The 72,089-nt window shown below is 37.4% G+C and overlaps 1 protein-coding gene and 1 long non-coding RNA gene across 5 annotated transcripts; both read right to left on the minus strand.

Moving 5' to 3' along the window:
* Positions 1-14,832: 14,832 nt before the first annotated feature.
* LOC118490459 (proline-rich receptor-like protein kinase PERK10) lies at positions 14,833-16,080 on the minus strand. Its single transcript, XM_035988113.1, has one exon. It carries the CDS (start codon positions 16,078-16,080, stop codon positions 14,833-14,835), a length of 1,248 nt encoding a protein of 415 aa, XP_035844006.1.
* An 8,358-nt stretch (positions 16,081-24,438) lies between these two features.
* On the minus strand, positions 24,439-38,846 carry LOC110929470. Of its 4 annotated transcripts, none has more exons than XR_002587127.2 (4): positions 38,762-38,846; positions 36,915-36,994; positions 24,791-24,852; positions 24,439-24,678 (listed from the first exon to the last, which is right to left on the minus strand). It is a non-coding gene; the product is annotated as an uncharacterized LOC110929470 (long non-coding RNA). The 4 variants fall into 4 exon arrangements; XR_002587128.2 differs by having other exon boundaries at positions 36,915-36,997; XR_004889211.1 differs by lacking the exon at positions 38,762-38,846 and adding an exon at positions 37,599-37,655.
* Positions 38,847-72,089: the final 33,243 nt, after the last annotated feature.

Raw genomic sequence — 72,089 nt, forward strand, 5'->3', positions numbered from 1 at the left:
TGCCTACGTGACAACCACTGGTGAAAATGAAGAACAGTACTTTTGATGAAAGCAACTGATGAAAGCAGTGGAAAGGGGGGCAGTGGATGATTTTCACTATCAGTGGATAGCATATCAGTGGATAAGACACTGCTTTTGAACAACAGAGGTTATCAAGAAATGAGAGAACAAAGGTTGCCTTTCAGCAGTGGGCAGGCTTTTTGAAGTAGAGCAGACTTTTGAACAATCAGTGGTTATGGCAGACTTTTAAGGATTTTAATGAAATTTTCATTTTTACCTATTTTTAAGGGTGGATTTTTGATTTTCTGAAAACATTTTGTTGCTTTTATTCATAGAAAAACAAGATGTTGCTTGTTATTCCATGTTTAGCATCCTAATCCTAGAGACCAAGCTTTCAAAAGTGGCTGTATCAAGTGCTTTTGTGAGCACATCTGCCAGCTGGTCTTTAGTTGGGACATGATGCAGAGAAATCAAACCTTTTTTCATAGCAATCCCTCACAAAGTGATGTCTGATGTCGATGTGTTTGGATGAATGAGATACTGGATTCTGGTCAAACACTGTTTGTTCATCAGTGGATGAGCTTTAACAGCTGTTTTGTACATCTGCTGCTCTGATGATGGAAATGATTTTAGTATCACGTCCAACATCTGTTGATGGTGAATGTGATTTACCTGCAGAATCAAATTCTTGACAAACACATTTTAAATGCAAGTTTATCAAAATTAATCATAACAGTAGAGTTTTCAGGGATTTTTTAATGCAAAGAATTCACTTGTTTCAGCATTCAAGGTTTTACCACATGTTTTATTACTAGTTTTGAAGCTTTTGTAGATTCCTGACAGTGGTTTAGTACCCCAGATGATGGAAACCTTTTTACTATGGCTACTCATTTTGTGTCATAATATTTGAATTAGAACATGAGCATCCAAATATTTTAATGTCTGTTAGCAAACAATCTTTGGTCAGTGTTAAAACAAACTTGAGTCTGATATGACCTTGACTCTTGCACCATTTCCTTTTGTTCTATTTTCAAGGATAGTATCAAAAAAAAAAAAAAATAAGGGTTCTACATCCTGACAGGAGTTTGAACTTTTGCTATAAAAAACAAGCAAAAGTACAAAATATATCATTCTTAAGGAAAAATAAAGAATAATAAATCCTGTTTTATTAGAAGAAAACTTTACAGAAAAAGAGTAAAAGTTTTCTGATAATAAAATCAATTAGATCTGGTGTGTCTCAAGAGTTAAAATAACTTCGAATAAGGTCAAGATCATTTCATTCTCAAGCTTAGGATAATGGTCAGTGGTTTGAACCAAAGTTCTGTAACCACTGTTTGGTACCATTTCCTTGTAGTTGATTGTTACTATGAGGAGCCTGTTCACAAAGGTTTTGAAAGTTCTTTGTGAACCTTATTACCATGTGAGTAATTTCTAAGAAATTTGGCCTATTCCTCTTTTTATGCTAACAAAAACACTAATGTTATCATCCGAACATAGATTTTTGTTGTCATGAGGTAAACACCTTAGCAGCAGTCATGATTAAAACATCACAATCTTCATAACAACAATTGAAATCGATTTTGTAAAATAAAGAGATTATACCATAGTTATCACACATATTTTCATATCTGAGCACTATAGGTGTTTTATGCATGATATCACTTGTTATGTGAGGTTTGTGTGTCATATGACATCTTGGTTGTTTTACAGAGTATCTGATCCATCATTTTGAACATGATTTCTCGTTGCTCTGTTTTTCAACTAAATACAATCAACCTTAGTATCAATAAATTTTGAGCTGAACTGTTATGTCAAATTGATTGTTAGATCGAATTTGACTGTCCGAGCTCTGATACCAATTGTTGGGATCTTGGGCCATCATGATTGTGTTTGTTTGCATAAAACTATTAATCAGAACACATGAAATGATATAAATGCAGCAGAAATGAGTAGCAAACTTTGTAAACACAACCAAGGGGAAAATAGTTTTTCATAAACAAATTATTCTCATTATTCGAAAGATTCAAATCAAAAGATTACATACATGTTTACATACTAAACTCCCCCTCAGCCTGAGACTCCCTGGTTGATCGTACAAGATGAAAGGAGATGAGCAAAAGCTCTAAGCTCAAATAGAACAGTACAGATACTGCTCTATTTATAGTGCAGATCAAACCACTGAGAATCAAAGCTGACGTCACCATGAAAGTGACATCTAACCTCCTAACAAACTCTAACCTCTGATCTATACAGACACTGCTTCTGTTAACTACTGCTAATACATTCTATTACAAAACAGACTTTAGAACAGCTGCTACAACCTTCTACTGCTTTGAACCCAGCAGCACTTGTCCGGATCAGCAGTGCTTGACTCAAGGCAGTAGATTGAATCAGCAGGACTTTAGTCTTCCATCAAATCTTTAGTTGAGCAGCAGTTATGGGTCAGCAGTTTAGCAAGATCAGCAGATAGGAGGTCATCAGTAGTTGTAATCACTTTCAAGGGGAGAGATTTGTATACCAACATCTGCTTATTCAGGATCCACTGCTCTGATCCAGTTTTGTCTTTAATTATCTGTTCCTCTAATAGGGTTCAATCCCAACACATCATTTCTTGATCCAAACTACAATGGTCAAACAAAAACGGCGTTTTATGCCAAAATTGTCAAAGATGCCAGCAATGGTGAATCCTCGAGAAATGATGACAGTTCTGAACATGACGGTAGCTCAGTTGAAGATGGTACAAGTTCAAGCGAGGATGGATCAGAATATGAATCAACAAGGGAGGTTGTTGATTCTGAGGCAAATGAGTCACTATCTGAGAGCGAATCCAGTCAGGTATGTGTTGATAAACCAAGTTCTGATAGGTGTGGTAAATGTGTTAGTTTAGGAAATAAATTGTCGGACTTGCAAAGCAAATATGATGATTTGCAAAGCAAGTATGACGTGACATTTATCCACAATCAAGGTTTGATCGTGGATCTTTCGAAATGCAAAGAGGCCAACATGTTTTATGAAAACCATGAAAAAGAGTTTAAAACGGTGATTGAAAATTTAAGAAAAGATAAAACCGAGCTAACAAAAATGGCTTCAAGAAAACAAACTAACATAAACTGTTATATCAATCGTCTCGAGGTCATGCAAAAAGAGTTAGCTTGTGTTAAATCTGAAAGTGAGGCGATCTATCTTAAGCTAAATAGTTATTTAAACTTTAGTTATGTGCTGGATCACATCATCAATGTTCAGAAAGAGAAAAAGGATGTCACGTGCATTGGATATAAAAAATGTCCACCACCTGTTAGACACAATTATGATGCAATGCCTGATGAGGAGAATAGAACTTATTTTGAGCAGTCTGTTCCTTTAGACATTGAAGAATTTGCAACCGGACTTGGATACAAAACGGAAGTATCATCAGATTCAGATGTTTCAACAGTTACAAGTATGTCAACTGTTGAACAAAATCAGGATCCTCCAGTCATTGTTGAGGATGCTGATTCTTCAGATGATGAATACGATGATACTGACTCAGTACAGTCTGATGCGGTAATCAAAGAAGAGGACATACCTCTTGAGAATCATATTCTATGTGATCCTCCAGCAAAACCTGCTAAGACTATTCTGGTCGAGTCCACGTCTGCAAAAGAGTCTGAGAGTGTGAATTTGCTGTACACTCTTGTTGGTGATGATAAAATCTATGCTGACAAGGATTTCCCAATCAAGAATGTCAATCAATCCTTGATTGATAAAGTTTTTGAAGTTTCTACCTGCAAGTTTTTGGGAAAGTCGAGCCCAGGAGTTGTAATAACTCAGTGTGCTCCTATCCCAAAATCCGAAGTTAGAAAGAAATATGGGAATCAAAAATTGCAACCATAACACAATCAACGAAAGCAAGGTCACGTTCACCATGAAAAGGGAAAATGCAAACAAAGCCAAAACAAGAAGAAGGTTCAGAAGGTGAACTTCGTGAAATCCCGAGGGACGGATAAAATTGAATCTTTTGAAAACAAATCCAACACAGATTTTGTTATGCAAAATAAAATTTTGAAAAGAAATAGTCAAAACAACTACACACAACACACAAACTGTTGTGATGTAGGACCAAGTACCTCAAGATCACGAAGTTCATCATCAAGCGTTTACAATTATGATACTCCGAGGTTTGTTGAGCGGAGATCATGTTTTGAATGTGGTGAGTATGGTGACATTGTCAGGAACTGTCCATATCTCACAAAAGGAAAGGCAAAAGTTGATGCCCCCCATGGTAACAATTACCATAAAAGATCTCTTTCACCAAGACAGGACCCTCGTCTTGTTAAACAACGAGAAAAGAAACAGAAAAAGAAACAAAGAAAAGAAGTTGAAAAGGCTTTAAAACCAGAGGTTGTCCAAACGCAGTCTGTTAAATCAGATGTTAAAAATGAAAAACAAAAACAGATTTGGAAACCAAAATCGGAAACTGCTTCAGGGGGAGCTACATTAATTCCGAATCATCGGGAAATGGATGTCATAATTCTCGATGATGACGGACGACCCAAGTCTGTGAAGGCTTGGGTCCCCCTCTCCAACTAATCTCTGAATGAGTGTGCATGATGTTGATAATGGAGCGTCCATGCACAAGATAGGCGACATAAGGCTCCGAAACATTGTTATATCCACGGAAAATATTGTTACCTTTGATGGAGAGAGGAGAAAAGAAGACAAAAATGTCAGATGATGGTGAAAGAATGTGGTTGAATGAAGTTGAAAAATTCGACAAGATGAAAAATGTGCCAAAATTTGGTTGTTATGGTTTTTGATCGGGTCAAGAGGATAGATTAAATTGAAATGTACGCACCTGCAGTACGTCTGAAGCTTTTTGAAGATTCATGGATTTTTCTTCCACAAGAAGTTCAAAGTCCACAAGATGAACGTGTAAGGTACTTTTCTCTACTGTGTGATTGAAGAAAATGTGTTTGTTGAACAAACCATACCGAGTGTGCGGATACCATGGAGTGGATTAAACAACCGCACACTACTTCTAAGGAGAAAGACGAAAGACCTTTGCTGGTGCAAAAGCATATGGAAGACATCATGTAAGGACCGTCCAATGATGATGTGTACAAGCTTTCCCACATGCTCCATTTCCCACTTACCAGCCGGACCCGAAGGTTTATCATCTTGTTGCTGCAAAGAGAATTCTCGATTCATTAAAGTAGCTGCAAAATCGACCTTGAAATCCACACCGGGTAGATGTACAGTTTGGGAGAGCACTCAGATTCCTAGCTATGCACGAAGCAGTTGCAGGATTACAGTTTTAAATTTCTAATTTCTCCTATCTTTGTCGATATTTAAGTTGCTTTATGAATTACTAACATCTCGTATAAGCACTCCTTGACCAAACACATTAATCTCGAATATCACCTCACCCGTGATCGTTTCAATATGAAACTCGTTAATGTTGTTTTGGTCCACATCGATTACCGACACGCCAACTGATTTCTCCAAAATTCGATAAATCAATTCTGATTAAAATTAATTTTGGTAAACGGCATCGAGGTCAAGCATGAGTTAATCCAACATCATAAAATCATTTTTGTAAATATTTGTTTGTGTTTTCTTAATTTCGCGTACTTTTTGCATTTTAGGGGGAGTAAAAACGAAAAATACAAAAACATTGAAAAATTTTTAAAATCCAAAAACATCGAAAGATGTCAAAAACACAAAAACAATAGAAAAACAAAAATGAGTTTCTGGCGAGCAAAAGAGAAAATGATAGTACATCAGTGGTTTGTCCAAACCTCTTTAAACCTTAAATGAAAAACGATAAGCAGCTCTATATAAGATTTATCAGTAGGCTCACAATCATTTTAATGTGAGCAAGGTGATATAAACCTAAATCGACTAAAGACTGTGTGGGAACCACTCATTGGCATATGGTCTTGGTACAAAAATTTCGTTTGATAGATTGTCGAGGTTCTGAGATACGTGGTCTTTATGAGGTTCATCATCTGGGTATCATGGTTCTTTCTTTTACCGAATATAACGTAGACGAAGTCTAGATTTTTCACGATACCATACATACGTGTACATAATGCATACGACCTCAATAAGTGATCAACATGTCACACCCTGACTTTTGCGGAAGCGTGGTTATTTGGTGTGACTTCTTAGTACCATAGCATTCAATCATAACAACGCTATATGATAAAACATAAGATGTTCATCCATTAATAAAGTTTAGAAAACACCTTAACATACTTGTCTTGAAAACATCGACGCCAAATTAAGTTACAAACCATAACATGTTTGAATGAGTTCATAAAGACTCCACAAAAGACTTTAATTAAAACCTGAGTTTAGAAACACGTATCCTGTCTAGGCATAGGATACACCCCCTAAACTCAACAACCATGGATGACATCTTTTATTTAGTACGCAGCTTAACAAACATGCAACACCTGCCAAGTCCGTTTAGTTCCAAGAAATACATGTAATTTGAAAAACATCAACAAAAGTTGAGCGAGTTCACGTTTATGTGTGTATGAATAAACCTTTGAAATATGTCTGTATATATGTATGTCCCTGCTATGTAGCAATAAGGAAAAACAGATAACCAATGGGTTGCAAAGCCAATGGCATGTGTGAAATGGTGCAGGAAGACTCAAACCTAGCAGATTTGTTACCGGGCCTCCAGCTGGAAGACATTGTCACCCTATGGGCCACCCTGGTCCCCATGGGTGTGGGCTCGCTACACCCAAATAGATCTATCACTCATGTCCCTCAGTTCTACGACGAGGATTAATGGCCTTAAGTGTTATACCCACCTTTCACATGAACAAGCAGTAAACCCTCCTTAAGCTATCCATACCATATATAAAACGTTTGTAATAATTGTAACATGTATTTCACCCCCGAAGTATAAAACTGAAAACAGTTAAAAGAATAGGGGAACATGAACTCACTGAATTACGTCTTCAGAACTAGCAACACAAACCTCCGCAGCAAACATGACTACCTACAGTGTACTAACGTCTATTAGACGAACTGGCCGTGCCTTGGCTTAGAGTTTAATGTTTTTTTGAGTTGCGTTTCTTATGTTATTCCAAGTTATAATTATTTGTTAAAATAATTATTTTAACTTTAAATTATATTTAATTTTTTGGAATAATTGTTAAATCAATACTTTTGTATTAATACTTCTCAAGTATTTAATTTTGTATTTTCCTTCCCAAGGATGGGAGTATTTTATACATGTACTTTCGTATCCCCGTGTTCGTATTTTCAAATTAATATATTTCCAAGTCTCGCTTTAGAAATATATATATAACCTTATTTTGTCCAAAATAATGTATTCCAAGAAAATATATATTTTTCCCAAAAATCATATATCTTCTAAATATACTAGGAAAATATATTTTTATCTCCCAAAAATAATATATTTTCTCTTTGTTGAAAATATGATATAACTTAGTAATATTTACAAAAATCATATTTTCACTTCCTTCGTTTCCAACATAATATTTACCAAAAATATATTTATAAGAGTATTTCCCGGAATATTTTGTAAGTTACGTTTTTGCATTCGGTTTCACAATATCAAGTGTGTAACTTGTGTATTTCATTCCTTGTGATTTTTGGTATTATTTTGGAGTTGTAAATTCTTGGTATTTGTAAGTTATATTATTTTACCCTAAAATAATATAACTATTCCACAAAGTAAACAAATATTCACACAAGTGTCTTAATATAAAATATATATTCTAATGATATATTTATCCATTTTTATTTACAAAAACTAACCTCCAATACTTGTATTTTTGTTACAAAAATTTACGGCAAAGTTTATATTGGAAAATATAGTTTAATACATACTTGCAAATGCTTGTTTAGAAAATATTTTCTAAGTGTTTGTATTTTTAGAAAATTTTGCCATAGTTTCCTTTGAAAATGGAGGTGTCCATGCTATTAAGCATATCATTTTCTTTTCAAAAATCATCACTCATTAATCAACAATCAATCCCTAAACATCTTGCACTGACCAAGTGCAAAAACTATTCAACTTACATAATAACATGAACTTGATCTTTTCACAAAGATTTGTAGTAACTTGGTAAAGTGTTTAATAGCCTTAGTTACCCTCCAAAATATATTTACTACTTGGTAAACTTCATTCTTGAAGGTTTTGGATGTTTACAACTTGTAATCATATTTTACAAAAATGTTTATTTATTAAACCTTCTTGTTATACTAGTATCTCTACACTTGTTTTTCCACTAAATATTGTGTAGGTTTAAGTAAAAACTATGATCTTCCAGAAATCATATTTTGAACTTGGTTTTCTTGAAAAATCATTCATAAATGTTGGATCTATAAGTTTACTAGCTCACTTTGTTTATTACTTTTCAAGAAATCATTTTGTTTTCATGTTCATGTCTATGTATGAGGATGATCTTCTTGTGTTAACACATAATCATCCTCTAACTTGCTAGATCATGTGCTTAATCATAATCTAGCAAGCTCCATGTAGTGATCAACATCAATATCTCTAGTAATCAACAAGCAATCATCATATATATACTAAACAACACTATTTCAACAAGATTTCATCATATGAAAGCTTTATGTTCATGATTCATGTGTATGTCTTTTAATGTTCTAGTGATTCTCAACATAATATGTCTTTTAACCAAGCAAAAATAGAAGTAAACAAGGATCAAGAGGGTCTTACTACTAGCTTTAAGCTAGGGAAGATCACTAGTTGTTGGTGAAGACAAAAGTGATGGATAAAAGCTAACGAAAGAGGTCCTTGATGATCCGCAAACACCAAGCTTCCTATATCACCTTCTTACACCTTCAGTTAACCTTCAAATGGACGGAACACGTTTGATGATGGTGGTGGTGTGTGGGAGGAGGTCGGCCGAGAGTGAGGGAGAGGGTGAGAGAGTTTGTGATGTGAAAATGATGAAGTGTTGGATACTTATAACCAATCTTGATCTATTGTCCAAAGGTTTCTATGTCCTAATAGTACATGACATATCTTACACAAGATTATGAATGATTTGAGGGGATTTAGGAAGATTAGAAAATCTTGAGTGTGGGGGCCACTTGGGTCGTAAATCATATGGGGGAGGGGGTTTAGTGTAACTTGATGGTAAGTGTAGGTAATTAGTGGAGGTTAAGTGTAAAAGTCTAGTGTTTTAAGTGTATCTTGCATTGTGTAGTATGTTCGGGTGTTCGGGAACCATAACTAGCTCAGAAAAAGTAAAACAATGCTTCTAGCAATATTTTGGTGTTCCGAATATCGGTTAGATACCGGTTCTTTAAAGTGTCAAGTTATTCCGTTTAGTGTTCATTAAGTACCCTTTTGTGACACTTTTAATTCCCGACACTTAGGAAAGCATACAGGACCATTTTGCCATATTTTTGCATGTTACTAGCATGTTAAAATGCTGATTTTTGCTGATTAATGCAGAATTCTGCACTTTGAGTGGGTTTTAGGCACTTTCCGGCACTTAAACTATCACCTAGTGACGTAGTTTTATGGTCCTTACTTCCCTACACTCCTTACTAGTGTAGTGCGTTGTCTCTGGCCCTTACGTGGTCTCAAAACATTGTCTGTCTATGTACTGACATTGTCAGCATGTTTCTGAGTTATCCGCTAACTGTGCTAACTGTGCTTTGTGCATCATGTATATCACTAAAGTTTGTATGTGATAAATGGTTGTGACAGTGTGAAATGTGATGCACATGTATGTATGATACATAAATCATAAAGCAGTTTATATCATCAGTTGTATTTAAGCACAGTCATTAAGCATTTATCAACATTAATTAATTGTACAGATACCTTTAATTATGAGGGTTGTCACATTCTCCCCCTGTTAAGAAAATTTCGTCCCGAAATTTTAGTTCCGCTACTAGATGCAGGGGTCTTGGGGAATAAATGTGGGTATTTGGCTTCCATACGATCTTCACGCTCCCACGTGAATTCTGGGCCATGACGTGCATTCCAACGTACCTTGACGAGTTTGACACTACTCCTGCGCGTCTTGTTAATCTTCCAACTAGTGACCTTAACAGGTTCTTCGGTAAAGTGGAGTGTGTCGTCAATAAGAACTTCGTCGGCAGGAATGACAACTGTTTCTTGAGTTGGACTCCTTTTCAGATTTGATACTTGAAATGTATCATGAACGCCATTCAGTTCTGCGGGTAGATCCAAGTTGTAAGCTACAAGACCAATCCTTTCCAGGATTTTGAATGGTCTAATGTATCTCGGGTTCAATTTCCCACGCTTCCCAAAGCGTGCTACACCCTTCCAGGGTGAAACCTTTAACAAAACCATATCTCCCACCTCAAATTCCAGAGGTTTCCTTCTTCGGTCCGCATAACTCTTTTGTCGATCACGAGCCGCTTTGATGTGTTCTCGGATCTGTATAATCTTATCAGTCGTCTCTTGAACCAATTCAGGACCAACAAGCTGTCTATCACCCGCGTCTGCCCAGCATAACGGGGATCGTCACTTGCGTCCATAGAGAGCTTCAAACGGTGCAGCTTGTATGCTTGCATGGTAACTGTTGTTGTATGAAAATTCAACCAATGGTAGGTGAGTGTCCCAACTTCCACCTAAATCCATTACGCAAGGTCGCAACATGTCTTCCAACGTTTGAATCGTTCGTTCGCTCTGTCCGTCTGTCTGCGGATGAAAGGCAGTAATCAGATTCAATTGAGAACCAAAGGCTTCTTGAAAGGATTGCCAAATCCTTGATTGCCAAAAAGTGTGCAGATTTGGTCAGACGGTCTATGATTACCCAGATCGTATCATGACCTCTGGGTGTCTTTGGCAATTTCGTTATAAAATCCATGGAAATCTGCTCCCACTTCCATTTGGGTATTTCAGGTTGTTGCAAGAGACCTGAAGGCTTCTTGTATTCAGCCTTCGCCTTGGCACAAGTTAAACATCTGACAACATATATCGCAACATCGCCTTTCATTCTCGGCCACCAATAAAAATCCTTTAGATCTTGGTACATTTTATCCGATCCTGGATGGATCGAGTACCGTGATTTGTGAGCTTCATCGAAAATTACTTCTGTAAGACCACCAAATAGAGGAATCCAAATTCTTCCCATAAAGCACAACGTTCCTTCCTCATATGGTACTAACTGTTTCTCCATCCCATGGAGATATTCATTCACAAGATTCCTTTCCTTGAGAGTTTCTCTCTACGCGGCACGAATGCACAATGAGAGGTCCGTTTGAATGATCATTTCCAAAGCTCGAACCCTTATGTGCTTAATTCTTTTCTTCTGACTCAAGGCATCGACGACCACATTCGCCTTTCCTGGGTGGTACTTGATCTCGCAATCATAGTCGTTCAACAACTCCACCCAACGTCTCTGTCTCATGTTAAGCTCTTTTTGACAAAAAATGTACTGCAGGCTCTTGTGATCAGTAAAGATTGTGCATCGCGTGCCATATAAGTAATGTCGCCAGATCTTCAAAGCAAACACCACCGTGCCTAATTCCAAATCATGCGTGGTGTAATTTTTCTCGTGGACCTTCAATTGGCGAGAAGCATATGCTATAACCTTCTGACGCTGCATTAATACACATCCCAAACCTTGACGCGAGGCGTCGCAATATACCACGAAGTCGTCAGTGCCTTCGGGTAGGGACAAAATCGGTGCATCACAAAGCTTGTTTTTCAACAACTGAAATGCTTCTTCTTGCTTGTCTCCCCATTCATACTTCTTGTCTTTTTATGTGAGGGAGGTCAGTGGTTGAGCGATTTTTGAGAAATCCTCAATAAATCTGCGGTAGTAACCAGCCAATCCCAGAAACTGACGGATCTCGGTTGGCGTCTTAGGAGTCTCCCAGTTCTTGATCGCCTTGATCTTTGTGGGATCTACATGAATTCCATTTCCGTTAACTACATGACCAAGAAACTGGACTTCGCGTAACCAGAACTTGCACTTCGAGAACTTAGCGTACAACTTCTCTTTCTTAAGCAGCTCTAGAATAGCCCTTAGATGTTTCTTATGTTCTTCCTTCGTCTTCGAGTAAATTAAAATATCATCAATAAACACGATCACAAACTTATCGAGGTAAGGCTTGCAGACTCTGTTCATCAAGTCCATGAACACGGCTGGCGCGTTTGTCAGACCAAACGGCATAACCAGGAACTCGTAATGTCCATAGCGAGTCCTAAAGGCCATCTTTGGAATACTCTCCTCTTGAATTCTCAACTGATGATATCCTGATCCTAGATCGATCTTGGAGTAAAAACTCGAACCTTTCAGTTGATCGAACAGGTCATCAATCCTTGGCAAAGGATATCGATTCTTAATGGTTAACATATTCAGCTCGCGGTAGTCGATACACATGCGTAAACTACCGTCTTTCTTCTTAACGAACAAAACTGGAGCTCCCCAAGGCGAGAAGCTTGGTCTGATAAATCCCTTATCCAATAGCTCCTGAAGTTGTGTTGACAGCTCTTGCATTTCTGAAGGCGCAAGTCGATAAGGTGCCTTAGCTACAGGTGCGGCGCCTGGAACTAAGTGAATGTGAAACTCGACTTGTCTTTGCGGCGGCAATCCTGGCAAGTCTTCTAGAAAGACTTCAGGATACTCCTTCACGACTGGAATATCTTCTAGTTTCGGCTCAGTGGCTTCTTTATCCACAATGTGTGCCAGGAAGGCAACACATCCTTTCTTCAAATACTTTCGAGCTTTCAAGCAACTAATGATCCTTAAGCGTGTATCGCGCTTCTCTCCATGTACCACAATCGTTTCTCCATTCGCCACTGGAATGCGTATGATCTTCTCATGACATACAATCTCGGCTCTGTTCCTTGACAATCAATCCATCCCTACTACCACGTCGAAGCTTCCTAATTCGACTGGCAGTAGATCCAGTGTAAACTCGTGTTCTCCCAGTTCTATCACGCAACCTCTGATGACTTCACTCGTTTCTACTAGCTTTCCATTAGCTAGTTCTATTGAGTACGGAATGTCTAACTTACTAGCAGTTAACCCAAGCATTTTCTTAAACTCTAGCGATACAAAACTATAATTGGCACCAGTGTCAAATAGTACAGATGCAAAGCGTTGATTGATAGGGAACGTACCAGTGACAACATTCGGATGTTGGCGCGCTTCCCTTGCTCCGATATTGAAAACTCTTCCTTGTGCTTGATTGAGCTTTGGGCATTCTCTCTTGAAGTGCTCCATGTCTCCACAATTAAAACAACCTGGTCCTCGACCATTACCGTTCCCATTACCACCTCGATTGTTGTTTGCTCCCCGGTTACCAGCTTGATTCCCAACATTTCCACGGTTACCATTTCCGCCATTATTTCCTTGCAGATGGTTTCCATTCCCACTTCCATAACCTCTCTGATTACCGCGACCAACACCAGTACCAGCCCAGCATGTTTCCTTTGAATGGCCAGTCTACCCACAAGACTCACATTTCCTTAACCTGCACTGGCCGGAATGATGGTACTGGCATACATCACATTTGGGCAGAGCGCCCATGTACCCTTTTCCTTTGACTTCAGCACCAGTTTTAGCTTCAGCTCGTGGGTTCACTTCTTTCTTCTTGCTGGCGCTATTGGTACCCTTCTTAAAGTTGGAGAACTTCCTTTTGTTCTCTCCCGAGGACTCAATGTGAGTTTCCTTTTTTCTTCGGGTCAAAAATTGAAAACTTGTTTAACCTGATAGCTTCTTCAGTTAGTGACACGCTCAGATCGATAGCCTTAATAATTGTTGCAGGCTTTGACGATGTTACCATACTCATAATTTGAGGTGCCAACCCCCAAATGAAACGCTCAACGCGTTTGAATTCCGGACTGACCATGTATGGTACCACGTGAGATAGATCGTGAAATCTCTGCATATATTCGGCGATCTTCGGGCCGTCCATCTTGAGGTTCCAGAATTCAGTTTCCAGCTTTTGAATTTTGGCCCTGGAGCAATACTTTTTACGCATGAGTTCCTTTAACTCATTCCAAGTCAAAGCGTATGCTGCTGCCTCTCCTAGAGTTTGGACTTGGAGATTCCACCATGAAAGTGCTCCATCTATGAACAATCCGGAGATGTAGGTCATTTGTTTTCTGGTGCGCATTTGCTCATTCTTATCGCTGAATCGGTCTTCTCCGTCCATTGAACATAAGCCACAGCACCCCCGGTACCGTCAAAATTCAGCGGTTTACAGTCTAAAAATTGCTTAAAGGTACAGCCTGTACAAGTAACGCCATTCATAGGAAGCATTAGCAAACGCGCGTGGAATATCCAAAGGTAACGTAATGTGTCCCAAGCAACTTAAACATTACCATGTGGTGGGTTATTCCTCGAGGTATCCCCGCTAGTTTCGACGCGTGAGGCCTCGTAATCTGCTATTGCTCGGGAGATCCTTTCTTGTAATTCGGCCTCAGTAGTGGGCAAACGATTTTCCCTTCTTGGAGGCATCTTCTATAAGAAGATTGCGTTGATCAGGTCATAATAAGTATGGTACGTATGTAATATGCGCATGTAATAACATTCATCAACACAAGTAACACATAACATCCCATGTCATAACACAAACAAGTAATCCAACAATGCGTGTAATGAGAATGTTGCGATTGAGCTATCATATATCAAGACCACAAGTATAGTTTTACATGTTTCACAATAGTATCATACATCAAAAGAGACTAGGGGTCATATCACGCTTGTCTGAATCGTCTACCAACTACAATAATCAAAAGTCAATAAGTCAAAAGTCACACTGTGTTCTTCAAAAAGCTGTGAAATCTGGCTCAATAGCTGCACTCTCATCAAAAGTATGCTATCTGCATAAAACCAAAAACCTCTAAGCTGATGGGGGAGGAGGAGGAGGTGGAGGAATGAAAAGCAAATGGCGCATACACGCTAACTCCTCCTCGAGAGCATGAACAAGATGTAACAAACAACTAATCTGCTGCTCCATAGTAAGAAATCGGATGTCGAAATCCGGGTAAGGAAATAGTGGAGCAGATGGAGCAGCAAACTGTGATGGACCAGCACCAGGTGGAGGACGCGGGATCCTCTCTAGCTCAGTGACTCTACGACTCAACATATCCTGCTGGAGCTGCAAGGATAAAAGCAGATCATCCCTCGAGTATCCAATGTGGAAGGGATGGTGTGGATCAGATATAGGCATCACGTTGGGCAGAAACCACATAAGTGGCTCGCCCGTGGGTGCAGAAGAAGGAGCAGTGTGTGTAAACTGTGGCATGAAATGATCGGTTGCTGACATAAAAGGTACGTGACTGGCCTGCTGACTTGATGGTCCTTCCCCAGGACGGGGAGGAGGGATATCCTGAAGGAATATGACCGGTAGATCTGTGCGGTGAATATTAGACTCATGCGGGTGAAATGGGGCGATATGAATGGGTGCATGTACAGGTGCAGGAGGGGGAGTAACTGGTCTGACAAAAGGAGGGTAGTCGTCGTCATCCTCAATCCACCCATTGCGGGTGTGTGCATATCTGGCGTCTACATGGGTAGCAAAAGGAGTATGGTCAATAAGTACAGGGATCGGGTCATGCAGAGGTGGTGCAACAACTGTTACATCGACAGGTACCGGATCGTGCTCAGGTAAAGGATCATGTGCCGGTATAGGCTCAGGTGCAATCTTAGGCTCTGGGTCAGCTGGAGCAAGCTCATGATCAGCGGGTACATCTAGGAGCTGATCATCAAGAAAAACAGGTGCCTCAAAAGGCTGCTCATCAGGGACGAACTCACTCTCATGGTCTGGATCAAAATCATGTGGAAAGACAGGGTCAAATTCATCGTCGAACTCGAAATCCTGCGGCGGAACAGGTGCTGCAAACATAGCGGTGTCCGAATCAGTGTCAGTGGGATAACACTGTAATCCCAGTGCATGAAGAGTAGAAGATGACACAGACTCAAATGAATCGGGACCAGACGGGTCAGCTAAAATCTCCACAACAGGAACCTCGACAGGTGGAATAGCAATGGCATCAACAATTGGAAACTCATCAAGAGGAATAGCAACATCATCCTGGGCACCCTCAGGGGGACCCTCGATAAAGAGATCGACGTCATCGTCAAACATGAGGCAGCCTCAATAGGAAATGCAGCAAGAGGAAAAGGAGCAGGGATCTAAACAAGAGGTAGATCCCCATCAGGAAAACCATCAGCTATAGGTATGTCATCTCCAAAATCTGGTAAAGCGAAGGGCCGAAAATCATCATCGTTGCTACTCGTGGTGTCAAATGTAAAAACCTCGTCCTCTGGGATGATCGAAGATGACATGGTGTCTGTGACAAAATAATCACACATATGCACATATATCAACAATCATCAAGTAAGCATGTAAGTAATGACAGTGTAAGCATGTAATCATCCTAGTCTTCCCAGACTATCCCACCCAGCCTCTCAGACTGAACTCCCTAGTCTCTCAGACTAAAACCTTCCCAGTTTCTCAAATTGACTACCCAGTCTCTAAGACTCATTTTTCCCAGTCTCTAAGACTCAATTTCCCCAGTCTCTAAGACTCAATTTCCCCAGTCTCTAAGACTGAACCTCCCCAGTCTCTAAGACTGAAGCTCCTAAGTCTCTAAGACTGAACCTCCCCAGCCTCTAAGACTGAACCTCCCAGTCTCTAAGACTGAATCCCCCAGTCTCTAAGACTGAATCATAAAAATAAATTTTGGAATGTATTTTTGTGCCTTTTGTTAGTAAAAATGTTTGTTCCCTGGATCTAGACGTTTAGTGTATGCAATGTAAAAATGTTTTCGTGAGAGCCCTAATGATCGTAGTCTAGACTCGAGAAAGCGTGGTTATTTGGTGTGACTTCTTAATACCATAGCATTCAATCATAACAACGCTATATGATAAAACATGAGATGTTCATCCATTAATAAAGTTTAGAAAACACCATAACATACTTGTCTTGAAAACATCGACGCTAAATTAAGTTACAAACCATAACATGTTTGAATGAGTTCATAAAGACTCCACAAAAGACTTTAATTAAAACCTGAGTTTAGAAACATGTATCCCGTCCAGGCATAGGATACACCCCCTAAACTCAACAACCATGGATGACATCTTTTATTTAGTAGGCAGCTTGACAAACATGCAACACCTGCCAGATCCGTTTAGTTCCCTGAAATACATGTAATTTGAAAAACATCAACAAAAGTTGAGCGAGTTCATGTGTATGTGTGTATGAATAAACCTTTGAAATATGTCTGTCTGTATGTATGTCCCTGGTATGTAGCAATAAAGAAAAACAGATCACCAATGGCTTGCAAAGCTAATGGTATGTGTGAAATGGTACAGGAAGACTCAAACCTAGCAAATTTGTTACCGGGCCTCCGGCTGGAAGACATAGTCACCCTATGGGCCATCCTGATCCCCATGGGTGTGGGCTCGCTACACCCAAATATATCTATCACTCATGTCCCTCGGTTCTACGACGAGGATTAATGGCCTTAAGTGTTATACCCACCTTTCACATGATCAAGCAGTAAACCCTCCTTAAGCTATCCATACCATGTATAAAACGTTTGTATTAATTGTAACATGTATTTCACCCCCGAAGTATAAAACTGAAAACAGTTAAAAGAAAAGGGGGACATGAACTCACTGTATTGCGTCTTCAGAACTAGCAACTCATACCTCCGCAGCAAACATGACTACCTACAGTGTACTAACGTCTATTAGACGAACGGGCCGTGCCTTGGCTTAGAGTTAACGTTTTTGAGTTGCGTTTCTTATGTTATTCCAAGTTATAATTATTTGTTAAAATGATTATTTTAACTTAAAATTATATTTAATTTTTTGGAATAATTGTCAAATCAATACTTTTGTATTAATACTTCTCAAGTATTTAATTTCGTATTTTCCTTCCCAAGGATGGGGGTATTTTATATATGTACTTTGGTATCCTCGTATTCGTATTCTCAAATTAATATATCTCCAAGTCTCGCTTTGGAAAAAATATATATATAACCATATTTTGTCCAAAATAATGTATTACAAGAAAATATATATTTTTCCCAAAAATCATATATCTTCTAAATATACTAGGAAAATATATTTTTATCTCCCAAAAATAATATATTTTCTCTTTGCTGAAAATATGATATAACTTAGTAATATTTACAAAAATCATATTTTCACTTCCTTCATTTCCAAAATAATATTTCCCGGAATATTTCGTAAGTTACGTTTTTGCGTTCGGTTTCACAATATCAAGTGTGTAACTTGTGTATTTCATTCCTTGTGATTTTTGGTATTATTTTGGAGTTGTAAATTCTTGGTATTTGTAAGTTATATTATATTACCCTAAAATAATATAACTATTCCACAAAGTAAACAAATATTCACACAAGTGTCTTAATATAAAATATATATTCTAAATATATATTTATCCATTTTTATTTACAAAAAGTAATCTCCAATACTTGTATTTTTGTTACAAAAATTTACGGCAAAGCTTATATTGGAAAATATAGTTTAAAACATACTTGCAAATGCTTGTTTAGAAAATATTTTCTAAGTGTTTGTAGTTTTAGAAAATTTTGCCATAGTTTCCTTTGAAAATGGAGGTGTCCATGCTATTAAGCATATCATTTTCTTTTCAAAAATCATCACTCAATAATCAAAAATCAATCCCTAAACATCTTGCACTTACCAAGTGCAAAAACTATTCAACTTACATAATAACATGAACTTGATCTTTTCACAAAGATTTGTAGTAACTTGGTAAATGTTTAATAGCCTTAGTTTCCCTCCAAAATATATTTACTACTTGGTAAACTTCATTCTTGAAGGTTTTAGATGTTTACAACTTATAAACATATTTTACAAAAATGTTTATTTATTAAACCTTCTTGTTATACTAGTATCTCTACACTTGTTTTTCCACTAAATATAGTGTAGGTTTAAGTAAAAACTATGATCTTCCAAAAATCATATTTTGAACTTGGTTTTCTTGGAAAATCATTCATAAATGTTGGATCTATAAGTTTACTAGCTCACTTTGTTTATTACTTTTCAATAAATCATTTTGTTTTCATGTTCATGTCTATGTATGAGGATGATCTTCTTGTGTTAACACATAATCATCCTCTAACTTGCTAGATCATGTGTTTAATCACAATCTAGCAAGCTCCATGTAGTGATCAACATCAATATCTCTAGTAATCAACAAGCAATCATCATATATATACTAAACAACACTATTTCAACAAGATTTCATCATATGAAAGCTTTATGTTCATGATTCATGTGTATGTCTTTTAATGTTCTAGTGATTCTCAACATAATATGTCTTTTAACCAAGCAAAAATAGAAGTAAACAAGGATCAAGAGGGTCTTACTACTAGCTTTAAGCTAGGGAAGATCACTAGTTGTTGGTGAAGACAAAAGTGCTGGATAAAAGCTAACGAAAGAGGTCCTTGATGATCCGCAAACACCAAGCTTCCTATATCACCTTCTTACACCTTCAGTTAACCTTCAAATGGACGGAACAAGTTTGATGATGGTGGTGGTGTGTGGGAGGAGGTCGGCCGAGAGTGAGGGAGAGGGTGAGAGAGTTTGTGATGTGAAAATGATGAAGTGTTGGATACTTATAACCAATCTTGATCTATTGTCCAAAGGTTTCTATGTCCTAATAGTACATGACATATCTTACACAAGATTATGGAAGATTTGAGGGGATTTAGGAAGATTAGAAAATCATGAGTGTGGGGGCCACTTGGGCCGTAAATCATATGGGGGAGGGGGGTTTAGTGTAACTTGATGGTAAGTGTAGGTAATTAGTGGAGGTTAAGTGTAAAAGTCTAGTGTTTTAAGTGTATCTTGCATTATGTAGTATGTTCGGGTGTTCGGGAACCATAACTAGCTCAAAAAAAGTAAAACAATGCTTCTAGCAATATTTTGGTGTTCCGGATAATGTCCGGTTGTTCGGTTAGATACCGGTTCGTTAAAGTGTCAAGTTATTTCGTTTAGTGTTCATTAAGTACCCTTTTGTGACAATTTTAATTCCCGACACTTAGGAAAGCATACAGGACCATTTTTCCATATTTTTGCATGTTACTAGCATGTTAAAATGCTGATTTTTGCTGATTAACGCAGAATTCTGCACTTTGAGTGTGTTTTAGGCACTTTCCGACACTTAAACTATCACCTAGTGACGCAGTTTTATGGTCCTTACTTCCCTACACTCCATACTAGTGTAGTGACTTGTCTCTGGCCCTTAGGTCTCAAAACATTGTCTGTCTATGTACTGTCTATGTACTGACATTGTCAGCATGTTTCCGAGTTATCCGGTAACTGTGCTAACTGTGCTTAGTGCATCATGTATGTCACTAAAGTTTGTATGTGATAAATGGTTGTGACAGTATGAAATGTGATGCACATGTATGTATGATACAGAAATCATAAAGCAGTTTATATCATTAGTTGTATTTAAGCACAGTCATTAAGCATTTATCAATATTAATTAATTGTATGGAGACCTGTAATTATGAGGGTTATCACACAACAATCACATGTCCACAAAAATAAGTGATAATATATCACATTTATCTGAGAGTCAAGTTCGTCTCTTTGCTATACGTTTGTACTTGTACTGACCTGTTCACGGGCTTGCTCCTGTGCCCTCATGCATATGAAAATCAAGTTCCTCGTCAATAAGTGATTTTATCACATAGGGCTTGTTTTCAATCCAAAATAAGTGAGTATCTCACATTTTTCATATACGTCAAAACAGATGATAAATGGTATACTCACCAGTAAGATGAACTCTCGTGCATACCTTGATACGGGAATGTGTCGTGTGTGGATGAACACCGGTCAGTAAGTATAAATCATACACTAATCGTATCCCCTCGCCATGACTACATCTGATAAGTTGAGCTTAAGTGGACAACTATACCGATAATCGTTATTGATGCTTATCTAATTGTTAGCTAACTGAACAACAAGAGCGTTTTGGCGTGACCGTACACTGATATGATTCTCTTACCCTCGAAACTCGCAAAAAGAATGTCTGTAAATATTTATTTAATGCTTTCAGTTTCTGCATCTTTGTATATATTTATTTACTGCTTTCCGTCTTTAAATTTGAAATATTCAAAAATACCAAAAAGATTTTAGGTGTGTTTTAATATAAACTTTATAAAAGCCAAAAAGATTTTATTGCTAATTTCTTTTGATTACCCGATGTTGGAACTCGAGTCTTCGTCCTGAAACCGATCGAAAACCAAAACGACTGAATCTTCATAAACGGTCGAAATTTGCAAGTTTTGAAAGTTAAAGTCTAAAATTGAAGAATTTGTTAAACTTTCAAACTGTCGGACGGTAGTTGATTGAAAACTGGTCACATGGGTGTCGTTTGTTTATGTTAACTATATTCCATGCAGTTGTTCTCATTACGTGTTAGCTTTGTTGTATGTGCAGATGCGAACATGATAGAAGACTAGCTTCGGAATGCAGACACGATGTGGAGGCACTCAAAAGATAAAGACGATCGAGTTGCCGCTGACCTATCATCAACACCTCAAGGATCTAAGTGCTGAAAATGGAGTTTATTTTAAGGGGGAGTTTGTTAACACACTTCCTAAATGAAATGGGGAGTTTGTTGATACACTTTCTAATTACGACGCGTGAAGACTTTGAAGATCCTCCGACATGATAGACATGGAAGATGAGCCCTCACGAGCAGCATCCAAGGGGAGTTTGCTGAGACATAATTGTGGATACGGCTCGCTCGGTTCGAGTACTTTACGAAGTGAAGGCCGAGACTCGATATCCTCCGTCGTGTCTCGGATTGTAATCAACTTTGTTTTGAATGTGGATGCTTGCTGCTGAACTATCTACTGTTTGCTGCTGTCTGCATCAAAGTTCTGCATGACGAAAGACCTAACCTTGTAACATGACGAAACACCTGCACCTTGGCTACATGACGAAACACCTGGACCTTGCCTACATGACGAAAATCCCAGTCCAGTCTGCACGACGAAACATGTGCAGTACCCGTTGACGAAACTCCTGCCATTTATCTTTATGATGAAAGACCTGATGTCTTTCGTCAGACATGGTTTTTCGCCATGAATGTTTCGTCGTCATGTCATCTGATGGACTTTCGTCGGCTGCTGCTGATGTCGAGTGCTTCATGTTTCGTTGACTTGCAGCTATAAATAGGCAGGATGAAGACAGAAGATAGTAGGAGACACAGAAGTGAAGATAGAGAACACAGAGAGCGCACACACACACGAGAGAACTTAAGAGTTTGTTTGTGAAAGCATAATCTTGTGTAATACTTGTAATCAAAACAAACTTGCTGGTTCTAATATACTTGAGATTTAATATACTTGAGATTTAATCGTTGAATATTGTTCTGGTCTCGTGTCATTGTGTTCTTATCTCGGTTTGCTTACTCGGTTGGATTCTGCACAACCGGGTTTGTTCGTATACAAGGATTAGGCGACTAGATCCTCCGCTAGTTGGACCTACAATACTTTGGCATGCACATATGTACTTCCTTCACAAAAACTTAGACATAAGGTCATTGTCTGTCTTATTACATCCCAAAACAACTCAATCGTTATAGCATCTTCTCTATCTAAGTTTTTAACCGAGTTAAAAAACCAAAACTTAAAAAAACCCAAACTTTTACCGGATCCTCTGCTGCCCACTACCATTTTGTAGATTTCGTTCATATTCCCCATCTTTGTTGCAGCTCTTGTTCAGATCAGCCATCGCTGTAACCTTGCTCATCATTGTCTTCTTATGGTGGTGTAATGGCCGTAGATGGCAGGATATCTTCTTGACGGAATTTTTTTTTGTTTGCATTTTGAATTGACGGCGAGTTTGATGGAGGTTTTAAAGAAAGTGGTGTATTGTGTTCTTATAAGCAAAATAATTGTTTTGAGATCTGGTTTTAGGGTGGTGATGAAGCTGGTTTTAGGGAGGTGTGATGAAAAAATGTGGAGGGTAGAGAAAGAGTGAATTGATGAGTCAGGCTTACATGATGACCTAGATTAGCAAAAAGTTATTCAAACATAGCTAATTAAAATAATAAAAAAATAAAAACACTATTCATCATCGTTGGCTCCTTATATATATATATATATATATATAATGTGCGAATTTATATTCACAATACACACGAATGTGCATATCTACATGTTTTGAGATTTAAAGGAAGGGTTATATTTGCAGCCTTTTGTCATTCCACATGTGCATGTTATGTTTTATCCTTTTTCATAGATTGCATCATGAATTAGAGATATGTATTTTGGTTGTAAAACAAGGTCCCGAGTAGTGCCTATGCGACTTTCTTCAACTTCGAGTAATTTGGAATTGCTCGGTCGGATCTCGTAGGTCAACGGGCCGAGTTTGACTTAAAAAAATAAAACATAATTTCTACGCCTATCATCTTAAAGAAAGAACGTATTTTGTTATAAAATATTAGTAAATTTATGTTTTTTTGACATATATTTAACTTCTAAAAACTAATTTCTTTATAATTTAACATGTCCTCCGAGTATTATTCGCCTTGGCCGAGTACTCTCAACTCCCCGGTCGACTAACTAGGGAGTGCCTAGTAACTTTTGCAACCATGTTTGTTTGTGTGTGGATGTGCGTGTGTGTGTGGGAGGGGGGGAGGGGAGAACTAGTGAAAGAGATTTTTTTTAACCTACTCTTTTCCTTTAATATATATTAATTACTTTGTGAACTACAATTTAAATGATATGTAGAAGTGTTTAAAACATTTTTATTGATTAGGTGACTTATAGAGACTTAGCATGTCAAGCAAAGAAGAATGTTGCACAAATTTAATAGCTTTAGCATGTATTGTTGATCGCTTCATTAAAAGCTTGTCTTGGTGGGAATCGTAAACTTAGATTCACTGACATGCAAACTGTGGATAAGATGTAATTATTGATCTTGAATTCAATGCGACCGAGCTATATGATGCATTTCTACATGTATAGCTTGAACTTTTCACTCAATAGTGAAGAGTATATAGTTTTCGTATAGAAATTTTTGGATATATACGTTTTCGACCCCCCAGTTTTATAGAAATTTTTAGGTCCGGTGACTTCCGCACTCCCGGTCGGAAATCTTAAGCTTCGTCACTGCATGACATCATTGTCCCTTTTTATACATCAGAATATTACTAACCACAAATGATGCAACCTGAAAAGTGTCTAGTACCTTCAAGAGCGCACTTATAATGGCTAAGCTAGTAAGGCATAAGTAGTCATAATGTTTGATGTTGTTCTTCATGATGTCCATCAATGGGAAGATATAAACAGGCAACTTAGCTGTAAAATGTGTAAATTCGAGATAGACTACTACACATTTTGACATAAATAGTTTTCTACCAGAAAATATCTAAAATACCTTTGTCAATCTTCATCTTTGTGTCGACCATCGACTTCAACATGAGAAAAACACATACTTTTTTTTTTTTTTTGCAATGCATGGATTTAGAATATATACAAATATTTACATACATTTGAGCACCCACATAGACAGGCAGATGGCTTTCTAGGGAGATTTGATGGCACGTCAACAATCAACCAACAACGATCATCCACCTCATTACTTCTTATAATGAAGTAACATTCCCTTGTTATATGATATGGACCATATCATATGGTGTTGGTATGCCAAATTCTGCCTTCATCTGCACAACCACCAAAACAACAGATAATTTAAGCTAGAGAATAAACTCAACTCTTAGCTTTGCTTAACAAACATATAATGAATGTCACTTTCTTTTGAAGATGAGTTTTTACCACGATAAGAGACCCGTCATGGTTCCCAAGATGACGTTCAAGAACATTGCTAACCATTGATCCTGTTAGTTTAGAAATCAAGACAAGCAAATGAGATTTGTTAGTTTTATGAGTCTATGCATATGGATTAATTTAGGGTTAAGTTTACAAACACTTACTACATCCATAAGCATTATTGGTAGAGAGTTTTCAGTTACCAATTGCCACTCTAAAGATAAAAGAGATACTTTATTAATATTGTAACTCTAGTATTTTACAATCCACCTCTATGAATAGACATAATACAAAACCCTAATTCTAACGGGAAAGCTAACAACCTAACCCTAAGACCGCCTAGTCAGCATGTCATATTATTCCAAACCACCACCATTTCAAACCCTACTTTTACCCATAACAATAAACCATTCCAAACCTGCACATCATACACCGCATTTTTACACTAAAAACAAAATAAAAGGTTTGTGAGTGGGTGGTCCCCACAATTCCACCTCTTACTCGTCCGCTTAAGCAAACCAACACTCACGGAACCACCTTCTCTAGTGGTGTGGTCTGTGAAAATCCTCATCCGCTCTTCCAAAACCACTCTAAACCTCCCTTGTTGGAGATGCTCTAACATGTAGTTTCTTCGAATCAAATTAGTAAGAAAAACATGAATCTTTGTTGGTGCACTTGTGTCTGTACTTTGTCTGTATTCGGTCTGTATATAAACGATGTCCAAAGTTAGTCTGTAAGTTGACCAAGTCAACTATCCTCCTAGTTTGACTTGGCCAACAGTTAACATATGTTTGATATGTTTGTCTGCATCGAAGGATAGCCTCGAAGGATATTGTTGATCCTTCGAAGTGCTCGAAAGATAGGCTTCGAATGATAGACCTCGAAAGGTGATCTTTCGAGGTCAATGCTGATCCTTCGATTACCTTGTCCTCGATAGATGATCCTTCGGACCATCTATCGGATCCTTCGACCAGACATCATGGGCTGGGTATATATATACCCATGCAGTGTTGAGTTTAGACAAGGAGGCACACTTAGAAAGACAGACAAGAGAGTTGAGAGCATTCTGTCCGAAACTCACACACACACACTTTGAGAGTTTGCAAACTATTTGTAAACATTGTGCTTGTAACCGGAACCTTCATACGTATTAATACAGTGGTGTTAATCGGTGAACTCTTGTGTGTTTGTTTCTTTACTTGCTTCATCTCGGTTTGCCTACTAGCTTGGATTCCGCACTTGCTAGTGGGTTAGTATAACAAGGTTTAGGTTCGTTATCCTCCGCGAAAAGGGACCTACAAGTGGTATCAGAGCTTGGCTCTTTACCTTGTTTAAAACCGGGTTGTTCGAGTTCTTGGTGTGTTTGGATACTAGGTTTAGCACCCGTTTTGGTGGTTTTTCTTGCTTTTCTAAACTGAAAAACGGTTTCTAAACCTTCGGGAGTGTTCAAGGTTGGGTTGGGTAACTTGAAAACTTGTTTTTAAGAGACTTTGATTTTTCCGGCCATTTTCCGATCATATATTCCGGTGACTGGTTTGGATAAGATTGTGTCTATTTTGGGTAAACTTTTTGAAAGTCCAAAAAGTTGGTGAAAAGTCAGGTCTGCACATACCTTCTGCCGAAAGTTGTGCACCAACCCATCACCTTTCCCACCTACCCGTCAACCTTGTGTCAGTTGTGTCAGAATCTTCCGAAAGATATCCTTCGATATCGAAAGTTCATCTTTCGATTAGGGACAGCTCGAAAGATTAGCATCTTTCGAGTAGTCTTTCGAAGTCTAAGGATCATCCTTCGTTTCTGGAATCTTTTCGAAAGATAGTAGTCCGAAAGATAAGGATTCATCTCGAAAGATAAGGATCTTTCATTGTGAATCTTTCGAGACCAGTATTCGAAAGATAATATCTTTCGAACTGTGAATCTTTCGTGATATTTGGTCGAAAGATAAGGATCTTTCATTGTGAATCTTTCGAAGACTTTGCTCGAAACTCAACAGTAATCTTTCGATCACTGTTGATCATTCGAACTAGTCTTGATCTTTCGAACAGGTTTTTATCTTTCAATTCTTGTCTGTTCAAACTTAACAGTTTGTGTTTGTGAAGGATCTCAATTAATATCTGATCAAAATGAGCTGTACAAGTCCATGGGATTGGAGTTTGGACTCACGAACCAATCAAGAGTTAGTGACTGCTGCAGATTGGGCAAAGAGTATGATTCCACAGCCATCAATCAGTCCAAGTCAATGGGCTTTGGTATCCAATCAAAGTCAAAGTCTTCAGAACCTTCTGATTAGTGAGAGTGAAACTGGCAGCAACAATCGTCCACCTAAGTTGAACCATATGAACGATTTTCCATCATGGAAAAACCGTTTTCACACATATGTTCAAGGGCAAAGCACTGATCTTTGGACGTGTTTCATCAATGCGTTCAATACTAATCTTGAAACTGCTGCGTCAACTTCAGAAGGTTATGCAAATATGCTTGAAAATGACAAGAAAGCTTATGAATTGGAGAAAAAGGCCTTTGCCACACTTACTCAAGCACTCAACAAAGACATCTACCATCAGTTCTCATATTGCAAGACCACGAAAGCATTGTGGGATGCCTTAGTTGCTAGAGGAGAAGGCAATGCAGCTGCTCGAAAATCTCGGCATGATTTGTTGAAGAAAGAATTTGAATCCTTTCAGTTTTTGGAGAACGAGACTCTGAATGATATGATCACACGTTTCTATCATTTGATTAGTGAGATGTGTGCTTATGGAGTTGTCGCTACTCAACAAGAAATGGTGAGTAGATTTGCTGATGCCTTACCTCCAAAGTGGAGTTCTTTCATTGAACTGTTGAAACATACTGGAACTCTAGATCAAGTCAACATCTATGAGTTCATTCAAAAGCTGGAACATAAAAATGATGAAGAAATTAGGAAAGCAAGGCGTGCTCCAGCTCCTCAGAATACGGAAATGTATCTTCCAGGATTCGATGTTTTGGCAAGATCTGCTGCAGCTCAGCAACAGCAACCTAAGCTGCAGACTGCATTTGTGTCCAATACAAGTTCAAGTTCCTTTCCGTTTCCTCAGTCAACAGCTGCTCCACCACAACCTCAATTCGATCCGAGGTCTTACATTCCTGTTCCAACACAGCCACAACCACAACCTCAACAACAACAACAACAGCAAGCTCACTATACAAGCAATCCTCAACCTCAACCCCATAGTCATCACACAATCCGAGTCGACAACTCAAATCTTTCACACCTTAGCATTGAAGTTGCTAAGGAACATATGGAGATTATCAACACCATGGTCAGTGCATACTGTGGCTTGGTAGCAGGTCAGCTTGGAAACATCAACATGACCAATGAAGATTATGATCAGATCGACAAGGAAGAAATGGAGTTGATGGATATTAAATGGGCTTTTGCTAGTGCGGTTAGAAGGGCAAAAGATTTCATGGCACGAACTGGAAGAACTTCGTTGGAAGGAAAGAAAAACACGAAGTATGGGTTTGATATTAATGTCGTCACGTGCTTTAACTGTGGCGAGAAAGGGCACTTTAAACGTGAGTGCACTCGACCAACAAAACACGGCAATCACAACCCCTTCAGAAACCAGACGAATGTGAATGCCCAACAAGAAAACCGTGAACGGAGAATGGTGGCAGTGAATAACAATCAGGGACAGCCTGGAACTACCAATCACAATCGTGCTTTGGCTGTTCAAGCAGATGAAGGCTGTGACTGGTCAGTGCAGTTTGGTGAAGGTGACCAGGGAAGTGGAACTGCTTTGTATGCTAAGGTCATCGAGCAGGTTCATAAAGAAGAATCTTCTGGGAGTGATGACAGTTCTGGTTATTCTGGAAGCTCGGATGAAGAAGGCTCTGTTTCTGGGGATAATCACTCAGAGCCTGATGTGAATGAAGAAGGAGATGATGATATTCAGGAGCTACTAAATGAAGCTGATGAGCTTAAATGTCAGAAATCAATTCTGATTAGGAAGGCTGCTACTGCATCAAAGGAAATGGAAAAGCTATTCTCTGAAGATGGAGCTTTTTCTTTTCAAACTGCCTTTATGGCAAACGGCTCAGCCTCTACTAGTTAGGTAACTTCTGAACCCCCTGCTCCTAGTATTTGTAAATCATGTGCAGAGATGAAGCTTGAATCAGAAAAGCTTCATAGTCATAACCAGAATTTGGTTATTGAACTGTCGAAATGCAAAGAGGCAAACATGGCTTTAACCCGGAATGAAAAAGAATTTAAATCTGTAATAGAAACTTTAAAGAAAAATGTGTCCGAGGTTAACAAAGTAGTTTACCACAAGCAAGTGAGTATAAATGAATATATTAACACTGTGGAAGAAACTAAAAAGCAATTAGCCATTGCCCAATGCGAACATGATGCGATCAAACAGAAATTGGATAGCTATTCTAACTCCCGATTTGTGCTTGATCACATCATAGATGTTCAACAACTAAAAGGAAATCAAAAAGGCATAGGGTATAACAAATGTCCGCCCCCTTTGATGAACAACTATACCAAGATGCCTGATGAGGAAGAAATGCCTCGGTATGAACCCAGTGTGCCTCTTGATGTTGAGGAGTTTACTACTGGCCTTGGGTTCAAACCGGACAATTCTTCAAACACAGCCTCTAAGGAACAAGAAACTTCACCATCCATGAAGCAAAGTCCTCCAATTATCGAGGACTATGAGACATCGGATGATGAATCAGAAGTGGCTGTAAGTGATCAGGATAAATCACTTAGCAAGATGAAAGGAGTAGATATTCCACGAGAGAATCACATCCTTTGTGATCCTGATACTCCTGAGGTTCCATCTGTTAAGAAGCAAGTGATTGATCCTGTCAAGGTTGATAAGACAGGTGTGTCTACTGTTAAAAGCAGTAATGTGTTGTACACTTTGGTTGGAGATAATAAAATCTACTCAGATCATGTTTTTCCAATTAAAAATGTAAATAAATCTTTGATTGATAAAGTCTTTGAAGATAATACAAACAAATTTTTGGGAAAAACACTTCCGGGAATTGTGGTAACACAATGTGATCCAATTCCTAAGGCTGAGATTAGGAAACAGTTTGGTAATCAAAAATCTCCAACCACTCAACAACCGACTGCTTCTAAGGGTAAACAACAACAACGAGCTCCAAAGCCAAAGGCTAAGGTTGAATCAAAAGGAGCTCGTTACATGAAGAAAGGAAAAGATGTTAAATTTGTAGCATCAAAAGGTACAGATAAAATTGAGACTTTTGAAAACAAATCAAACACTGATTTTGTACAACAAGTCAAGATTTTAAAACGTAACAGTGATAACAATTACACCCAACACACAAACGGGTGTGATGAAAGAGCAAGTACCTCAGGTTCTACAAGTTCAACATCTGGTAGTCGATCAAGTTCTCCTAAGTCTGTTGAAAGGAGAACTTGTTTCAAATGTGGAGAAATTGGGCACATTATCAGAAATTGCCCAAATGCTCCAAAGAAGAAATTGGTTGAAAAAGCTCCACCTGAAACAGTTCACCCTCAACGTCGGTCAGTTTCACCTAAACAAGATAAACGAACTGTAAAAGAACAAGAAACTAAACAACGACGTAAGAACATAAAAACTGTTGAAAAAGCTTTAAAATCTGAAGTTAAAATAGTACAAAAGGAACCAAGGGTGACACAACCTGGAAAAACAGAATCTTCAAAAACTGGTAGGCACAGACAAACTTGGTTACCTAAGTCGGGTGACAATTCAGGGGGAGCAGTTATTCTTGAAAACCATCAAGAGATAGAGCTTACGTTTCGTGATGCCAAGGGACGACCCAAGACCACTAAGGCTTGGGTCCCCATTCTCAACTGATGTGTTTAATTGACATGTGCAGGATGTTCTAGGAGGAACTATTAATAGTCATTGGATTGTTGATAGTGGAGCATCCAGGCACATGACTGGCGACTTACGGCTCCTATACGATGTGAGAAATATTAGAGGAGGGTATGTTGCTTTTGCGGGTGATAAAGGTGGGTACATCACTGGAGAAGGAAGTATCTCTAATGGTATCGTGTGCTTTGATAAGATCAATTATGTGAAGCAAATTGATCACAATCTTCTGAGTGTGTCGCAAATCTGCGATAAAAAGTTCTCAGTGATTTTTGATGACGCTGGCTGCTATGTGCTGAAGCCTGGATTCAAAATTCCACAAGAATGGATTCTCTTATCGGCTCCGAGAGTTAATGATCTTTATATTCTCGACATGAGCCAGGCGATTACAACATCTGCACAAGTCACTTGCTTTGTCTCAAAAGCCACAGAAAAGGAGTCTATATCTTGGCACAGAAGAATGGGACACATTCACTTGAGAAAGATGAACCATTTGGTGAAAAATAATCTTGTGAATGGTGTGCCTGTAAGAAGTTTTCATTTGCAAGATATCTGTGTCTCGTGCCAAAAGGGGAAGCAAACAAAGAAGTCTCATCCTTTGAAGAAAATCAACACTGTCAGCATGCCTCTCGAACGTCTTCATATGGACCTTTTTGGACCTATGAAGCACAAGACAACGTTTGGTGATGCTTATTGTTTAGTAGTTACTGATGACTACTCTAGATTTTCTTGGGTATCTTTTATGGCACACAAGAGTGAAACTCCTGGCATCCTCAAGGATCTTCTTACAATGTTGGAGAATCTCTATACGTTGAAAGTGAAAAGGATCCGAAGCGACAATGGAACTGAATTCAAGAATCAAGTTATGGATGAGTTTTGTACTTCTAAAGGCATTCTTCATGAGTACAGTTCTCGTTATACTCCACAACAAAATGGTGTCGCTGAGAGGAAGAATCGGACGATTATAGAAACTGCAAGAACAATGTTAGTAGAGTCGGAACTCCCTATTCAATTCTGGGGAGAGGCTGTATCGGCTGCTTGCTACACGTTGAACAGAGTTCTTACAGTTAAGAGACATGGCAAGACTTGCTTTGAACTCCTTCAGAAAAGGAAACCGGATCTTTCTTACCTTGAACCGTTTGGTGCTCCTTGTACTATGATTGAGCCAGATGGAAAGTTTGGTGCAAGAGCTATCGAGGGTTTCTTCCTTGGATATGCAACTCCGAATTTTCGTGTTTGGAATCTAGCTACCAAGAAGATTGAGCTATGGAGTGAAGTTAGGGTTCAAAGGTACACGAGTCCTGTTAGGGCTCCGGGTGATCCGTGGATGTTCGATTATGATGGGCTATTTGACTCCTTCAATCTGCCAACCTTTGATGAAGAATCAGCAGCGGCTCGGATGTTATTGGAAAGTGACAACGCTGCTGTCTCGCCATTGGTTAGACCTATTGTTGTTGACCCTCAAGCTTCTTCGTCAGTCAACAATATGGTTCAAAATGAGGTTTATGAAGATGCTGCTGATTATAATGACTCTTCTGAAGATGATGAATATCATGATGCAGCCGAAGGATCTTCAGCTCCAGCTGCTCCTGTTCAAGGTGCCTCTGATGATACACCTCATACGCAGAATATAGATACTGCTGAAGGGAAAGCATCCACCTCTACCCACATTCCTGGTGTGGAGTTGGTTGTTGATCTTAATCTGAATAATTTGGGTATCAATGCTCGTGTACCGGATAATCCTGAAATGAGGATTCACGATACCCATCCCCAGCAGAATATCATAGGAGATGTCCATCGCGGTGTGCAGACGCGTAATCAGCTGAGAAACAACCGGAATGCTGGTTTGTATTCAGCTATAAGAGAATCTGGTCAACAAAATGACTGGTCCTTCGCGTGTTACGTGTCACAAGAAGAACCAAAGTCGTGGAAAGAAGCTTTGAAAGACAGTGCCTGGGTTGAAGCCATGCAGGAATAATTACAGCAATTTCACAAGCTTGGAGTTTGGAAGCTTGTTGAAAAGCCTGAGAATTACAAGAAGATTGGCACTCGATGGGTCTTCAAATTCAAGAAAGACGACCGTGGAGTGGTTATTCGGAACAAAGCTCGTTTAGTCGTTCAAGGTTTTCGTCAGATAGAAGGAATCGACTACAACGAAGTCTATGCACCAGTTGCACGTCTGGAAGCTATTCGGATCTTTCTGGCTTATGCCTCATTCAAAGGATTCAAGGTTTACCAGATGGACGTCAAAAGTGCATTTTTACACGGTGTGGTTGAAGAAGAGGTGTATGTCGAACAGCCTCCAGGTTTTGAAGATCCTATCCATCCCGATCGGGTTTGGTTGCTCAACAAAGCTCTCTATGGTCTTCATCAAGCGCCACGAGCTTGGTATGCAACCTTATCTACATATCTGCTGGAGAACGGTTTTCGAAGAGGTCTTATCGACTGTACTCTCTTCATCAAAGAACAAGATGGAGATCTTCTTCTGGTACAGGTATATGTTGATGATATTATTTTTGGTTCTACTAATGATGTTTTGTGTAGGAATTTCGAGCGCATCATGCAGGATAAGTTCGAGATGAGTGCTATGGGGGAAATGAATTTCTTTTTGGGCCTACAAGTGCAACAAACGGAGTCTGGCATATTCATCCATCAGACTAAATATGTTGGAGACATCTTGAGCCGGTTCCAGATGTCCGATGCAACGCCCATTGGTACCCCATTGCCCACTAATCACGGAATAACTCCTGACTTGAAGGGTGAACCTGTTAGCCCTTCATACTATCGCGCGATGATCGGATCCCTTATGTACCTCACAGCATCAAGGCCAGATATAATGTACCCAACGTGCCTGCTTGCCAGACATCAAGTTAATCCGAAGGCCTCACATCTTGCAGCTGTCAAAAGGATTTTTCGTTATTTGAAGGCTTACCCCGACACCGGTCTGTGGTATCCTAGGGATAATAACTTTGACTTGGTCGCATTCAGTGATTCTGATTTTGGCGGATGTAAAATCGAGGGCAAATCCACAACGGCTGGATGTCAGTTTTTAGGAAATCGCCTAGTCACATAGCAGTGCAAGAAGCAGACGTGTGTCGCTACATCAACATGCGAAGCTGAATACATTGCTGCCTCAAGTTGTTGTTCACAAGTTCTTTGGATCCAACAACAATTGCGGGACTACGGTTTTGAATTCCTAACTACTCCTATATACGTTGATAATTCTGCTGCTTTAGATATCACTAAAAATCCTGTGCAGCATTCAAAGACCAAACACATCGAAATCAAATATCACTTCATACGTGATTGCTTTGAGAAAAGGCTAATCGATGTTGTTAAGGTCCACACCGATGACCAACGTGCCGACTTATTTACCAAAGCTTTTGACAAATCTAGATTTGACTTCTTATTATTGGTAAATGGCATTAAGGTCAAGCAAGAGTAAAACCAACATCGGAAAATCATTTTTGTAAATATCTTTGTGTTTTTAAATTTATCTTAGTTTATTGATTTTAGGGGGAGTAAATCCAAAAATCTGAAAATCCAAAAACATCGAAAAATTTCAAAAACACAAAAACAATAGAAAATCAAAAATGAGTTTCCTGGCGAGCAAAAGAGAAAATGATAGTACATCAGTGGTCTATCCAAACCTCTTTAAACCTTAAATGCAAAACGATAAGCAGCTCTATATAAGATGTATCGGTAGGCTCACAATCATTTTAAAGTGTGCAGGGTGATATAAATCTTAATCGACTGAAGACCAGGTGGGAACCATTCATTGGCATATGGTCTTAGTACCGAAATTTCGTTTGATAGATTGCCGAGGTTCTGAGATATTCGGTCTTTATGCTGCTTATCATCTGGGTATCATGGTTGTATCCTTTACCGGAAAATAACGGGGACGCAAGTCTAGATCTTCCATGATACTATACATACGTGTACATATTACATACTGCATTCGACCTCAATAAGTGATAAACAATCACATGTCTAAAACAAATAAGTGATAAAAATATCACATTTATCCGGGTGTCAAGTTCGTCTCTCTGCTGTACGAAAGTACTGACCTGTTCACGGACTTGCACCTGTGCCCTCATGCATATGAAAATCAAGTTCCTCATCAATAAGTGATTATATCACATAGGGCTTGTTTTCAAATCAAAATAAGTGAGTATCTCACAGCTTATACGGTCAAACAGATGATAATCGGTATACTCACCGGTAAGATGAACTCTCGTGCATACCTTGATACGGGAATGTGTCGTGATGTGGATGAACACCGGTCGGTAAGTATAAATCATACTTTAACGTATCCCCTCGCCATGATTACATCTGATAAGTTGAGCTTAAGTGGACAACAATACCGATAATTGTTATAGGATGCTTATCTTAATGTTAACTAACTGAACAACAAGAGTGTTTTGGCATGACCGTACACTGATATGATTCTCTTACCCTCGAAACTCGCAAAAAGAATGTCTGTATATATTTATTTACTGCTTAACTTTTATTGTTTTCTTTTAAACAGTTTCGTCGTTTGGTGCATATCAGCACGACATTAGCGGTGATGTCGTTTGATAACACTCAAAGGATTTTAAATTGTTATCTTTTAATTTCAAAAACACACCTAAAATCTGTGTTTTAATATAAACTTTATAAAAGCCAAAAAGATTTTATTTCTGCTTTATTTTCGATCGTACGATGTTGGAGCTCGAATCTTCGTTACCTGAAACCTGACTGAAAACCGAACTGACTAAATCTTCATAAACGGTCGAAATTTGCATGTTTTGAAAGTTAAAGACTAAAATTGAAAAATTTATTAAACTTTCAAACTGTCGGACGGTGTTTGATTGTGATATGGTCATTCGTGTGTCATCTGCTTATACTATGTTCCAAGCAGTTGTTCTCATTACGCGTTTAGATTTCTTGCATGTGCAGATTCTAAAGGCTAGGAGAACATGGTCGATGACAAGCTTTGGAATGAAGACACGACGAGAAGGCACTCAAGATGAAGATGATCGAGTTGCCGCTGGCCATCATCAACACCACCAGGATCTCACTTCATAAAGTTAAAGTATTTCACGAGCATGACCCAAGGGGGAGCTTATGTTAAGGGGGAGTTTGTCAACACACTTCCTACATGATACGGGTAGTTTGTTGATACACTCTCTGCTTTCAAGACGTGAAGACTTTGAAGATCCTCCGACAATGAAGACTTGAAAGGACATCAGAGTTTTGATAACTCGAAGACCAAAGACCGTCGAAGTTCAAGACGAGTCTACAACTATAGAAGATAAAGACAAAGCTACAGCCAAGGGGGAGTTTGTTGGTGCACTTGTGTCTGTACTTTGTCTGTATTCGGTCTGTATATAAACGATGTCCAAAGTTAGTCTGTAAGTTGACCAAGTCAACTATCCTCCTAGTTTGACTTGGCCAACAGTTAACATATGTTTGATATGTTTGTCTGCATCGAAGGATAGCCTCGAAGGATATTGTTGATCCTTCGAAGTGCTCGAAAGATAGGCTTCGAATGATAGACCTCGAAAGGTGTTTCGAGGTCAATGCTGATCCTTCGATTACCTTGTCCTCGATAGATGATCCTTCGGACCATCTATCGGATCCTTCGACCAGACATCATGGGCTGGGTATATATATACCCATGCAGTGTTGAGTTTAGACAAGGAGGCACACTTAGAAAGACAGACAAGAGAGTTGAGAGCATTCTGTCCGAAACTCACACACACACACTTTGAGAGTTTGCAAACTATTTGTAAACATTGTGCTTGTAACCGGAACCTTCATACGTATTAATACAGTGGTGTTAATCGGTGAACTCTTGTGTGTTTGTTTCTTTACTTGCTTCATCTCGGTTTGCCTACTAGCTTGGATTCCGCACTTGCTAGTGGGTTAGTATAACAAGGTTTAGGTTCGTTATCCTCCGCGAAAAGGGACCTACAATCTTTGATTGAATTATTAATAAAATTCATAATAAGTGCTTCATGATAGTCGAGCTAAATAAAGGTACAAATTGATCCCAAATGCATCTAATACTTGTACATTACAACATTTGAGTTGAAAGTCATGTCTAGTTATCATCAATCATCACCATACTATCATGTTAAAAGATGATTATGTGAAAATTAGATAACAAAACACAAATTTGACATGTATATCAAACTAATAAAAAACAATACCAAGATAAAACAATTGTAAGAAGCTCCAATGAAAGAATAAGTAAATAAAAAGGAATGAGATTTTACCATATATTCACAACTTCTTTTCCGAGACCACCAATTCCAACGAAGGGTTCTTTTCTTGGTCAAATATGGGTAAAGAAGATCTGCTGACATGGATTAAAGAATTTTAATCATAGTAATGAAACACAACAATCAAGTTCTAAGTTAATATAGTCCCAAACTGCAAACAGTTTATTTAAAATTTGTTAAATTTATTTTTCACTAAGAAGAACTTAGTGTTACTCTACATTATTTAAGGAAAATAAGCACAAATAATACAAAGAAATAATACAGTTAAGAATAACAAAACACAAACAACAAAATTATGTTGTTAGAAACAATAAATGTTTTATTTCAAAAATATTTATTAATATGTTCCAAAACAACAAATTTCAATACAAAATAAATAAATAAAATTTTTAGTACTAATGCTTAAGTAATTTGAATAAATACCAAAAAGGAGAATTTTTGACATAAACACTTGCTTTTTATTTTCAGAACTAAATCTTATTTTACTCACTTTTATCAAAGTTAAGATCAATATTCTTCAAAATGTGAATGTAAAGAAATGTGACCGCCTCATACTTTCCATTTGATTTGAGCAATATAATGTGTATCTAATTATTTAGTAATTTCGCTAGATAAATCAAAGAGGAAACTTTCAAATTTCCTGTTAAAAAAAAATCAAAGAGGAAACTAAATGTGTACCTTAACATAACAAAGGATACATACTTGGAGTCCATAGTAGCAATAGCATGTGTTTACTTTTTTCCTAAATCAAAAAGGGATATTGAAAAACACAACAAATATACTCATTAGTGGCGAAACTAGCTCAAAAATTTAGGGGTATCCCATTTTTTATTTTTTAGACCAGGGGTATCCTTTGTATAACGGAGACGAAGTTGAGAGCTATATTTACACTACGAAAACGGAGTTAAGGTGTATTTCTACACCACGGAGAGGGGGTTGAGGGGTAGCCCGTGCTACCCTTGTTAACCTTCTAAGTCCGTCCCTGATACTGATGGTATATATTATACTTTCCTATGTAAATAAACTACCCTTCGGGCATTATGCCCATAATTATCAATTCACTTCCGTATAAATAAGTTGATGATCATTGTCTGACCTAGACCATCGTTGTGTGAGTGGAACGGAAGAGATGGAATATATTATAATTTCCTATGTAAATTTCTAATTTTCTAAACATTATAATTTGAAGGTGAGTTGTTGTAGAAGTACAAAGAAGAAATTAGTGCTTCATTGAAGCTCACATTTTGATTAGTGTGTTAGAAAAATTCTTATTTAGTTTATGTCAAGATATTTTTAACAACTGAATTAACTTTAATTTTCTTCAGTAAAATTATTCATACATATGTTGGTAATTGTTTGTTTAATTATATATTTAATTAAGTAATATAAAAGTTTAGTGCTTTATACTTTTCTATATATGATTTAACATCTAAAAAATCCAGACACGCTATTTGTATTGGTTTAGTCTGATTAGTAAACCAGTAGAGTGACCGGTTCAACAATTGAAATGGTTTTAAAAACATTAACACAAAAACACAAGAGAAAGGACAAGTATGCTAACGATCAAATCTACAAACACATTAGTTTTTAAAAGTATGCTAAACAACCAGTAGAGTGGCCGGTTCAACAGTTGAAACAATTGATTTGGTTTTAAAAACATTGACACAAACACATAAGAGAAAGGACAAGTGTGTTAAACAATCAAATCTACAAACACATTAGTTTGTAAAAGTAATCAACTTATACTTAGGTAACTTGCACCACATCTATCAAAAGATTTTTTCTAAAAAATTAAGATGCTATACACAAACATATATGTATTTATATAAGCTCTTGTATACCTTGTTTAGCAACGGATAGCTTTTCTGTGTGCAAAGGCCAACGAAGCAAGTGTATGCACCACTTTATTCTTGCATGGCAGTAGAAAAGGATGGATCAATTGGATCAACCGAAATAGGGAGGAAGGCCTCAAGCTTGTATTTATAAGGAACAGGGTTGGTGGGTGAAGGAGGGAGGAGAGATGCTACAACTAGTGACAACTAGTGACAGGCTGTTAAAAGGTTGTCTAAATCACATCCACATGTTAATCATACTGTGTATTGGTAGGTAATGTGTATAATATTATTTAGATACCATTACAGTGCTACACACATCAAGGTGGTTTCGGTTGGTAGGTGTGAAAACAAATGAACGAGTTTCATCATTAATACATTTTTATGAAAAATAAACTAATGTGTTTTAGATTTAAATGCCCATCTTCTATCATTTACCTACAATCTTGATGATTCATATTTTTTAAAAGGCGTCTTTTATGCCTAATTACCACCAAATTATCTTACACTTGCATGGCTTTGAAACGATCCCACATTTATGGTGGAGAATCACCATACCACTATACCACAAGACTATTGGCTCCTACTTCCTCTTTTATGTTTTACTTGTTATTTAAAAATTTATATGATTAGAACCATCAAGGGGCTTGGCGTAATAGTAAGCTTGTATATGCCTTTAACTGCCTCAGGGTTGGTGAGTTTTTTTAGCGGTTCTCACAATTACCAAAAAAAATAACTTCAAACATTTAATTGTTATATTTTAACTAATGACGTATATATACTAGGAAACACCAAATGTAAAAGTAAACTAAACTTTAATACACAACTAATGAAGCTCTATATACAATAAAAGAATTTAAAAAAATAAAATAAAAAAGAAATAGAAAGTATGAAAAACAATCATGATATAAAACAAACCATACAAAACCAAAAAAGCTAAAAGAACAAAAATTATTTAAAAACTAATTAAAAAAATAAAGTTAAGAATTATAGTTTTGTTGTTTAGCACACCATATATTATGCATTTTGCTGTTTTACACACTATTAACCTGTGCAAACTACACCATGCTGCAAAAGCGATTAGCCACTATTGGGCATAAATCAAAGACCCAATAAATAAAAATAAGCATATAAAGTCTGGCTCTTTTTTTATTTTTTTAATCTTCCTCACATTTCCTCGTATCCTCTCCTTTCTCATTCACTTTGGTAATAACCTGCAACCCCCAATTTCGACAACCTGCAACACCAGTTGTTATCTCTTCCTAATTATAGAAAGTGTTTGAAGAACCGCCTGTCACACCATGACTTTTGCGGAAGCGTGATTATGTGTGACTTGCTTAATATCATTGCATTCAACCATAACAAACAACTATATGATAAAACCAAAGATGACCATCCATTGATTAAGTTTTAAAACATCACAACAACAATGTTTTAGAATCCAAACATAGATTTCAAATCCACATTACAAACCATTCAAATTGTTTTAGAGTTCCATAAGGACTCGACAAAAGACATTAATAAAACCAGGCTTTGAATTATGTCTCTTATCCAGGAGAAGATACACAATCCAAACCCTTAGACACCGGATGACATCTTTTATTTCCAACATCACTTGAAATTTCCAAACGCCCGTAGATCCATACTTAGTTTCCTGAAATACATGTAGTCTGAAAACATCAACAAAAGTTGAGCGAGTTCATTTGTTTTGTATGTGTGCACGAATAAACCTTTGAAATCGTTTGTATGTTTTATAAACTCGGTATGAAAGCAAACAAAGAAAACAGATCATTAATGGTTTGCAAGGCCATTAATATGTGTGACGTGATGCAGGAAGGCTCAAACCTAGCAGATTTTGCACCGGGCTTCCGGTTGTAAGACATAGTCACCTCATGGGCCAAACCCCGATCCACATGGGTGGGGCTCACTACACCCAAATAGATCTATCACTCATGTCCCTCGGTCCTACAACGGGGATTAATGGTCTTAAGCGTTGTACCTACCACTCACATGATCTAGCAGTACCTTTCCTTAGCTAACCATACCAAATGTAATCGTATGTAAACAGTTTGTAACATGTACTTCACCCCCGAAGTTATAAAACCGAAAACAGTTAAAAGAAAAGGGGGACATGAACTCACAGTTTTGCGTCCTGAATCTAATGTAACCCAAAGCTGCTACTAGTGTGCACGACTACCTACAACGTACTACGGTTTATTAGACGAGCGGGTCGTGCCTTGACTTGGTATTAGTGTCTTTGAGTTACGTTTCTTTGTGTCTTCCATATATATAAACTTATTACATGTGCTTATTACATTTTCTATAGTCATATGTAGATATGTATTTAGCAGGTTCTTAGTGAACAAATAACTTATTTTTGAGCATGTTTATTGGATATGGAAGCTATTACGCTTTATTACGTGGATGTTTATGCAATTAGGTGGTCCTATACAATTACTTAATTAAGTAATCGTTTTGACTTAGTTTGGTATATGTGGTCTGAATGTGATATGTAAATTATTAATCATATTTTCATTTGTTATAGTCATTAAAATAGTAAATTATATAAACATCAAAGTAAAAATTGCACATTTGTCCCAATGAGTATTTTTAAGAAATTAACGGGTATACCCGATACCCGCGGGTATGCCAGATGCCAGATGGGTAATTACCCGACAAATACCCGACGGGTAACGGGCCGGGTATGGGACAAAGAATTAGAACCGGGTACGGGCCTGGGATTACTAATACCCGGCCCAAGCCCGGCCCATTGCCATTCCTAATTGTGTTTATTAAGTATCTCATACTTAATTTTTGTATTAACTTTTCCAGAGTAATATTTCTAATAAAAATACATCAATATATATATATATATATATATACATATATCCCCAAAATATATATTTTAAGAAATATTTCATAGAAAAATTACTTATAATTTTTCCCTTGGCAAAAATATTTATAAATTTCATATAACTTTCAAAAATAATATATTTTCAAGTTTAACATGGAAAATATACACAAACTTATTTTTCACCCAAAAATAATGTGTTTTATGTTTACTTAAGAAAACATATATTTTCTCCCAAAAATAATATATTTTCTAATAATTTCCAAGAAAATATATGTATTTTTACTTACCAAAAATAATGTATTTTCTCATTGTCAAAAAATGTGATATATTTTATAATAATTGTAAAAATCACATTTTTGTTCTCTTGGTGTCCAAAATACTAATTAACAAAATATACTTGTGAATTAATTTTCCGGAATATTTTTGTAAGTTATATTCCTTGTTTGGTTTTTCCAATATTTTGGGTATAATTTATATATTCATATTCTTGGAATCTTGGTAATATTTTGGATTGTAATATCTTGGCATTTTGGTGAGTTATATTATTTCAAGTCCCAAAATAATATAACTAATACACATAATATACAAATAATCACACACATGGTGACATCTAAATATATATTTCCTAAATACATATTTAGTCACTTTTATTTACAAAAACCAACCTCCAATATTTATAATTTTTGTAACAAAAATTATGGCAAACTTTACATAAAAATTCATGGTTTAAAATATGCTTGTAATTATTTGTTGAAAAATATTTTTCTAAGTGTTAAATTTCTAGAAATATTTTGCCATAGTTTCCCCTAAAAATGGAGGTTTCCATGCTTTCAAAGCATATCATTTTTCTTTGATAAATCACCACAATCAACAATAAATCAATCAACACTTACCAATTTGCCAAAATCAAGCATAAATTACTACTTTATGAACTTGAAAATTTACAAAAATTTATAGTAACTTACTAGTGTGTTTAGTAGGCTTAGTTACCCTTTAAAGTGTGGTTGTTTATATAAAACTTCATTTTTTAAGAAATTAGTTCTTTACAACTTGTAATTAAATTTTCTAAAAATGTTTCTTCTTGAGTTTTTCTTGCTACATATATACTTCTATACTTGATTAACCACTGAAAATGTGGTTAATTCCTTTCAGAACCAAGCTTAAGTAAATCTTGTATTTTTAACTTGGTTTCTTGAAAAATCATTCTTGAAATCAAAGATTCACAAGACTTTACATTCACTTTGATCATCACTTTACAAGAAAAACAATTTACTCTTGAAGTTCATGATTTACATATGGATGATTACTTTGATCTTAACATAATCATCCTCTCATCTTGTTAGATTATGTCTTTAATCACCATCTAGCAAGATTCACATAATGTTTAACATCATAAACATGAGCAATCAATCAACCAATACGCATAACAACACTTAAACAACTTGTTTTCTTATGAATTTAGTCTTATGTTCAAGTTTCATGTTCTTGATTCATAGTGTTCTTTATGATTAACAACTTGTATCATTCTTTAACCACCAAAACAAGATGTAAAATGAAGAGTAGAATGATCTTACTACTAGCTCAAGGCTAGGAATGATCACTAGATGAAAATGAAGTGGATAAAAGCTTGTGTGAGTGGTCCTTCAACTTCCAAAAGCTCCAAGCTTCCTTATACACCTTCTTACACCTTTGTATATATGTAGAATGGATGAAACTTGAAAGATGATGATGGTGTGGGTGGTGATGTTCAGCCGAGAGTGAGGGAGGAGGAAGAGAGAAAAGTGTGTGTTGAGTTTGTGAAGAAATGTGAAGGTTATGATCTCTTGGTTTCACTTATAATACTTCTACAATGAAAAATCTAATGTGTAATGTGTTTAGTTAATTAAAACAAGATCCATTATAAAATGCAAATAAAATCTTGAGTGGGGCCACTATGTTGGCCGATTATAGGTTGGGTAGGGGGGGGGTCTTAGGCTGGGCTGTAACCATTAGTTAGTTTATATGGTTGAAAATCAAGTATTTAGTTAGGTTATTTAGTTACTAGATGTTAAATAGTGTGTTATGATGTTCGGGGACCATAACTAGCTTGGAAATGTCAAAACAATGTTTCTAGTGAAAATTTGGTGTTTCAGGGGGTAGTGTCTGGTTATTTAGTTGGTTACCAGTTCGTTATGGTGCTAAACTATGCAGTTTAGTGAGCTTTATGTTACCTTTTGTGACTGTTTTGATTCCCAATACTTAGGAAAGCATTCTGGATCATTTAACCATATTTCTGCATGATATTAAAGTGTTTAAATGCTGATTTTTGCTGATTTCTGCAGAATTCTGCAGTTTATGTGAGTTTCAGGCACTTTCCGGCACTTAAACTATCACTAGGAAGGCAGTTTTGTGTCCTTACTTTCCTACACACTATGCTAGTGTAACTCCTGGTTTCTGGCACATTCTGTGCCGCAATACAATATCTGTCTATGCACTGGACTCCATCAGCATTTTTCTGATTTGTCTGATAACTGTGCTACCTTTGTTTCGTGCATCATTTGAATCAATAAAGTTTGTATGCAATAATGGTATGTCATTATGCAATATGTGATGCACATGTATGTATAATAGCAATAATCAGAAAGCAACTTAAGTCATTAGATGTAAATCAACAAAGTCATTAAGCACTAATCATTGTTTAATATTTGTACGGATACTTGGAATTTTGACAGTTGTTGTAATGCCCTGCGTTTTCATACTTCCTATATTTAGAAACCATCGCTTGTAAACCTATTTTTGGAAACTTCGTAGTCTTGTAGTCGTTCTTTCATTGAAAGCGATGTAAAATCCAAGACTTGGATTATAAATAAAACTCGTATATCTTTAATTTCGTGTTATACATACCCTCTACATATTCATACGTTCGATTTCGTGAAACAATTGATGCTTATTCGTAATTCTTGGAAACTATGTGCTAAACTCGCAAATATGTGAAACTTATGCATAAAACGTGTTTTGATCGTAAATGATATTTAAATACGACTTTCATACGCTTAATTATACTTGAGTTATGTTCCTCGTACTTGATTTGCCCTTAAGCTATGGTTTTATGGCGAAAATAGTCCCTAAAAGGCCTTAAAACCCTAATTTACAAACTTCAGGGGCCTAAAGGCAATTAAATGAAACTTGATCTCCAGCCCCCCTGTCACGGCCCGCGTAAACTAACCATGTGTACATGACGAAAACACCTAGACCCTGCCTACATGACGAAAATCCCAGTCCAGTCTGCATAACGAAACATGTGCAGTACCCATTGACGAAACTCCTGCCATTTATCTCTATGACGAAAGACCTGATGTCTTTCGTCAGACATGGTGTTTCGTCATGAATGTTTCGTCGTCTGATGGACTTTTGCCGGCTGCTGATGATGTTTCGTCGACTGCTTCATGTTTCGTCGACTTGCAGCTATAAATAGGCAGGCTGAAGACAGAAGATAGTAGCAGACAAAGAAGTGAAGATAGAGAACACAGAGAGCACACACACACACACACGAGAGAACATAGAGTTTGTTTGTGAAAGCATAATATTGTGTAATACTTGTAATCAAAACAAACTTGCTGGTTCTAATATACTTGAGATTTAATCGTTGAATATTGTTCTGCTCTCGTGTCATTGTGTTCTTATCTCGGTTTGCTTACTCGGTTGGATTCCGCACAACCGGGTTTGTTTTTATACAAGGATTAAGCGACTAGATCCTCCGCTAGTTGGACCTACAAGTGGTATCAGAGCCTTGGCTCTCATCCTTGTTAAAACCGAGCGTTTTCTTGTGTTTGGAGTTCATACTTTCTGGAAAAATCAGTTTATATCTTTGAAAATCTAGATATTTGTTGTTTAGTTTGATGAAAAACCTTGTTAAATTCATGTTTACATGTTAAAGTTTGGTTTTTATTAAACTTTTCTTGCAAAAATTGTGTTCGAAAGATTTTCCGGCACCGGAAAACTCATAAGTTTCACTGGAAAACTCATAGTGTTCTTGATATATTCAAATAGTTCATATTGTTCTTCAAATATAATCTGCTTTTGATCTTGTTTGAATTACTTGTGAAGTGTTAAGGATTATAATATAATTGTTTGACAAAAGTGTCACAAGGCATGATGGGTTGGTGAACACTGTTTTGATAAGAATGATTGTGTTTGTTTGGAAAAGATGATAAACATGCATGGGTCTTTTGAAAGTTGGCTTACCAATTTTCTTGTGTCAGGAGGATAAGATCGTTGAAAATATCTAATATCTTTTGTTTGTACACTTTAGTCAAAGAAAGACTTTTATTCACTGATTTTTCTTTGACGAAAAACATAGTTTTCGTCATAATTGGTCCTTGACTAAAAACCTTATTTTTTTGTCACTTTGTCATTTACGAAAAACCTTTTTCGTCAGTTAAGGTGTTTCGCCAAAAATCAGGTCTTTCGTGGGTCACTTTTGTAAATTTTGAACAGAAGGTTTGAAAATCATTTTTAACGGTTTGTTTTAAGTGATTTAAGCAGGTATTCATTATTATATATTCAAAAGGAGTTCAGATTGGTGGGGAATTCCATCCAATACAGAGAGCAAGTATAGAAGCACGGGTTTATCGCCATCATGGGCCGAATCTCCCGCACCCGCATCTAATACGGAGAGCAAGTATAGAAGCACGGGTTTATCTCCATCATGGGCCGAATCTCCCACTCCCTCGTCCTCATCACGAGCGTGTTCTATTACGGCAAATCAGTGGGCATTGGTTACTAACCAAATTCACAAACCAAAAATGGAAAGAAATATGTATGGTGAACCAATACCAGTTGCCTCAGAGCAAAGCCATCGTTCTACTGGAGTACCGTCATTTCTTGATCCAAACTACAATGGTCAAACAAAAACGGCGTTTTATGCCAAAATTGTCAAAGATGCCAGCAATGGTGAATCCTCGAGAAATGATGACAGTTCTAAACATGACGGTAGCTTAGTTGAAGATGGTACAAGTTCAAGTTCAAGCGAGGATGGATCAGAATATGAATCAACAACGGAGGTTGTTGATTCTGAGGCAAATGAGTCACTATCTGAGAGCGAATCCATTCAGGTATGTGTCGATAAACCAAGTTCTGATAGGTGTGGTAAATGTGTTAGTTTAGGAAATAAATTGTCGGACTTGCAAAGCAAATATGATGATTTGCAAAGCAAGTATGACGTGACACTTATCCACAATCAAGGTTTGATCGTGGATCTTTCGAAATGCAAAGAGGCCAACATGTTTTATGAAAACCATGAAAAAGTGTCACACCCCCAAATTACCACATAGGGAGTGTCCCTGTTAGGCGTGTGACATACCAATAACGAGCCACCAATTACATTGAACCCATACAAGTTATAAATAAAATCCCCCATTACTAATAAAAACATATTCAACAAGTTTAAACGAAAATCAATAAGTTCAGCGGAAGCAAATTGTAAACGAAATTAAACTGTTTCAAAACCCAAGTATAGTTTCATGAAATCAATCGCATAAATCCTCCCAGTCGACCCATGACCACTCCAGCTACTCCAGACAGCAAGTTCCCCATATCCAAGATACCTAACGACCTGCGAGCATGCAACAAGTGTATCAGACAACGCTGGTGAGTTCATAGTTTTACGAAACGTTGGTTACCAAGTGTTTAGTTAATCCATCGAAGTTAATTCCAGAAGTAATGATGAAAACAATGTTGATAATACCCCAATACAAGACGGCTTCTGATTATTTTGCCCTTTCTCCAATGCTCCTATCAAAGCATTGGTCATGACTAGGTCATTAGTTCAACACCCGTTCTCCCAGATACGGGGTGAGGTTGCCAAACCTAAGTAGCGCTACTAACTAATACCATGTTACCATCCAAGTAACCAAACAACACGGAGGGACTTTAAAGGTGATAGGAAGAGTATATTATCCAACATTCCCGTTTTACCCAAAAGACTTATCCCTCCCAAGGATACCCACTGACTGTCCCAACCACCGGGACGCATGCTCAAGAGATGAACTCACCTTTGATTTGCTCGGTTAGATTAAAGTACGTGTTCCAAGTTGATCAATTTATCCCTATCGTGGTTACCACTAACAGTTAGTTTCGTGCACATGGGAATCATACGTTCTTTGCATTTATTACACCAATTACCAACAAGTAGAACACATATAATTAATTCACGTATTCCGTATTCACATACCATGCAGTCTAATGTATAAGTAACACACATACCATTAAACAGACCGTGACCATTAATCATGCAACACAACCCACAGTAACATTTATCATAAAGTCACCAAGTAAGTGTTTAGGCTTCATACAAATTCACACTACAAAATTCATGTTTCACATTTTATCGATTGTTATTTCCTCAAGTTAATTGCCCACTAAGAAGATGCGGCCCCTTATTGTCCAGCCCATAAAGAATGTATGTGCGGCCCCTTAACTAACCACCTTATATGCGGCCCATGGCCCAATAGTTTATTAAATTCTGATTTGTTTGTGTAGAGTATATCTTATTTCAGTATATATACAATCCAACAATAATATTGGCTAGTACCCATAAATGAGCCGGTTGTATTTATTGAACACTAAACTCACTCAACCACTTATATTTTTTTTTTTTTTATCAATCCATGATTCTGTAGGTTTCCATATGACTCATATGCAACTTTTACATCATGGCCGACAAACATGATTTTAAATCAAACTCTAATTGGACCTCTCATGCAATCTAAATTATTTTATCCATGTGTGATCTGACAAACAATTAATGTGAAGTGATACATTTGAATTTTAATCACATTATCTCTAGACACAAAATCACATGAAACAACTATACCCTCATCAATTTTTAATGCAAACTTGAATCTTGTACCAAGTGTTATTGTATGATTGGACCAAAGATCCACCAAGCCAACACTTATTAAATGTGTATTAATTATGGTGCATCACCACCCCAATTATCAGTTCATCACATCGGCAACATCACAACATTCGGAATTTATGATTCTCACTAGCATTTAAAACTACTCATGCACATATTCGGAATTTCGAACATCACAACATCATGCAGGTTTTACACATAGCATAAAAATTATTACATAATCGGCCTTGTCAAATATTCTTGATATCAAACATTCTACAACAATAGTTATGTTCTAATATCACATGATTACTCACATATCACGCATGAAATCAATCAAAAGGTGGTTTATATTGACCGAGATCTTTGATGGCGGAAGAATATTTCACGGGGGGGATGGAGGTCTACTGTTGCCGTGATTCGAGGGAGGAGAAGATTACGAGAGGGGGAGTATCCTTCTGTACGCAACCTTGGAGAGGGGAGTAGGGTTTTATTTGAGTTTTTGTGTTTTAAGTTTAATCCAAGAAGGAAACATATTACGTATACAATTAGTGTGAAGGTTTTGGGCTGTAGCAGGATAACTGAGAAGATGAGCTCAAGCCCATACACCTGGGCCGCCCAAAATAGGAACACAACAGGTCAAGATGATGGCGGTTTGAGCTCCCGTTTAATTATGATATTGAGTGGGCCATATTCCATAATTTAATCTAGGGGGTTGATTAAGGTTTGCGTAATCCTTCATAATATGCAAGATGTATGAGAAACCAAACATATAATTCTAATCAGACTATGTGGGCCGAGCCCACTTGAATCTTTTGTTTTTGCTTAATTCTCAATTGGGCTCCTAAGTTGCTGGGCCAGGTATTGACAACTCAAGAGAGTGGGCCGAATTGATTAGAGATTGAAACGCTAATAGGATTAGATTACACATACAAGCATACGTGAGTGCGTTTACATAAAACAAGTTTAACACAGTCACGCATGTGAACGAAGAATAGTGAGAATCATAAATACGAGATCACACGATACTAACCTAGGAAGTTCGGGTTGTCACAGTTTAAAACGGTGATTGAAAATTTAAGAAAAGATAAAACCGAGCTAACAAAAATGGCTTCAAGAAACAAACTGACATAAACTGTTATATCAATCGTCTCGAGGTCATGCAAAAAGAGTTAGCTTGTGTTGAATCTGAAAGTGAGGCGATCTATCTTAAGCTAAATAGTTATTTAAACTCTAGTTATGTGCTGGATCACATCATCGATGTTCAGAAAGAGAAAAAGGATGTCACGTGCATTGGATATAAAAAATGTCCACCACCTGTTAGACCCAATTGTGATGCAATGCCTGATGAGGAGAATATAACTTATTTTGAGAAATCTGTTCCTTTAGACATTGAAGAATTTGCAACCGGACTTGGATACAAAACGAAAGTATAATCAGATTCGGATGTTTCAACAGTTACAAGTGTGTCAACTGTTGAACAAAATCAGGATCCTCCAGTCATTGTTGAGGATGCTGATTCTTCAGATGATGAATACGATGATACTGACTTAGCACAGTCTGATACCTCTTGAGAATCATATTCTATGTGATCCTCACGCAAAACCTGCTAAGACTGTTCTGGTCAAGTCCATGTTTGCAAAAGAGTATGAGAGTGTGAATTTGCTGTACACTCTTGTTGGTGATAATAAAATCTATTCTGACAAGGATTTCCCAATCAAGAATGTCAATCAATCCTTGATTGATAAAGTTTTTGAAGATTCTACCAGTAAGTTTTTGGGAAAGTTGAGCCCAAGAGTTGTAATAACTCAGTGTGCTCCTATCCCAAAATCCAAAGTTAGAAAGAAATATGGGAATAAAAAATTGCAACCACAACACAATCATCGAAAGCAAGGTCACATTCACCAAGGAAAGGGAAAAGGCAAACAAAGTGAAAACAAGAAGAAGGTTCAGAAGGTGAACTTCGTGAAATCCTGAGGGACGGATATAATTGAATCTTTGGAAAACAAATGTCATACCCCTTTCTTAGGCGGAAGCACGAGGTGTGATCATCAAAGGTTCTTATTGCATACGAAAGGTAAACATACTACATGCTCGTAAAAATAACTTCAAATACCCAAAACATTACATTACTGAAAACGTAGGTTAAGTGTTTACATCACGAGAAAGCATATTGTCTAAAAGTTTACAACTTTATTCAAAAGTAAACATAAACGACATCCACTTTAGTTACCTGAAATACATGTGAGTTTTGGAAAAACGTCAATATAGTGTTGGTGTGAATTCATGCAGTTTTTGTATTGAACGTTCGTATACTTGTATGAAAAACATGGTATGTATCTTGTATAAATCATGTATTCTTGTCTAAATCATGTATTCTTGTATAAATCAAGTTGTTAATGGGTTGCAAGGCCATTAACATGTGACATGACCTAGGAAGCAACCAAACCATAGGCATTTTTCTAGTTGGCATATTCTGAGACACAAAAGAACTGCTTGGTACTCGTTCTCACCAAGAGTGTGGCTGCCCGACACCCGTTAGATCTAACCTTTTGTTCTGCGGTCTAGGTATATTGTTGATTAATGGTGCTTATGGTACCCTATTCGTGACACGAATTCTCGTATCATGTATCATTTCTCGTATCATCATACCATTTATAAACATTGTAACATGTATTTCACCCCTGAAGTTATAAAACTAAAAACAGTTAAGAGAAAAGGGGGAGCGTGAACTCACAACTTTGCGTTCCTGCGTCATAAACTTCACCGGATTTGCTTATCTAGCGTGGTGACCTAAACTTGTTTTATTAACGTTAGTCACTAGACTTGTATCGCACAAGTACAAGTCACTATCTTTTGTATATGTGTTCTTGTGTTAAAAATAATTTATATTTTTAACTATGTATCTTACTTATATTATTTTCTCAAAAATAAATATAAGTATCTTGTGTTTTGCACCCGAATTATGTATTTTGTCAAAAACTTTATTTCAAGTTCATAACTTGTCCAAGTTATTTATCCTATCAAAGAATATATTTTCATAAATATATTTTCTTATATTTGTCTAACCATGTTGTATGTGTATTTTGTATTTTCACTCCTTAGGAGTATTTAGTGTATTTTCAAGTGCTAATACACTATCATGTATTATACATACTACATACACTTAGCACAAAATTTGGTGATCAAATAATATATATATTTTTCTCAAAAATATACATACTTAATATCAATTTTAACCTTGAAGAAATCATCATTTCTTAACACAAAAATTAGGGAAACCTTGGTAATGTTTTTAGATACATTTTTAGGGGATAAGTTTCTTCAAAAACTTATATTTTTCTAAGTGTCAAAATTTTATAGAAATTTTGACAGAGTTTCCTCTAGAAATGGAGGTTTCCCATGTTTTCAAAACATGCGTTTATTTTCTTTTAAAATCATCTTAACAATCAATAACACAATCAAGTCTTACCAAGTGCCAAATCAAGTAAATCACACTATATCATGAACTTGAAGTTTTTGTAAAAACTTGTAGTAACTTACCATGTTATTTAGTAGGTTTAGTTACCCTTAAAAACATGGTTATTTATTTGTAAATCACTTTCTTGAAAGATTTAGTCTTTTACAACTTGTAAAATGATTTTTCTAAAAATACTTCTTTTGTATTTTTCCGTTTCATAAGTGTTTATACACTTGTTTTTCTAATAAAAATAGTGTAGGTTTAAGTAAAAACCAAGATCTTCTAAAAATCATATTTTAAACTTGGTTCTTTTAGAAAAACCATTCATACATCTTAGATCTATAAGTTTACTAGCTTGCTTTGTTTAATATTTTACCAAGAATTCATTCATTCATCAAGTTCATGACTAGACGAGAAGATGATTATTCTAGGTTGTTACATAATCATCCTCCCACTTGCTAGATTAAGTGTTTAAACCTCATCTAGCAAGCTTCATGTGATGGTTAACATCATCAACTCAAGAAATCAACAAGCAAGTAACATACACTCACTAAACAACATCATTTTAGCAAGATTCCATCATGTATCATCTTATATTTCAAGTTTCATGTGTATGTCTTTTAGTATTCTTATGATAATCAACATGTTATATCTTTTAACCACTCAAAATATGAAGTAAACAAGATCAAGAGAGCCTTACCACTAGCTTCAAGCTAGGGAAGAATACTAGAACTTGAAGATGACAAAATGGTTGGATAAAAGCAAACGAAGAAGGTCCTTCAACTTCGGAGTCCACCCAACCTCCTAAATCACCTTGTATCACCTTGAGATACACTTGGAATGCTTGAAGCTTGAATGAAAATGGGTGGTGTGTGTTGGTGGGTTGGAGCCGTGAGCAAGGGAGGGGTGGAGGAGGAGAATGACTGTGAAAGATGAATGTAAGTTATGATCTTCCATGTGATTTAATAATCATGTTTCCCTTAAAACCTTAGGTTAATATTTTTGTAAAGTACTAGACAAGATCCTTACACAAATCTTTGGGGAATCCTAGGAGATTACACAAGATTAAGAAAGATCTCACAAGATCAAGGTGGGGCCACTATATGGGCCAATTACTTGCATATGGGGGGGGGGGTAATTGTAATTTAGAATGATAAGGTAGGTTACTAGTGGAAGTTAAATGTGAAAGTCTTGTATTCATGTGTATCATGCTTTATGTAGTATGTTAGTGTGCTGGGGAATCATAACTAGCTCAGAAAAATAAAACAATGCTTCTAGTAATATTTTGATGTTCCGGTTAATGTCCGGTTGTTCGGTTAAGTACCGGTTTGTTAAAGTGCTAAGTTGCACCGTTTAGTGTCTTTTAAGTACCCTTTTGTACACTTTCAGTTCCCGACACTTAGGGAAGTATTCTGAGTGATAAATTAGGAATTCTGCATAATATATATGTGTTAAAAGCTGATTTGTAGCTGAATTTAATAAAATTCCGCACTTAAAGTGCGTTTCGGGTGCTTTTTAGTGCGTATTTTAGCTTCCGGAAAGTCTATATGTTAACCCTTGTATGTACTCTTGGGTTTTAATGTATTCTTGACGTTGGACCTACACCTAGGCCCCAATTCTAATGTCTGACTGCTTTCTGCAGAATTGTTGACACAATGTGTCTTTACCGGTGAGTTTACTAGTATTTCTGATGCAACGTTCTCGTTAATGCATAAAGCAATATTTTGTAGCATATAACGTGCATGAATTCACTTGTATGGTATGTAATTAGACAATGCTGACATTTAAGCACATAATTTTAGTTATTGAATAATTATTAAAGTGTACGGAAATTACCGGTTTGGTGCCAGTTGTCACAGTCTCCCCCCGTTAAAAGAATTTCGTCCTGAAATTAAGGCTGAGTTGACTCTTGCAGGAGTCTTCTTGAACAGGTGGGGGTACTTTTCTTTGAACTGGTCTTCACATTCCCACGTGTACTCGGGTCCGTGCTTAGAGTTCCAACGTACTTTGACAAGCTTGACACTGCTCCTTCTGGTCTTGTTGACTTTCCAGTCGGTAACCTCAACGGGTTGTTCTGTAAATCGGAGGGTGTCGTCAATATGCACTTCATCCGCAGGGATGATCACGTTTTCTTGTGTTGGACTCTTCCTGAGGTTGGATACATGGAACGTATCATGTACTCCATTAAGTTCTTCCGGTAACTCCAACTTGTATGCCACGGTACCAATTCTTTCTAAGATCTTGAATGGGCCGATGTACCCTGGATTCAGCTTTCCATGTTTTCCAAATCTTACTACGCCCTTCCAAGGTGAGACCTTCAACAAAACTTTGTCTCCCACTTCGAATTCTAATGGTTACCGTCTTCGATCAGCGTAGCTCTTTTGTCGATCTTGAGCCGCCTTAATGCGCTCTCGGATTTGCGTAATCTTGTCGGTTGTCTCTTGTACTAGTTCAGGACCAACCATACGTTTATCTCCAGCGTCTGCCCAACATAAGGGCGATCGGCACTTGCGGCCATACAGAGCTTCGAACGGCGCAACTTTATGCTTGTATGGTAACTGTTATTGTAGGAAAATTCAACTAAAGGTAGATGAGTATCCTAGCTGCCGCCTAAGTCCATAACACATGCGCGAAACATATCTTCCAGCGTTTGTATGGTCCGTTCACTCTGACCGTCTGTTTGTGGATGGAAGGCCGTGCTTAGATCTAGCTGAGATCCAAAGGCTTCCTGAAAGGATTGCCAAATCCTTGAGACAAAGCGTCCATCTCTGTCTGAAATAATCGAGATAGGCTCTCCATGAGGTGCCACGATTTCCCTTAAGTATATCTCAGCAAGTTTTCTAGTGCTATCCTTTTCTCGGATCGGTAGGAAATGCGCAAACTTTGTTAACCGATCGACTATTACCCATATCATATCATGCCCTCTAGGAGTCTTGGGTAATTTTGTTATGAAGTCCATTGAGATTTGTTCCCACTTCCACATGGGAATCTCTGGTTGTTGTAGTAGGCCAGACGGTTTCTGATATTCAGCCTTAATCTTAGAACAGGTTAGGCATTTTCCAACATAAACAGCAACATCGCTCTTGAGTCTCGGCCACCAATAGTATTCTTTTAAATCTTGATACGTCTTTGTGACAACTCGTATTTCAGAACCTATCTTTGTGTTTAATGTAACGTATGTGGACCCTATGTGATGATGTGAACTTTGATGATTAATGAAATGTTATGTTGCTATGTTATGTGCATGTATGTATGTAATAGGATCACACAAAACGAACCGATCGCACAACAACAACCCGATCGCACAAGCCTTTGGGCTTTGGTTCCTTACCACCCTCGGCCCGCACTCTCTTGTAATTGAACCGAATGGGCAACCCATTAGGAGGGTTCAACCACTCCCCTATATAAGCCGATACAAAACCTTTGTGAGGTTTTGCTCCCCATTGTTTGCTAACACTCTCCACACACACAAACCCTAATTCTCTACCCTCTCTCACACTCTCTCTCGAAGCCGGCGACCACACACCCCTATCCCTCGAAGATCTCTCCTGTTCGGATCAACCTTTGTTTACCCTCTAATCCGGTTAGTGTTTCACTGTTATTTGTATGATGCATGATTGTATATAAATTGATATTGTGATTGATATGTTCTCATACAATGATTTATGAATGATATATGATTAGTTATGAATGATGAGGTTTGGTATTCACGTAATCGGCTCATATGTGTATCATCATTTGATTAATTTAGGGTTGGTAATTACGTAATGTTGATGTTGATTTAGAACCGAGGAGATGTAATCGGCTGGATAGGGTTTAGATGTTCAATTGATTCATAAGTTTTGACATGAACTATTGATTGATGAATTATGGATCTTGATGATAATCATACTATTTGATTCGATGAGATGATGTTGAGTTGTTACATGATTTGCTAGGGTTCATACAAACTATTTGGTAAATCTATTGGTTTGATCGATTGACACAAGATTTGGAAACTGTTAACCGATTTAATGTTTGATTGGATCGAATAATTGTAAAACAAGAAACTGTTCAAATTGTTTTAACTGATTGCATGCTTTTCGGGAATACAAGCTGATCGCACAAGTCATCTCAATCGCACAAGATGAGGTCACACAAGACCTGATCTGATCGCACAAGGTGCATCACACAAGCCGGGTACAATCACATTAAAGCACAGTGTACTGTTTAGATATGCATGATCGCACAAGACCTTGTGGATCGTACAAGACAGTGCCGATCACACAAGGCTTGGGCCACACACGAACGTTAGGAGTGTTGGGCCTTAAAGCCCAATGTCCATTCGCATAACCCAACTGGATCGCACAAGTCGTTCGGATCGCACAAGTCAATCCGAACCGCACAAGTCCATCCGAACCGCACAAGATCACTGAATCATATATGCATCTTGGTTACTATCAAAGGTTGTTTTTTTTTTGTGTAATTTCAAATTTGACTTAAATTTTATAATTATGAAACTTGGTTATTATTTAGTAATCTTTTATAGTTTTTAGTACCACCTACTTCAAGTTAATTGCAAAAAGAATATCAAGTAACGGCCAAGATTAATATATGTTTTATTTATCTCTTGATTTTATAGAATTTAAACGTTAATAAAAAGATTACTTATGATTGGAACACTTGAAGGAAGTTGAGTGACTTTAATAGAACACTTACGAAACTTGTTTACCATTAGGTGAGTTTTCCCTCGTTTTGGCTTTGGATTTTCATGCATATGTGCATATTAGAGCATTCACATTGGAGACTTTTCATTCATATATTCCATACAATATAAAGTAAAAAATAGAGAAAACAACAAAAACACTACTACATTAGAATCTCAATAATAGGGAAAGATTTATAGAAAACAAAGTACAACCTCCATATTTTTAGGGTGAACGTGAAGGAAAGAGAAAAAAGGTAAGAAAATAAGTGTTTGTGAGTATAAGAAAATAAGTGTTTGTGAGTATGATAGAGATAGAAATAGAGAGTTGGACGTGAGAGGTTTTGAAAAATAAACAAAATATAGAGAAAAATACGTTTTTTTTAGTGTTATTATAGAGATAGAGATGGAGGGTCCAATGTGAATGCTTTACAGATGTTTTTTAGCCTAGATATATTATTGTATAAATAGACTAGTTGCACGTTTTATACACATGAGTATCTGAATGTGTTTAAATTTTATTGAGAAAAATGCTCGGATAGTCCCTGTGTTTTGTCCATTTTTCACCTTTAGTCTTTAACTTTTTAAAATTACATCTATAGTCCCCAAGTTTTTGAATTTTGTTCCCGGATAGTCCCTAGCGTGGATGAGCGTTAGTTTTCTTAGTTAAGTGACTATGAATTTACTAAAATGCCCTTTATTAAAAAATAACATATAAAAAAACATATATCCCTATCTCTATCTTTTTGCTCTCTCTCAGTAAAAACCACTACCACTGTCCCCTCCACTCCACAGCTGCCATCATCACTCCCCACCACCCCCGTTGCCACCATCAACCACCCATCCCTAAAGCAACAACCATCATCATCCTTCGACTGCCGAAGTTTGCACTGGCTTTTGTAACCGCTCTTGTTGCTCCTCCGGTTGCCGGAGTTTGCATCGGTGGTTTTGGAGGCTGTTTTGCTTGTTGATTACGTTTTTTTTTGGTAGGCATAGCAACAGGATTAGTAATAGTAGAGCTAGGATTAACGCAGATCTGACTGCTATAGCGACGATTGCTCCGGTGGAGAGCTTATTAGATTTTTTTTTCTGACGGGAGGCAATGAAATCGACGGCGGAGATGTTACCGGAGACGAGTTGTTACCGGCACCAGGGAAAAATCAATGGGTTTGATTTGCTGATTATTGGTTCAGTTTTATAAATTCTAATTGCATTTATGTGTTTGAATCGTGATCTTGTTGAATTGGGCTTATGGGTTTGTTGGAAATTGGAATTTTGATTAGTAATTTGCTATTTTTTATGCCCTGATTATGATACTCTGTCGCAGAATGTAAAGGATTGCAGCAACCAATTGAAGTCAAGAACAAAAAGGGTATTTTAGCATGTAACATATCTTATAAAAACTGAACAAAATAGAACAAATTTGTACAAAACAAATCAAACCCAGATGCAAAAAAAAAAAAAAAAAAAAACAATAAAGTGATCCAAGTGAGTTAATACTTAATAGTAAAGGGTTTTGTTTGTTATTGAAGTATGAGATGAAAAGAGGGCAAATTTTTTGGAACCCTTTTGAAATCCATGCTCTTTCTCTCTCAAGAACACGAGGGGAAGAGAGACAGCAAGGGTAGAAGACACATTTCAAGTGGGTTTTATGAACAGAGGAAGAAAAAAAAAAGAAGGTATAGTTATGGTGGTAAGAAGGTTTAAGAGATGGAGATGGGGATGTTAAACAAATATTATTATTTAATAGTAGGGGTATTTTGGTCATAGGTGTAATTTTAGAAACTTAGGGACTAAAGGTGAATTTTAGAAACTTAGGGACTAAAGGTGAAAAACGGGCAAACCACAGGGACTATCCGAGCATTTTTCTCAATTTTATTTTATAAAATTGTTGGTTTTACAAATTTCTACAGGCGCACATGTTCATAGTGTTTGTCTTTCAATTCAATAATAACTAGTGTGAGATCCCGCGCTTCGCGACGGGCTTCTAATCATATCATCGCTATGGCAATCGATGTGTTTTGTCATAATAATAAATATTAAGAAGAATTAACATAAAAAGTTTTAATGCCTCAAAACAGGACATAACATTAGCTTTTTTTGACCGACATGACCAAAAAGAATGATAACTTCCATGAGACGGATAAAAAAACTTCATTAATTAATACTTATAAAAAATTATATACATACAATATAGCCAGAATAACTTAAAGTCCACAATCCACATAGTAAGTAATCAGACCAGATCCTAAATAAAGGAAAATTGCAATTCTAATGGTTGGTTTAACCATATTCTGAATTTTTAAGTCCATATCAAACCAAGATTTGAATTATCTAAAGAAAACGTGCAAAGTAAAATTGGAAATAAGTGTTAGTGATGTGAAACCAGATATCATATATAGTTATATTTCTCTACAAAACCACTTTCTCTGCCACCACCACTACCACAATACACCATCACTGCCGTCGACGCCGCCACCACACCACCACCACACCACTAACTTTTTTGCTCTCTCTTCTCATATCTCCATCTCGCTAAAAAAAACCCATCCACCTCCATTGAACCACACACCTCTCTTTTCTCCTTACATCATCACCACACCTCCGGTGGTGCACGAAAGGTCGGACCAAACACACCCCCTATCTCTCATCCCAACCTCTCTCACCATCGCCTGAAACAGTTTTTGTCAATACCACCGAAAAACCTCGTCAAACCCTAGATCCACGTATGTGGTTTATGGAGAAAGAAGACTGTCCTTGGTTTTAAGGTGGTCGGAAACAGAGGTATTTACCAACAGCGGTTGTGCACCGTTCTTGCTTCATCTTTTCACTGCTTATGAACATCATACTTGTTGATACATAATTGTGGATACGGCTCGCTCGGTTCGAGTACTTTACGAAGTGAAGGCCGAGACTCGATATCCTCCGTCGTGTCTCGGATTGTAATCAACTTTGTTCTGAATGTGGATGCTTGCTGCTGAACTATCTTCTGTTTGCTGCTGTCTGCATCAAAGTTCTGCATGACGAAAGACCTAACCTTGTAACATGACGAAACACCTGCACCTTGGCTACATGACGAAACACCTGGACCTTGCCTACATGACGAAAATCCTAGTCCAGTCCGCATAACGAAACATGTGCAGTACCCATAGACGAAACTCCTGCCATTTATCTTTATGACGAAAGACCTGATGTCTTTCGTCAGACATGGTGTTTCGCCATGAATGTTTCGTCGTCTGATGGACTTTCGTCGGCTGCTGATGATGTTTCGTCGACTGCTTCATGTTTCATCGACTTGCAGCTATAAATAGGCAGGCTGAAGACAGAAGATAGTAGCAGACACAGAAGTGAAGATAGAGAACACAGAGAGCGCACACACAAACGAGAGAACTTAGAGTTTGTTTGTGAAAGCATAATCGTGTGTAATACTTGTGATAAAAACAAACTTGCTGGTTCTAATATACATGAGATTTACTCGTTGAATATTGTTCTGGTCTCGTGTCATTGTGTTCTTATCTCGATTTGCTTACTCGGTTGGATTTCGCACAACCGGGTTTGTTCGTATACAAGGATTAGGCGACTAGATCCTCCGCTAGTTGGACCTACAAGTGGTATCAGAGCCTTGGCTCTTCATCCTTGTTAAAACCGAGCGTTTTCTTGTGTTTGGAGTTCATACATACTTTCTGGAAAAATCAGTTTATATCTTTGAAAATCTAGATATTTTGCTGTTTAGTTTGATGAAAAACCTTGTTAAATTCATGTTTACATGTTAAAGTTTGGTTTTTATTAAACTTTTCTTGCAAAAATTGTGTTCGAAAGATTTTCCGGCACCGGAAAACTCATAAGTTTCACCGGAAAACTCATAGTGTTCTTGATATATTCAAATAGTTCATATTGTTCTTCAAATATAATCTTCTTTTGATCTTGTTTGAATTACTTGTGAAGTGTTAAGGATTATAATATAATTGTTTGACAAAAGTGTCACAAGGCATGATGGGTTGGTGAACACTGTTTTGATAAGAATGATTGTGTTTGTTTGGAAAATATTATAAACATGCATGGGTGTTTTGAAAGTTGGCTTACCAACTTTCTTGTGTCAGGAGGATAAGATTGTTGAAAATATCTAATATCTTTTGTTTGTACACTTTAGTCAAAGAAAGACTTTTATTCACTGATTTGTCTTTGACGAAAAACATAGTTTTCGTCATAATTGGTCCTTGACGAAAAACCTTATTTTTTTGTCACTTTGTCATTTACGAAAAACCTTTTTCGCCAGTTAAGGTGTTTCACCAAAAATCAGGCCTTTCGTGGGTCACTTTTGTAAATTTTTAACAGAAGGTTTGAAAATCATTTTTAACAGTTTGTTTTAAGTGATTTAAGCAGGTATTCATTATTATATATTCAAAATGAGTTCAGATTGGTGGGGAATTCCATCCAATACAGAGAGCAAGTATAGAAGCATGGGTTTATCGCCATCATGGGCCGAATCTCTCGCACCTGCATCTAATACGGAGAGCAAGTATAGAAGCACGGGTTTATCGCCATCATGGGCCGAATCTCCCACTCCCTCGTCCTCATCACGAGTGTGTTCTATTACGGCAAATCAGTGGGCATTGGTTACTAACCAAATTCACAAACCAAAAATGGAAAGAAATATGTATGGTGAACCAATACCAGTTGCCTCAGAGCAAAGCCATCGTTCTACTGGAGTACCATCATGTTGGGATCTTGGGCCATCATGATTGTGTTTGTTTGCATAAAACGATTAATCAGAACACATGAAATGATATAAATGCAGCGGAAATGAGTAGCAAACTTTGTAAACACAACCAAGGGGAAAATAGTTTTTCATAAACAAATGATTCTCATTAGTCGAAAGATTCAAATCAAAAGATTACATACATGTTTACATACTAAACTCCCCCTCAGCCTGATACTCCCTGGTTGATCGTACAAGATGAAAGGAGATGAGCAAAAGCTCTAAGCTCAAATAGAACAGTACAGATACTGCTCTATTTATAGTGCAGATCAAACCACTGAGAATCAAAGCTGACGTCACCATGAAAGTGACATCTAACCTCCTAACAAACTCTAACCTCTGATCTATACAGACACTGCTTGTGTTAACTACTGCTAATACATTCTATTACAAAACAGACTTTAGAACAGCTGTTGCAACCTTCTACTGCTGTGAACCCAGCAGCACTTGTCCGGATCAGCAGTGCTTGACTCAAGGCAGTAGATTGAATCAGCAGGACTTTAGTCTTTCATCAGATATTTAGTTGAGCAGCAGTTATGGGTCAGCAGTTTAGCAAGATCAGCAGATAGGAAGTCATCAGTAGTTGTAATCACTTTCAAGGGGAGAGATTTGTATATCAACATCTGCTTATTCAGGATCCACTGCTCTGATCCAGTTTTGGCTTTAATTATATGTTCCTCTGATAGGGTTCAATCCAACAATCTCCCCCTGGAACAGATAATGCCAAAACCCTTCATTATTTGTGGACATTTTATTGCCTCATTAACAGCTCCCTTATCTGGCCTTTAAATTGTAACTCAAAGTCAAGGGCATCTGTATCTTCATCATCCCTGCTAAGTGGAAGATCAAGGAGATCCTGCAAATCTTCAAGACTCAGGCCAAGAGCTTGTTCCCTTGATATTTTCTCCACTTCTCCACCAGACCTGAGCAAAGTCAATACGCAGGCCTGTTTGTCAGTTTCCCACTTTTGTATTTTTGAGCCTAGTGGGTTTCTTGGGAGATGTTTATTAGCAGAAGTATTTGGTGAGGCTGGCCTGTTCATCACTGTCTGAGCAGTGGTAGCAGAGTTTTCCAGTTCAAGTTCTTCTTTTAGCTTTCTTAACAAGCCTTCTTTTACAACGGCATTTCCAGTAAGAGTTTCTTGAACTGTTTCAGTACCTAGCTGGCTTTGACTCCTTCTTTTGTAAAAGGCAGTGCCAGTTGGAGCAGTGGTTTTCCTGATGTGCAGCTTTGTTGGCCTTTTTGAAACCGCTGCTTCAGGATAGTCAGGTGTTTGAGGAATTTTTGGATCTTTCTTTCTTAATTCCTCCAACCTTTTGTAGGTTGACCTGACCACATCTTCTTTCCATCTAGCAATTTGTCTTTTTGTACCAAAATCAGCAACAACCAGTTCTTCTTTCATTCTCTTCAGTTCCATTTGCTTATCAGGTACATTCTTTCTGAACTTTGCCCAATCAGGAGGAGTGTGAGTGACTTTCCTTTTTATCATGTCTTGAATTCTTGCAGCTTCAACTTCAAGCTCAGGAACAGTCCACTCTTTGTACATGTGTCTCTCTCCTTTGTATCTTTTGTAAAGCATAATGCTTTCAATGTAGTCTTTCTTCAAGGTTTCAGCTGCTCTTTCTGAAATTTGTTGACTGACATTCTTTGCAAAATGTTCTAAGGAACTGACTTGTGTGAGCAGATATTGGTAGTATCTTGATACTTCTTTGTCAGATTTCCCTTGTGTGTTTCTTTTCGAGATATCCTCTGCTTGCTTGGCCTTTATCTTCAAATATTCATCAATATTTTTGGGCCATGGATATCCTTTGATTGAAGGCAAACTCCTTTTGGCAGGGTCATCCTCAGTATAAAAGGATTTTATTTCTTCTCTAACAGCTTCTAGTTCAAGAGGAAGTTGAACACCTGCAGGAGGTAAGGGCTTGTGCATTGGAACAGAAGAGAGTGGGACTGGTTTTGGTATATTGACAAGAGCTAAAGGTTTTGAAGATGTTTGGGATGGTGTAGTGACATCATCTTTAGGAATTAGCCTTCTCCTCTTTATTTAGGGGGGGGGGGACTGATGATGTTTTGGATGGAAAGGTGGTTGTAGTGGCAGTGGTGGGTGATAGACTAACAGCTGTTGAAACAACTGGTGTTCCAACCACTGTTGTCTTTACAGCAGAAGTTATAACAACTGCTGTCTTCTGCCTTTTGACAGGAGGTGATTTTAATTTTGGTGGTGATGGTGGTAAAGCAGTGGATGTAGTGTGTGTTGAGGTGGTGGGTGTTGAAGTGGGAGCAGATGTTGAAACTACTGAAGTACCAACAGCAGCTGATACAACAGGAGTTACAACAGCTGTTTTAGGTGGTGGGTTTTTAGCAGACTTTGAACGTCTGACTGGAATGGATTTGGGTAGCCTTACTCTTCTTGTAGGCTTCTTTTTTCATCAATAAGATTTTCATCATCTCTTGACCCTGAAGTACCCTGATCCGGATAATCCACCCTGGCTTTCTTTTTGGCCTCTCTATCCCTTTTCACACATGCAAGTGCTTCTGCAAGTGCATTTGTGGTCACATCAGTTTTCTTACTCCCATCTGGCAAAGGAATCTGTTTGGTCATATTTGAATTTTCTGGTGCAAGGTAGAGACCATCTGTTATTCCTTTCCTTCTCCACTCCTGAATTTTCTCCCCCTTTTTGGCATTATCTTCGGGGAGTTGATCAATGAAGAACACTGATGGAGGAGCAGTGCCAGAGTTGTGCAGGATCTGAGTTTTGAGAGCCTTTAGATCAGCCTGAGTGTCTTTGAACCTAGACTCCATAGCATTTCTCAGCTCTTGAACATGTTTTTCATGTTGCTGATCTGCTATTTGTGCTTGATGATGGAGAAAAGGTTGGAATAGATTCCAGAGCTCATTTGTAGCAGGTGCCTGTTGGAGAGCAGGTGCTTGAGGTGGAACAGCAATGGATTGTACCTTTTGTACCTGTAACAACTGTTGGAGCATATCTTTGAGCTCTGCAACAGAGTTATCAAGTTTTTCAACACGAGCCGTCAATTTCTGGTACTTTAAATCATCACCCAATTTAATGGGATCATCTGATTTCCCACTAACAGTGGTTTTATCAGTGGTTGAAGTAGGGAGTTTACTCCAAACATTAACCACTGATGCCCCTTTTTCTTGGTACTGGGGTCTTCTTCCTTCAACACTTGACAACCTTTTGATGTTGCCAGTAGGATAAATAAATCCACTGGTGGTTGGCAGAGGTGCTATAAAAGGAATTGCCTCCAAGGAAGTCTTATTGATATAACCACTGTCCAACTGTAAACCAGTGGGTTTAACAGTTGTAGTGGCTGCTTCACTTGGATTACCACAAAGAGTTACTTGTAACTCAATGGGTGTAACCTCCTCAGGTTGTGTTGGTGGGTTAGCAATGAATGATACAGCAGGCTCAGTCATTTGTTGAGGCATATTCTCATTAACAGGTGATTGAGAAGGACTGAGTAATGCCTGGTTCAAATCAATTGCATCTAACAGTAGTTGTGTTTTTGGTGGAATAGTGGATGTGATGGTTGGTGTAGAAGGCGGACTTGCTCCGGGCATTGAGCTGTGGATGATGGAAACGAGTGTATCCAGAGCATCATAATGTGGTGGCCCTTTGTGTACAACCTGTTCTTTTTGTGAAGAAGCAGGAGGAGTTATGGTTATGGGTTGAGATTTTTGTACCAACTGCTGTGAGGAAGAAGCAGCAGTGGTTTCTTGTGACATTTGTGTTGTCACAGGCATTAACTCTGGTATCTCATCCTCCAGAGTTTCCGTTTTGATTGGTTTGGGGGGTTTTTGATTTTTCTTTTTGTAAAGCCTTTTGGGTTTTGCAGGTGTGGGTTTCAAAACAGTTGATCTGCTGCTTTGATCACCTAGAGCAGTAGGCTCAGCAGCAGATACCTGAGGAGCAGTGGTAGCTGCTAAATTCTGCTCAGGCACCCCTGCTTGTGTTTTGCAAGGTGCTAACATACGTGAAAAAGTTTCAGATGTTAGACAGTTTATTACAGTTATCTCACCTTGGTTTATTAAAGCTAAATCATCCTTACTGAATTTCTTTTCAAAATAGTAACTTAAAAACCTTGGAAATAGTAAGAATGATTTGGTTTCAACATTATTAACCAAATCTTTAAAGATTTCCTGAGAATAGTTATAATTTTCTTCTTGAAGAATTGCATATCCCAGATTTTGAATCTTTATAGGGATCTCATTAAAAGAAGTGGTTTTGTTTGAAACACATAGTAGGAGGGTATGAAATAGGAATCTGGGTGCAGGAGGAAAATAACCTTTTTCTAAGGTTAGTTTGGTCATCATTGTGGCTTCATACCATCTTTCAATGAAGTCAGTGTGCAACTCGTTTTAGTGAAGGAAGTTTTACCTGCCTGGTCATCGAGTTGGAAGACTTCGGAGATGGATTGTGGAGTAATTTGGACAGCTTTACCCTTTATGGAAGATTTAATGGTGGTTGCAATGTCTCCTTGTCTTTCAAGGGTTGCATTCTTCCAAAACTCCCTTTGGGTTTCCAAATAGATTAGTGCATCGGCGGTGAGCAAAGTTTTGTACTTTGATTTTGCCATGATGTTTATTGTGGAATCGAAAACATCGGTGGTTCCTGGTTTTGTGAGAAGACCCAGGAGATTGTGAGATTTTTTGAATGGAATTTCAGTGGAGATTGCCTTTTTAGAGGTAGTTTTCGATGATGATTTTGATGTGGGTTTTGCAGAAGGCTTCGATTTTGTCATTTTTGAAACGAATGATCGAAGGAATTTGTGAGAGATGAGAAGAAAAAACTGCTTTGAGAAGAGAATTTTTAAGAATTCAATTCGACAGTAAAAACCTGTTTTGGTGTTGAGTGGGGCATTTTATAGGAAAGAGAATGAATGCTGACGTGGCAGCCGTTACAAAAGGTCTGACTGCTATGTACTGCCCACGTGACAACCACTGGTGAAAATGAAGGACAGTACTTTTGATGAAAGCAACTGATGAAAGCAGTGGATGATTTTCACTATCAGTGGATAGCATATCAGTGGATAAGACACTGCTTTTGAACAACAGAGGTTATCAAGAAATGAGAGAACAGAGGTTGCCTTTCAGCAGTGGGCAGGCTTTTTGAAGTAGAGCAGACTTTTGAACAATCAGTGGTTATGGCAGACTTTTAAGGATTTTAATGAAATTTTCATTTTTAGCTATTTTTAAGGGTGGATTTTTGATTTTCTGAAAACATTTTGTTGCTTTTATTCATAGAAAAACAAGATGTTGCTTGTTATTCCATGTTTAGCATCCTAATCCTAGAGACCAAGCTTTCAAAAGTGGCTGTATCAAGTGCTTTTGTGAGCACATCTGCCAGCTCGTCTTTAGTTGGGACATGATGCAGAGAAATCAAACCTTTTTTCATAGCAATCCCTCACAAAGTGATGTCTGATGTCGATGTGTTTGGATGAATGAGATACTGGATTCTAGTCAAACACTGTTTGTTCATCAGTGGATGAGCTTTAACAGCTGTTTTGTACATCTGCTGCTCTGATGATGGAAATGATTTTAGTATCACGTCCAACATCTGTTGATGGTGAATGTGATTTACCTGCAGAATCAAATTCTTGACAAACACATTTTAAATGCAAGTTTATCAAAATTAATCATAACAGTAGAGTTTTCAGGGATTTTTTAATGCAAAGAATTCACTTGTTTCAGCATTCAAGGTTTTACCACATGTTTTATTACTAGTTTTGAAGCTTTTGTAGATTCCTGACAGTGGTTTAGTACCCCAGATGATGGAAACCTTTTTACTATGGCTACTCATTTTGTGTCATAATATTTGAATTAGAACATGAGCATCCAAATATTTTAAGGTCTGTTAGCAAACAATCTTTGGTCAGTGTTAAAACAAACTTGAGTCTGATATGACCTTGACTCTTGCACCATTTCCTTTTGTTCTATTTTCAAGGATAGTATCAAAAAAAAAAAAAAAAAAAAATAAGAGTTCTACATCCTGACAGGAGTTTGAACTTTTGCTATAAAAAACAAGCAAAAGTACAAAATATATCATTCTTAAGGAAAAATAAAGAATAATAAATCCTGTTTTATTAGAAGAAAACTTTACAGAAAAAGAGTAAAAGTTTTCTGATAATAAAATCAATTAGATCTGGTGTGTCTCAAGAGTTAAAATAACTTCGAATAAGGTCAAGATCATTTCATTCTCAAGCTTAGGATAATGGTCAGTGGTTTGAACCAAAGTTCTGTAACCACTGTTTGGTACCATTTCCTTGTAGTTGATTGTTACTATGAGGAGCCTGTTCACAAAGGTTTTGAAAGTTCTTTGTGAACCTTATTACCATGTGAGTAATTTCTGAGAAATTTGGCATATTCCTCTTTTTTATGCTAACAAAAACACTAATGTTATCATCCGAACATAGATTTTTGTTGTCATGAGGTAAACACCTTAGCAGCAGTCATGATTAAAACATCACAATCTTCATAACAACAATTGAAATCAATTTTGTAAAATAAAGAGATTATACCATAGTTATCAGACATATTTTCATATCTGAGCACTATAGGTGTTTTATGCATGATATCACTTGTTATGTGAGGTTTGTGTGTTATATGACATCTTGGTTGTTTTACAGAGTATCTGATCCATCATTTTGAACATGATTTCTCGTTGCTCTGTTTTTCAACTAAATACAATCAACCTTAGTATCAATAAATTTTGAGCTGAACTGTTATGTCAAATTGATTGTTAGATCGAATTTGACTGTCCGAGCTCTGATACCAATTGTTGGGATCTTGGGCCATCATGATTGTGTTTGTTTGAATAAAACGATTAATCAGAACACATGAAATGATATAAATGCAGCGGAAATGAGTAGCAAACTTTGTAAACATAACCAAGGGGAAAATAGTTTTTCATAAACAAATGATTCTCATTATTTGAAAGATTCAAATCAAAAGATTACATACATGTTTACATACTAAACTCCCCCTCAGCCTGATACTCCCTGGTTGATCGTACAAGATGAAAAGAGATGAGCAAAAGCTCTAAGCTCAAATAGAACAGTACATATACTGCTCTATTTATAGTGCAGATCAAACCACTGAGAATCAAAGCTGACGTCACCATGAAAGTGACATCTAACCTCCTAACAAACTCTAACCTCTGATCTATACAGACACTGCTTGTGTTAACTACTGCTAATACATTCTATTACAAAACAGACTTTAGAAAAGCTGCTACAACCTTCTACTGCTGTGAACCCAGCAGCACATGTCCGGATCAGCAGTGCTTGACTCAAGGCAGTAGATTGAATCAGCAGGACTTTAGTCTTCCATCAGATCTTTAGTTGAGCAGCAGTTATGTGTCAGCAGTTTAGCAAGATCAGCAGATAGGAGGTCATCAGTAGTTGTAATCACTTTCAAGGGGAGAGATTTGTATATCAACATCAGCTTATTCAGGATCCACTGCTCTGATCCAGTTTTGGCTTTAATTATCTGTTCCTCTAATAGGGTTCAATCCCAACACATCATTTCTTGATCCAAACTACAATGGTCAAACAAAAACGGCGTTTTATGCCAAAATTGTCAAAGATGCCAGCAATGGTGAATCCTCGAGAAATGATGACAGTTCTGAACATGATGGTAGCTCAGTTGAAGATGGTACAAGTTCAAGCGAGGATGGATCAGAATATGAATCAACAAGGGAGGTTGTTGATTCTGAGGCAAACGAGTCACTATCTGAGAGCGAATCCAGTCAGGTATGTGTTGATAAACCAAGTTCTGATAGGTGTGGTAAATGTGTTAGTTTAGGAAATAAATTGTCGGACTTGCAAAGCAAATATGATGATTTGCAAAGCAAGTATGACGTGACATTTATCCACAATCAAGGTTTGATCGTGGATCTTTCGAAATGCAAAGAGGCCAACATGTTTTATGAAAACCATGAAAAAGAGTTTAAAACGGTGATTGAAAATTTAAGAAAAGATAAAACCGAGCTAACAAAAATGGCTTCAAGAAAACAAACTAACATAAACTGTTATATCAATCGTCTCGAGGTCATGCAAAAAGAGTTAGCTTGTGTTAAATCTGAAAGTGAGGCGATCTATCTTAAGCTAAATAGTTATTTAAACTCTAGTTATGTGCTGGATCACATCATCAATGGTCAGAAAGAGAAAAAGGATGTCACGTGCAATGGATATAAAAAATGTCCACCACCTGTTAGACACAATTATGATGCAATGCCTGATGAGGAGAATAGAACTTATTTTGAGCAGTCTGTTCCTTTAGACATTGAAGAATTTGCAACCGGACTTGGATACAAAACGGAAGTATCATCAGATTCAGATGTTTCAACAGTTACAAGTATGTCAACTGTTGAACAAAATCAGGATCCTCCAGTCATTGTTGAGGATGCTGATTCTTCAGATGATGAATACGATGATACTGACTCAGTACAGTCTGATGCGGTAATCAAAGAAGAGGACATACCTCTTGAGAATCATATTCTATGTGATCCTCCAGCAAAACCTGCTAAGACTATTCTGGTCGAGTCCACGTCTGCAAAAGAGTCTGAGAGTGTGAATTTGCTGTACACTCTTGTTGGTGATGATAAAATCTATGCTGACAAGGATTTCCCAATCAAGAATGTCAATCAATCCTTGATTGATAAAGTTTTTGAAGATTCTACCTGCAAGTTTTTGGGAAAGTCGAGCCCAGGAGTTGTAATAACTCAGTGTGCTCCTATCCCAAAATCCGAAGTTAGAAAGAAATATGGGAATCAAAAATTGCAACCACAACACAATCAACGAAAGCAAGGTCATGTTCACCATGAAAAGGGAAAATGCAAACAAAGCCAAAACAAGAAGAAGGTTCAGAAGGTGAACTTCGTGAAATCCCGAGGGACGGATAAAATTGAATCTTTTGAAAACAAATCCAACACAGATTTTGTTATGCAAAATAAAATTTTGAAAAGAAATAGTCAAAACAACTACACACAACACACAAACTGTTGTGATGTAGGACCAAGTACCTCAAGATCACGAAGTTCATCATCAAGCGTTTACAATTATGATACTCCGAGGTTTGTTGAGCGGAGATCATGTTTTGAATGTGGTGAGTATGGTCACATTGTCAGGAACTGTCCATATCTCACAAAAGGAAAGGCAAAAGTTGATGCCCCCCATGGTAACAATTACCATAAAAGATCTCTTTCACCAAGACAGGACCCTCGTCTTGTTAAACAACGAGAAAAGAAACAGAAAAAGAAACAAAGAAAAGAAGTTGAAAAGGCTTTAGAACCAGAGGTTGTCCAAACGCAGTCTGTTAAATCAGATGTTAAAAATGAAAAACAAAAACAGATTTGGAAACCAAAATCGGAAACTGCTTCAGGGGGAGCTACATTAATTCCGAATCATCGGGAAATGGATGTCATAATTCTCGATGATGACGGACGACCCAAGTCTGTGAAGGCTTGGGTCCCCCTCTCCAACTAATCTCTGAATGAGTGTGCATGATGTTGATAGTGGAGCGTCCATGCACAAGACAGGCGACATAAGGCTCCGAAACATTGTTATATCCACGGAAAATATTGTTACCTTTGATGGAGAGAGGAGAAAAGAAGACAAAAATGTCAGATGATGGTGAAAGAATGTGGTTGAATGAAGTTGAAAAATTCGACAAGATGAAAAATGTGCCAAAATTTGGTTGTTATGGTTTTTGATCGGGTCAAGAGGATAGATTAAATTGAAATGTACGCACCTGCAGTACGTCTGAAGCTTTTTGAAGATTCATGGATTTTTCTTCCACAAGAAGTTCAAAGTCCACAAGATGAACGTGTAAGGTACTTTTCTCTATTGTGTGATTGAAGAAAATGTGTTTGTTGAACAAACCATACCGAGTGTGCGGATACCATGGAGTGGATTAAACAACCGCACACTACTTCTAAAGGAGAAAGACGAAAGACCTTTGCTGGTGCAAAAGCATATGGAAGACATCATGTAAGGACCGTCCAATGATGATGTGTACAAGCTTTCCCACATGCTCCATTTCCCACTTACCAGCCGGACCCGAAGGTTATCATCTTGTTGCTGCAAAGAGAATTCTCGATTCATTGAAGTAGCTGCAAAATCGACCTTGAAATCCACACCGGGTAGATGTACAGTTTGGGAGAGCACTCAGATTCCTAGCTATGCACGAAGCAGTTGCAGGATTACAGTTTTAAATTTCTAATTTCTCCTATCTTTGTCGATATTTAAGTTGCTTTATGAATTACTAACATCTCGTATAAGCACTCCTTGACCAAACACATTAATCTCGAATATCACCTCACCCGTGATCGTTTCAATATGAAACTCGTTAATGTTGTTTTGGTCCACATCGATTACCGACACGCCAACTGATTTTTCCAAAATTCGATAAATCAATTCTGATTAAAATTAATTTTGGTAAACGGCATCGAGGTCAAGCATGAGTTAATCCAACATCGGAAAATCATTTTTGTAAATATTTGTTTGTGTTTTCTTAATTTCGCGTACTTTTTGCATTTTAGGGGGAGTAAAAACGAAAAATACAAAAACATTGAAAAATTTTTAAAATCCAAAAACATCGAAAGATGTCAAAAACACAAAAACAATAGAAAAACAAAAATGAGTTTCTGGCGAGCAAAAGAGAAAATGATAGTACATCAGTG

This window comes from Helianthus annuus, chromosome 3, assembly GCF_002127325.2.
Source record: "Helianthus annuus cultivar XRQ/B chromosome 3, HanXRQr2.0-SUNRISE, whole genome shotgun sequence".
NCBI lineage: Eukaryota > Viridiplantae > Streptophyta > Magnoliopsida > Asterales > Asteraceae > Helianthus > Helianthus annuus.

Bases quoted from the DNA above. Each gene is read 5' to 3' on its own strand.
- LOC118490459 (XM_035988113.1), bottom strand. From the start codon at position 16,080: ATGTTTGACGATGACGTCGATCTCTTTATCGAGGGTCCCCCTGAGGGT.